Source organism: Oryzias melastigma, linkage group LG15 (assembly GCF_002922805.2).
Source record: "Oryzias melastigma strain HK-1 linkage group LG15, ASM292280v2, whole genome shotgun sequence".
Classification (NCBI taxonomy): Eukaryota; Metazoa; Chordata; class Actinopteri; order Beloniformes; family Adrianichthyidae; genus Oryzias; species Oryzias melastigma.
Window position 1 is genome coordinate 21,022,517 of NC_050526.1, and position 61,984 is coordinate 21,084,500.

The 61,984-nt window shown below is 37.1% G+C and overlaps 2 long non-coding RNA genes across 4 annotated transcripts in view; both read left to right on the forward strand.

The window, feature by feature from the left end:
• Positions 1 to 20,981, forward strand: part of LOC112161386 — a 120,930-nt gene extending 99,949 nt beyond the window's left edge. For 2 of the 3 annotated variants that reach the window (XR_002921865.2, XR_002921869.2), the window contains one exon: positions 1,377 to 2,007. This is a non-coding gene — a long non-coding RNA (uncharacterized LOC112161386). Of the gene's footprint in view, positions 1 to 1,376; positions 2,008 to 20,550 lie in introns of those variants that run through there. The other variant, XR_004949201.1, reaches the window with a different exon arrangement.
• Positions 20,982 to 44,832: 23,851 nt separating this feature from the next.
• LOC112161390 lies at positions 44,833 to 52,484 on the forward strand. Its single transcript, XR_002921873.2, has 2 exons — positions 44,833 to 44,881; positions 51,475 to 52,484. It is a non-coding gene; the product is annotated as an uncharacterized LOC112161390 (long non-coding RNA).
• Positions 52,485 to 61,984: the final 9,500 nt, after the last annotated feature.

A 61,984-nucleotide genomic window follows, 5' to 3' on the forward strand; every position in this document is an offset into this window, starting at 1 on the left:
GCAACAGGCTAACGTTTTTAGCTAATTTGTTATGTAGTGGGGATTTTAGGCTAATTTAGCTTCTATTTTAGCAACATGCTACAATATTTTTTACTAATTTGTTATTTACTAGGTTTTTAGGCTAATATAGAGTTTAGCTTCTATTCTAGCAACACATTAACGTTTTTGAATAATTTAGTTTACTGAGGAATTTTGGGCAATTTCGAGTTTAGCTAATATTTAAGCAATATGCTAGCTTTTTTGGCTAATTTGTCATCTACTGGGGTTTTTATACTAATTTGGAGTTTAGCAAATATTTTAACAACATGCTAACATTATTGACTGATTTGTTATCTACTGTTTTTTATGCTAATTTAGAGTTTAGCCTCTATTTTAGCAACAGGCTAATGTTTTTGATTTATTTAACTAAACTCAAAAACGTGATTTTCATTAGTGGAGAACTTTAAACACTTTAATAAAGTATTCTCCTTCTGATACATAAGACACACGCTCTGTGTGTCTGTAGACGACTGCAGTATATTCGCTGTCACAAGCACATACTTGTGACTATCTGTCACACCACACATTATTCATTGCAGCTGGTCAAAGCAGCCCAAGAGGCTTTGGTATCTTTTTGTTCTCTTGCAGCCAGAACCCAGAAGCTATTAAGAAGGGCAGAACTGGTGCAGGATACAATTTATTGGTCCATTCCTCACAAGTGCCAAGTAACACTTGCTCCTTACAGCTTCTATCCATAAGAAATGGGAATTCCGGATGCAAATGGGTGCCTGGAAATATATCATGTTGAATATGGAAAGAAAAAACATGACTAGGAAAGATGCTCGCAGATAAAGTTGTGAATCTCGTGCAGCGCATAATAAACTCTTTAACAAGATGGGGAAAGTAAGAGTGAAGGAAGATCTATGGGAGGGGCAGAGGAGCTTGGCAGATTTAATTAATCACCGCATATTAAAATGTTTGTTTACAGAAGTGAACAGCTACAAGAGGTCCGATGTTAATTAATTTAAGACGTACTTCCCCCCCAGCCTCAGTGATGTGTCACAAGCTGTAAAGCTGCTCCCTTTGGCAGGACTCTGCGTCTCATTGGATATCCATCAGTTGCTCTGAGGTGTGTAAGAAACAAAGAGGCACGGCGCACAAATTAGGCCCAGCGTTGACATGATTGCATATTAAGATTTCTAATTAGCAGGCAAAAGGGAAAGGTGAAGAAGTTCAGGGATAGATGGTGTACGGACGGTCATTGAAACATGAATATTTATCTTTTTGCGCTTGTAATTTTTGAAATCGATCAACAGGATGAGTTCTGTGTTAACAACCAAAGCTTTGACAGATGCGCTGGACAAAGTCTGAGTGTTTAACACATGCTGCTTCTGCAGGGTCTCCGGAGGTTCCAGTCCGGACAATGATATATCTAACTCCCCTTTGAGGTCAGCTGGACGGAGTCCAGAACATCACCTGCAATCAATAGTGTTGGTAAAGCAGGCCCAACTGAACACATGTGAGGGCAAAGCCTCTGCTCACAGTCCCACGGTGGGTATGAAAGGACTGCATGGCCCATTGCCCCGCTAAAACCAAACCAGAGCCAGGCCGGACACCTGACACAACAGCATGTTCACGAAGGGCAAAGAGAAAATAAAGACTAGGTTTGAGGAATTATAAGATTGTATATAAATAATCCTCTGCATTTATAATATAAACGAGGTAGGGCTTAATAATTGACACCATTTATGTAATTGATGCCACTGTCATAACTCAGAGTTAGCTTTTTGGGCTTCTCTGTTGGCAGCTTAGTCTAATCATTGGCAGACCCAAATGTAATGTTTGAGAAAAAGAAAATCTATTCCAAAGTGTTTCTAGTGGTTTTTTTAAAAATCATGATTATAATATTTTTAGGCAAAATCATCAACTCATTGTCATTTTCTGGGACATAGTTTCTGCAGAGCGGCAGTAGCTCATAAGAAATTCGCCTACTGTGTCTTTCTAACTGCATGTTTTTGTCTGCTCCTGATTTACAGCAATGAAATAAATAATAAAACATAAATTAAATGAAAATAAATGAAAAATGAAAATAAATGAATATTTTCTTTACATATGTCTTCCATCATGAGAAAAATACCAAACATTTTAAAAACACAATCTTCATTAGAGTGGGTCTTTAATGAAAAGTCCACTTAAAATCTGAAAAACTAGCAAACAAGCTATAAAAAGCTTAATCTTTTTTTGTATTTTAAACTAGATTAAGATGGGAAAAAAAGTATTTTATCCCATATTTTTAACTGATGTGATGGAACATTTCTTTTTTCCTTTTCCTGGTCTGTTAGAGACGTCGCTTAATGTGTCCAATTTTAGGTTCCAAAAAGCAGAGTTTACCGTTTTAAGGTATTGTTTTTGTTTGTGTTTTTATTTATGCAAAGGAACATTAAGTTCCTGAATAAAGTTTGGTAGGATTTGACAATCTTATTATTCTAATAATCTACTAAATGAACACATAGTTTAGTAATTTAGTAATTTAGTAATTTCTCAAATTCCCAATTTTTCAGTAATTTTCAAGCATGTTTTTAGGATTTATTTTCCATTTTGCTACATATACCAAAGTTGGACATAAATTCTCATGTCTTGTAATATTGATCTATTTTTACTTTTTATTGGGTATATTATATTGGGTAAATATCACCCGGCAAAAGTGATGGTGTAACTTTTTATAGTGAAAGTGTTCTAGGATTGATAAATAAATAAAAACATATATAATGTTCGGAGGGTGTCAGAAGTTACAGCTCAAAAACTGAGATGTCTGCAGCCTGTTTGAGTCCATCCTCACACCCACAGACTGAGTAGACTGCTCACTAGTTATTACCAATTTCTGGTTCTGAGAATTTGGTCGGTCATGCTAAACTCTGCTTGTCTTATCCGGTGCATGAAGCCTTACTGGCACTTTTTGCAAAAACGGGTTAGATGGAGGCAAAGATCTGTCACCTTCTGTAATCCATCAGTACTGAAGCACATGACAGCGACCATGTGAAGCCAGATTTCTGCAATAAATTCAGCAACAAACTGGATAAAAATGTGCTTAAGCTTCAGAGCAATTGGGGTTTTTCCTCTTTAGTGACACTACGTTTTGAGCAAAAAAGAATGAATGCCTTGAAAAATAAATAACACAAACTTAACAATTTCCTAATTACTTACGACAAAAATATAACGTGGAATAAACTGGGAGTCACAGGAAAATAGAGAAACAATTTTGTTCAGGAATAATAAATAAAAAAAGAGACATATTTTGGAAATATTGCACCAAAGAATAAATTAAGCTGATTTTATGTATTTCTCTGTCTGATATAAGAGAAAAAAGTCTCTAAAAATAGATAAAAACACGTGCCGCCTCCTCCGTGATTACTTCATTCATTCATCTGCCCACAGAGCCTCAACATTTTACCTCAATCAAGGCTTCAGATTGCCTCCGTTGCAGCAGACACTGATTCCAGGGACCCGGAGAGCTGGGGAAAGTGGCAGATGTTTGGGAGAACATGTTGTGCATGTTTGTGTGAACTCCTACTGTAAGTGGGATTTGAAGAATTGGCACAGTCATCTGTGCAGCGCTCCGAATCTCTCACAAACAAATGACGGCCCAGAGCCTCAAAGTGAGATTGATATCTCTTTCTGAACTTCACAGGGAATATTCTGAATATGGAGAGGGCCTCAGCGTTCCCAGGAGGGGTGGTGGTGGTGGTGGGGATCCATGGAGCTCCTCTCCCCACCTTCAACAGGGAAAAATAGCTGGGGTTCATCGTTTATGTTCATCAATATTCCCTCATTCATTGTGTGTCCTGGCAGCTGAAACGCAGACAAACTCGAGCCTGAAATCCACTTTGTCTCAAGGAAAGGAAACTGATATGGAATTGAATTTGGAATTAAAACAAAACTATTTTCTACACTGAAAACTTTTCAAGAAATAAATAAATGTACTGAAGCTTCAATGCAAGAGGTAGAAAAACAAACAACCTGGACAAGGCAAAAAAAACCAAGAAAAACCTGTGATGTTTTCTAGGACATAGTTTCTACAGAGCGGCAGTAGTTCAGAGCCCGAGTTGTGGGCGGGACTTTTGTGGTGGAGTAAACCCGCCCTCGTTTCCCATTATCCATTACACTCTCTTCCGCCAACTTAAAGCTCTTTAAACCCATTACCAGTACTACAAAAGTGGTGAGCAATATTGGATCTTTTCAGACGAGTTTTGAGGCAGCTCGAATGTGGAAAACAAAGACGTACATGGATCTAGTCGTCTGCAACATGCGTCGGAATAGAGCGGAGCAGTTAGCTTGTGGCCCACTGACTGTAGCACCTTTAGCACAGCTCCAAGTTTTTTCCAACTACATTTTTTACATCTACTCTTGTGAAAAAAATACTGAGAAATTGCATTTTAGGGTTAATTTTCCTTTCATTTATGTTCTCCATCATCCAAAAAAAATACAGATGATTATGTTAAAAACACCAATAATTTGGTTTGTCGCATATTTGAGACAACAGGTATTAAAGGGATAAATCTTTATGGCACCAGTAACTCAAGAGTTTGACAGTTTTCTTTACAATTTCAGCATTTGTTGTAGAAAACTTAAAGTTTTTGCTGGACACCAGTAATAAAAATGTTAGTCAGTAACAGCTAAGATACCTAACAGTGTCGTTTTTTAAACTTTTTGAAAAAACAAACTGATTTTCTATGGATAATCCTGCAAAAAAGTGGTAAAAAATATAGTCCTGACTCTGTTTTGACTCAAAAGAACATTTAATTTTTTTTTTTTTGTTGGGGTTCATTGAAGTCGCTCATAACTGATTTAACAGGCAGTGACACGCTGACCTTGTCCTGCACGGGTCACAAACTAAAGAAAAGTTTATGACAACCAGCTAGCCGTTCAGAGAACACATCTCTGTTAACAGTAAAATATCAATAAGCCATAGTTATATGTACCCAAATAAAGTTAAATGAACTACTATAGTATCATTATCATAGTGTTTATTTACCTAAAGCACATAAAAACAGAATTTATCTTCATGGAGATGTGTCGCTATTGTCCCCAGATTGACAGACAAAGCTATTTGCTCATTTAATGACACTGACAACACGTAGAAGTGAAGCTAAACCCGTATTCTCCTCTAAATCCCAGCCTCCCAAAGCCACTTCATAATGATCTCCCCATTGAAAGGTAAATCAATTATATAACCACGACAAAGGAACCGTTTTGTCATAAAATGGTAATTAGATTGGGTCCTGACCTCCCTCCTGGCACCTCAACTCCCCCAGCTGAGGACCGGGGTAGGTCTGCGGTCCACACTTAACGACAGGCAGGCGTGACGCACAGGCGGCGCATTGTGGGACCTTTGTCTTCATTCAGAGATGAAGCTCTTGGCGCCGCGTTTATCAATCACGGAGAGGCTCCAGCTGTTTCGCAGGCCTCGGCCTGACTGCTACCGTCGGCCTTACAAATTGTCTGTGAATAGCGGAGGAAAGACCACGCCCACAAAAACACACCACACAGGCTCAAATAATAAGACCTTTAACAGCTAATAGATATATTTGTAATGATGTATTGTTCATGTCTGGTGACATTAATATTCAACGTTCAATTTTAAGATGGATTAACTTCTTTAGGTATTGTCACATAATTGTGGATATATCTGAAAAACTGACTGTAGGAAAGGCATCTAAATAAACAAAAACAGGCAATAAAGAGGCAAACATCAACTTTTTATGCCTATCTTTATCCTGTTTTGTCTCGGTGAGATTCAGAATTGAATTCTAAAAAGCGTTTTTGCATTAATGTTATAAAATGAAGAGTTGCATACGTCAAAAATCTGGATAGATAAACACAAGAGCGAGCTGTTCCTCAAGGTCAAATAGTGATAGCTTTGTTGCTCTCATGTGGCAGAGTGTCAAAACCATCTGCACTTTCACTTTTTCTTCATACTCTCCACATCAACAAAACAGCAAGACAATGAATTGAAAGAGGTCAAGAAATAGATGGAAAGAAGGATATACGCAACACAGAGGAGAAAAAGAGAGTAAATACAAATTGATTGTTTGGTGGCGAGATCAGTCATAGTCATCCTGGGCGGATGGATGAATGTCTTCGATGGCCGCGGCAGGTTCAGGCAGGGACTGTCTGAAAACAAGAGAAATTGTTTTGGGCCCTGGGGACAGGAATCAATGTGTGAGGGCCATTGAAGTGCTGTACAGGGGTTCTGAGCAGGCATGGGAGGGTCACCCCAACTTTGGGGAGGAGGCAGCTGAATTTTCTGTTTTCTTTTGACATGTTAAATTGTACTATTATTTTCTATAAAATTGATTGCCAGACAATGTTATCAGTAAGACATCCATCTCCCATAATTAATTCTACTAAGCTGATTGTAGTTGTTTATCATTTTTGCACATTTATAGATTTGTTGAGACTCTCATTTGTTGAGGCCCATTTACATAGATTTTGATTCAAATTTTTTGTCACAAAATAACATTTCATATCACAAAAACATTGAATAATGAAGTTTTTGAACACCAGAACCTACATTTCAACAAGGAGAGATCTTTAAAATGGGATTAACAGATTTGATCATGAAAGATTTACTTTGAAAGATTTAACTGTGAACAGTTAGAAGTCTTTGGCGTTTGGGCTCTGGGCCGGAGACGTCTTGCATGTTAGTGTAGAGACAACCTTGGACCAAGTGAAGAGACCCTGAACTCAAGAAGGAAAACGGGACGTAGGTGGGCCGACACGATGTCTAGAATGCGAAAAACCCAAATTTATTGAATTTAAAGGCAAGAATGGTGTGCCACAAGGTTCTGTTTTGGGACCGCTACTGTTCATTTTATATCTGCTGTCTTTGCAATATATTTTAAGCTATTTTGATGATATCTCTTACCATTTTATGCTGATTATATTTAGCTTTATGTGTCGTTTAAACCTCAGGATGTTCTTAAAGTACAGATTTTACACAGGTGACCGGATTCAGTCAATTCAGTCTGTGGTCGTGACAAATGCCTCTTCCAGATAATACACTGGTTTGGTCCACTTTCTTCCCTTGTCAAGCCTTCTGTAAGAAACCTTGGGATAACTCTATACCAGGGTGTCCAAAGTCATTCCTAGAGGGCCGGCTTCCTTCTGGTTTTTCAGAAATCCTGACTTATCTGCTGCTGATTACCTGGATCAGGTGTGTTTGGCCAATAAGGAGCTTCAATGGCAGCGACCCTTGAAGACTGACTTTGGACACCCCTGATCTGACTTGAGATCAGTATTATCGATATTTTGGATCGATCCGCCCAGCACGAGCCTGCAGACAGCCGTATCCAGGGCAGTTGTGACTATAAGTCATAAGTCTTCAAACTCTGACAAATAAAAAATAAAAACCATTAAGAACAAATAAGACAATGTATTTTTATGCATTTACATATTTTGTGAGTTTTATTTCTTGTTTTAGGATTTAGTACTTATCAAAAAGCATTAAACTGTAAATGGAAAGTGTCATAGAGAGTAGAGAAGATCTGGACTCTGGTTGTCCTCCGACAGATGCTGTCCAGGAGGCCTGAGGAGGTCAGCAGCTGGCCCGCTCACTGCACTTCATTTATTCTTTTAAGAAACATCTCCCATCTTATCTCTTTCAATTTTTTTTTAAAGTTTGACCAGAGGTCGAAGTTGAAGCAGGTGGTCCAATTTTTTATTTAGAAAGACGGATGGTGAAAATGAAAGGACGTATCTGCAGGAAACATTGTTCACAAACGTGATTTATTTATTTTTCCCTGTCACGTCAGCAGCTGACTATCACTGTGGCATTAGCAGAGTGTTATTAACTGATTAGTCTCTATTTTAGGGGCAGAAATAAAAATCAAAATCTCATGCTACTTAATGGAGTCATTGTGACTTAAGTAGTTTTTCAGCTGGATTATGACAATCTCTTTGAACGATGATGCAACCAAGTCAACTGTGCTCTGGTAATGAGTCATATGACAACTCCTGGGGTTTCTCCTAACTATCCAGGCAAATGTCAGCAGTCTACCCCCCATTCCCTTTGATGACCTATTAAATATTATGAGGACCCCCTCCTGTGTACGCTGTAGTTTCACTCATATCAAGATGGTGTTTAATGCCCATGAGACAAACAACAGACAGATTGAAGCTATTATTCCCTGCTGCACTCCCACACTCACCCTCTTCAAAGTGGAGTTATGATGAGTTGTTTAATAGTTTTGCAGCTTCTATTTAGTTTATGCGGTGGTGGGCTATAAATGATGCTGGGAAAATGTATCTTTCAAAAATGAAGTGGACAGTGCTGACCTTTGCAGCTCTTTTTCCTGTGGCTATTCTTGACTTTATCACATTAAAAACTAACTCCCAGACAAGCATTATGTTAAGATTAACCATAATTTTGAAGATAAATGAAAGATTTTCAACAACGGTCATTTTCTGGCTTGTAAGTCAAGTGTAAGGTGCTAATTATCAGGTGTTATGGGCAAAACCAACTTCTCGTTTTTAGGAATAATGGGAGTGAAATGGTATAGAGTAATGGCGCTATTTATCTTCTTTAGGTTTCTGTCGTGCTCCTGCGATGACAGCGCTCTCCGAGGAATATATTCATAAAAGGAAATTGAAGTCATAACTTAATAGGTTATTAAAATTTCTGAATGCAGAATCAGCTCTCCGATTGCAGCGCTGTAAACTTGAATAGAAGTTTGTGGCATTGTGAGACACCGGTTAGAGTGTTTTTATGGCGGCAAAAGCGAGTGGGACATGAATCTCTGTCAACAGGGGTATTTGCTATTCTAATTTTATGGCAGGGCAGATTATCAGGCACGAATGTCACCGTGCGCGGGCTGACTGCTGACAACACTTTCGCCCTTAGCCATGTGTTTCCATTAGAGAGAACCAATGTCCAGGGCTTTGTTCTCTCTATTGCTTTCTATTTCTGTCTTTTATCTTGATTTAAGCCTCTCTGCATATTCCTCACCTGTCATTTCTCGCTATTTCCTGCCCCCACCTCTTGAGCACATCTTTTCTTACTCTTTCCCATTATTCCAGATGTCCTGTCCTCTAGGGATGGGTTGATATTATTTTCTACGACCAATACGATAACCAATATTTTCCCTGAAAGCTGTTAATTGAAAAAAACGATTTTTACCCTAAGAAATTCCCTTTTTTTTAACATATTAGAAATGCAATAAGCTTCACATTGCCAAAAACAGTACAAACATGCATCCCAAATTACTATCAAAACACAAGTATAAACTTAGCTTTGATATTCAATGACCGTTATTTGCAAACACAAGTAATAGGCCTTCAAGATCACTTGAAAATAATAGGATTTAAAGAAAAAAGTGCTTTGAAATTAAGTGTTTTTTTAAACACACACAAAAAATATGTAGAAACTGCTTAGTGTAAACAACATGTTTTAAATAGGGCCAGGAATCGATTAAAAAAATTAACTAATTTATCGCAAACCTGGGGAAAAATTAATTACAATTAATCACAATTTTTTTTAATTAACAGTATTCGCCAACCACTTAATATGAATAATCACAAAATGAAATTTACCCACAAAAATATACATTTAGAACATTTGTTTTTAATTAAGGCTGATTGATTAAAAATATATCAGATTAATCACACTTTTGAGTTATAATTCGTAAATAGCCATGTATAAGTGGAAAGTGAAGTGTGATTTATTTGCATTAATGCGTATTAACGCATTAATTATAATTTGTTAATCGTGTGTGTTAGCGCGTCAACGTTCATAGTCCTAATTTTAAACACAAAACTTTGTAGTCTTGCAAAAAATGTGTTCTATTAATATGTTTGTAGCTGGTGTAATCATACTGTAGACTTTGGGATGAAGATTTTTCCTTTAATGTCACCTTGGATGCTAACAACAGAATGCTAACTTTAGCCGCGATGTGATAAGTAAATAAAGTAAAATGAAATGATACAACCGTTGTGAAACTGGTATTTTCTAAAAATAATAATAAACGTGAATCCATCAAGTCTGTAATGTTATTATTGTTTTGTATGGGAAACATTTGAGTCAGTCACTGCATATTAGTGTGAAGAAGATGCAGAGGAGTTTGGATCTATGTGCAAACATGGATTTAATGGTGAGATAAACAGGCATAGAACAAGGCAGAGACATAATCAAAACCGGGCTAAGATCAAAAGGATGGAGCGAGACAGGATAACGAGAAAAACAGGCGAGGGTCAAAAACCAGGGAAGTAAACTCAGTGGCGGGCCGTGCATTTCACACCTAGGCCTTCAGTAGTGCTCCATCTGAATCAACCCAACCCTCAATAACTATTTTATGGCTATAAAACTTCTACTGCAGGTACAACTGCGACACACATAAAAAAGCATTAAAAAAATAACCTGATAAAATTGCAATAATATTTAGGTATATAGCAAAATTTTACTCACCAAAAATCCGGATTATTTGTACACAAAATCCATCCTTTCTATCCTCAAGAAGATTTCAATCACTCTGTCGTGCAGATTATCCGTGCGTTTTAGTTCCATCAAGAAGTCCTTTTCTATCGCCATGGAAGCTAATGCTGAAAGTCGAGCCTGCCCTGACGTATTTCTGGCATAAGTTTTAATTCGCTTCAGGGCTGAGAATGTCCGTTCAACAGAAGCAGTGGACACGGGGCTTGCTAGCTTCGGAGTTGCCCGACCCCTCTTAACAATGTCCAGCTTTTCTTGAAAAGTCCGTCTTGAAAACGACTTTGACAGTAAGTCTGCAACCAAATCCATTTCTTCTCCTCCTTCAGCCATTGTGGATTGACAAACCAGCTATTAAATTCGATATATTTGCCTGTGCAGGTCGCTACAGATTCAGTTTACCGGCTCTTCCTAGTACACTCTCCGATTATCCAATCACAGCGCGTGAAAATCCTGACGTTTCCGAAGGCCTTCTAGCTGGCCTATCACGTGGTCTCCTCCAGATCTGATTGGTTGAAGCAACAGTTTGGTGGACCATTGTTTTATGCTACAGGGCCCGCAAAACTGATTCTGAAGGCCTTCAGGCAGATTTCTTTGACCCTAGCAACAAATGGTGCTGCAATGTGATTGGTTAATGCTTAAATAGGAAAATACACGTCTGGAAGCAGCGCAGCCAGGGAGACAGCAATGAAAGGACGAAGACAGAGCATTTGGAATTATAGAATACGTATTCACGGAAATAAATAATAATTGATATCAGTCTGTGATTCAGATATTTTTAGGCCAGCAGAGAAGGCCTTGCAGGCCCTGACGGCCCGCCACTGAGTAAACTAGAGTAAACGCTCAGACTGTCTAGGCAAAACAAGACTTCGCACTGAAGAAGTGACTAAGACGGGTTGAAATGTTAGATGGAATTTATGATGATGGAAACCAGCTGTGCAGACAGGAAACCGTGGTAGTGGCTGATGGGAGTTGTAGTAAGGAGACAACTCTGCCGAGGGCTCCCTCTGGTGGTCGGAGGCAGTAACTGACGGTGGAACCATGACAATTAGACAAAGCAGTTTGACCCGTGGAAACAAGTGTCTCCACAAAAACATATTTTGAGGAAGAACCTTCGGGTTTTGTCTGTGAACAGCAGACAAAACCTGAAGGTTCTTCTTGGGGTTCCTCACTGAATCTTTCCAAATACATCTTTTTGTTTGGCTTCCTTAGCTTTTAGCTTTCAACATAGCTAACAGTCCAAGCAGCACTGCAAGACAGTCGGATGTGGTGAACAGAATCCGGTAGATTTCCAAAATGAAACTTCATTCAGAATCATAAAATCAAAAGGTGGAAAGAATCAAAGTTAACGAATGCATTTTTTCCTGTCTGCAGCTCGGTACCAAGCGGCCCTCAGACTGGTACCAGTTTGGGGCCAAGGTGATGGGGTCCTTGTGATGTAATGGTAATGACGACTTGGGGTTACCCCTAACATCAAAGAGTGACATGGCGGGGGCCTGAACTATGCGTTGGTATATAACTAGTTGGGAGTGAGACTGTGTTGCTTGGACCAACAACTAAAGCGTGCTCGCGTGTGCATGGGGACGGGGGTGGGGGGAGCAAGCCTGTGCTAAACAGAGCACTTCTCCTGCTGTAACCACCAGTCAAAATAAGAGAAGTATCGGTGGAATTTTTGATATTGGACAAATACTGATATATTAGCAGATACTTTCATCGATATATTGCTTCCTCCTGTGCTCTTCCCTTTATGCCGTTTAGTAGGTTCCTAGCCATAGATAGAGATAGATCCACCACACATTCCAGGGGATCTAGATACAGAGCCAGTAAACGCTAGCTGTGTGTTATATCAGGACACAGCGCCAAAGAAGGTACGACGCATTGAAGGAAATAAAGGGGGAGTGATGGAGGAAGAGGGGTCCATCATCTCAGCTGGATGAGTGGGAGGGGATTTTCTAACCTCAAGGTCAAGGGGCAAATTTATTTATTTCCCTGGAAGTTACAATGAGGTTTTACGGAACACTTTGCGCCGATGACGAGCAGAGATCAGCAGCCATAAATTTGTCTTGCAGTTTGGTTGCCAGTGATGAACCATTTATTATGCTGCCTTCAAGGACACAGCGTGGTATTTGTATGAAGGTGCCATTCTGTGTAATGATATCCATTTCATTGTGCCATATAACACAAATGAGAAAATTAAGAATAAAACTGCTCGGTGAGGAGCAAGTCGAGCTTTTGTCGGATGTGTACAGTAAATGTCACCTTATATTTGTGATGCCCTTGTCCTGCTTTTACGCTGGCACTTTAAATGCTGTCCTGTCAGGTGGAAAGTTTAAGTTCTGCCATTTGTATCTCACAGCTCTAAACCGCTTTTTGTGGTTTTATCCACAAAAAAAAAAAAAAAAGAAATTATCATCTTGACCAACAAATTTAGCTGCTATCTGGCTTCCCACATTAATCACGCTGAAAGAATAGGGCTCTGACACTGCGCCTCGGCACGGCAGACACATCCAGGGTCCCTCAGAGGGCACCATGAACTAATGCTTTGTATTGATTGGTGGTTTAAAAGCCTCTTGTAGCTTTGGGAGCATGTTAATGCCATGAGGTCTTTTCTCTATTGCTGCCCCATCGTCCCATGGGCCCACGGGTGTATTCCTCAGTGGGCTATCATAGGGAGTTCATTAATGGTCAATTACCAGCATCTGATGAGACTCATTGTGCTACTACTATGTTGTAACTGGGCATCTGTTTCGGGAAATATCATTTTGTCCCAAGAACTGTAGTGATGAGTCTCATTCTACCCTCAATATTGAAGCACTTTTTTGTTTGTTTTTACCTTTGTTTAGGAATTATACAAGGTGAGAACCAAAGAATATGCTAGTTTTTATATCTTGACCTCTTTAAAGTTGGGATTTGATGCTGTCAGGCCCCGAGAGCAAAGAGACCACTGCATTCCACGAGCCCTTCCATGACTGCTGGCTGAATATGGGAGGATAATAACAGGAATAAATCAGACAATCTGGCTGAAATTTTCATTTGTTCTCCATATTCCTTGCGGGAAAATGATACAGAAATGTAAAAACAGCAATTTCTCTCTGACCCCTGCAGGGATTATGCCCAAGAAGCTGTGCTGTTTTCACGTCTGCAGATAAAGTGCATCTTTGCCGTCCTTTTCTCTCTGGTATAAATCTTGCAGGCAGCTTGTTCAGTGTCTATTCCACTACAACATAATTCTTAATAGATAGAATAGATTTGTTATTTTGATAAGTTATTATTTCCATTTTTTCCTCCCCTGCAGTCACTTCCTGTCTGTCAACGCGGCTCTGTTTTCCTCTATAACTGTCCCTCATCTCTTCCTTTTCATGTGTTGTATCTGCTCTCCAGAGGACAGTGTTCAGTCTGGGACTGGATAACTCGTGATGACATTATAATGGCCTTCACTTTTCACTCCCTCTGGTGATAGATCCCCCGAGTTATCTCTCCCTCTGTTGAGAGGTGAAGTTTATCTGAATGAAAAGTGCCTGTGAAGTGATAATAGCATGCATCATGGCCACTTGGCTACTTTAGGAAGGGGAGGAAATGAAACATGTTTGGTGGAGCAGTGGTAACGTGCTCGGCTGACTTTGTTCTTAAAGTTTGGAATGTGGTTTTGAACTTGTTTTGGATAGTTAGTTGTAACAAAGTACCAACGATTTCATTTTGGGCCTCATTTCAGCCCAAAATGATGTATAGTTTCTGATAAATAATTGGATATATGGGCATTGGAATGATCATAACCTAGAAAAGATCCATTTTGGTGAGTATTTTATGCCAGATCAGCACTTTCCTCCCAGTGCCATGTCCGATCTGTCAGTGGATCCTTTAGTGTCAGGTAGCACGGGGGTGGCAGGGGCTGAAAGCAGGGCAATTGGGATCAGTCTGTGTCTCGCAGCCTTTATCACTTCTGCCCTGACAACACATCTACTTTTCACTTTCACCCCAGAATGTGGACCCGACGTGGCTTTCACAGAAGCAGCAGCAAGAGCAGGAGATGACAGACATGAAAATGAGCTCCCCCTTCACTGAGTGAATGAGGGGAAAATGTGTCAAATCATGGCTGAGCTTGGGCTGCTGGCCAGGATAATATTCATGCTGATACATCACGCTGCGGCGCTGCCTCTGAGGTCACTCCCCCAGAATCATGAGCAGCCGTGAAGGTGCAGATTTACTTTATGCCAAACAAAACCTCTGAAACTATGAAGAAAGTTTAAAAAAACTGCAAAAAAGTTTGAGATGTTGCAAAAGTCTCCATAATACAGCTATACTGTGATTATTTTATGGGCTTTAATTACCGATTTGAACATAAATGCAGCTTAACTGCACATGACAAAGTTTGTCAAGACAAACATTAATGCAGAGGATTCCATTATAAACAATTACTCCAAGCTACAAGACCACAGAAAGCAATGATGTAATAAATCGGACTCATGTTTGATTTTCCAGCTACTATACTAAAATAGTCAAAAATATTAAAACAAAAAAGCAAAATAAATATTGTGAAACCTGAAGTAACTGTATTTATATTATTTGATTGTTTTAAGGCTTAATGACTTACACATTTCTTAATACCTTTGTAATTCAGAAAATTTGTTCTAAAAGGACTGTTACTTTTATTTTTTTTTACTAAAACTTATATAATCGATTAACTGTCAAAGAATATCTTAATTAAAAAAAAAACTTTTTTGATAAACAGACAACTATCAGCAGCTCTATTTCAGACAGCAATGTAGTATTTTTTATATCTGAGTGTGAATTTTGTTTAAATTCACAGCATGTAAGCATGTTGTTTAAGAAAATATAGTGCCATAAAAAGTTTTTAAAATTCCCAAACAAAACTAAATGTTAATTCATTTATGAATCCAACTGGAAAAAAACATCAAACAATTGTTAATTAAAAGGCCACTCGACATAATAATCTTAGTAAATTTGGTGATGTACCAAATGTTTTGTTTACAACTTGAACCCCTATCCCAATGAATTTTTCTTAACAAAAAATGTGGAACATTATCATTCTAATGTGAGCAAAACATGTAAAAAAAAGAAAAAATAAACAAGGAAAAGAATAAAAAAATTTTGGTGAAATGTCTAGATATTTTGTTATTTTTTTAAAATCAGAATTAGGGATGCGAATCGATTAAAAAAATTAACTAATTAATCGCAAACTAAAAAAAAGTTAATCGCGATTAATCGCTTTTTTTGTCTCAGTATTTGCCAACCACTATCTGCAGATAATCCCAGTATGAAATCACACACGAAACTTTAGAAAATGTATTTTTAATTACTGCTCTGAAATGATTACAAAAAGAATCTGATTAATCGCACTTTCATGTTGGCATTAATCACAATTAATCACAATGTTACTGGTTAAAATATATTTGTACAATATGGCATCGGACCATGGATCAAATAATCCGCTTTTTGTGAAAAAGTGATCTAAATCACAAAAATAGCAAGAATAAAGTACTAAAAACTAAATATTCATTTCTTTTGTAAGTGACCATGGTGTAAGTGGGATAATACAAAATGTTTAAATGCACGCCGTGGAAGCCTGAACCGCCGAGTTAAAGTGGACTGTATCTTTGATCAATTTGGGTTGATACATATTAATGCATTAATTCTTTCTGATTAATCGCATGCATTATCTCCACAGCCCTAATCAGAATTTTCATATTTTACATTTATTTTTTAGAAAACTAAAGAATAAAAAGTACATTCTTTTCAAAGATTGACATCTGAATTGGAGAAAGTCAGTTTACTGAAGAGTGTTTTATTTTGATTTCAAGGGTGCTGGGATCCTCATGTGATCACTGATGACCATCAGTCACTAAAGGCTTCTGCTGATATGTTGGCTCTCCAGGCTTGGATAACCCCCCTTCATGCCACACCCTGGGGTGCAACAAATATCAGCATTGTAATTTCACGCCTGTGATTATTATCGTGAGTTCCTGTCTCTGACTGGGAATCCTTCACCCATCCCCTTTAGTCCTCCCAGCTGAGATACTGTTTAACAGTTTCTCTCCTGAACCTGGATGTTTAGACACATACTCACAGAGAGGCATCCACACACACACACGCATAAACACACGCTGTTTAAATGCCTTTCCTCCATGGGCCTATTTTAGGCCTTTCATTTCTTCTTCTCCCATCTTCTGTTAATTCACCACCATCTGCCTCAGCATCTGCTTGAAGAGCCAGAAAAAGTGTTTGCAACAGAGAAGAAACCGCCTTTTTTCTCTCCCTCTTTCTTTTTTTTTTTTTTTTTTATATCTTCCTCCATTTTTTTACCATCCTTTCCTGGTGTAAATGGCAGTATCTTCTCTGGCCTTTGTCTGGCCTCCTGCTCCACCCCCCTCCTCTAAACTGGATCTGATTTAACATAATCTCCCAAAATCCTGCCCCCTCCCCTTGAGCCACACATGCATGTTTTCCTGCTGAATTTGAGCGCTAAAAATCTGTACTGAAAAAAAAAGCCAAAATATTTCAAACCACCGAAAATGTGTTGCTTATAATATAACTTAAACATTTATAATGTTAGTAAAATATCAAAAAAGTGTCTGGATAACAAGGGGGCATTACTTGTAAAAACAGTCTTCTTGTTTTTAGTATAAACTTGCTCTAAATGTAACCATTTCCTGCTCTAAATTTTTTTGCCTCCTGCCTTCCGTCCCATCTTCCTTTTCTTCTTTGAGCTTGTAAGCAACAATAGGACTGTCCACTCCACAGCCGCCCTGAGCCGCGGGATCCGTTCCTGCCAGGAGAGATTACAAGCATTCTTCAAGCAGGCCAAAGTTGTCAAGGAGATTTGCAAAGCTGGGAGCTTTCCGACAACACTTAGTTGGAACCATTTCTCAGTGGTTTTCCTCTTTGGTCGTGATGACAGGAAACACATTAATAACTTTGTCAGTAAAGTTTACTTTGCATCATTACAATAAGATAAAAAAAAAAAAAAAAATATTTTTTTATTTATTTTAGGTTTGATGATACAAAAAAGAAACAATCTAAGAAAGCACACAACCTTTATCTCGCTTAGCGAACAAGAGGGTGTTGCAACATCCAATAAATGAACACGGCATGCAGTTATACATTATAACCACAGAAAAGGACAGACAGGAGAGCAGAAAAAAAACTATTAAAAAAAAAGGGAGACAAGATTTCATTATGTATTATTAAGCAGCCCATTTTTTGTTTTTCATATTCAGGTTAAAGTTCACAACAATATATATATATATATATATATATATATATATATATATATATATATATATATATATACACGTGTATGTAACTTATATTTATTTAATTGTCCATATATATATATGTGTGTATATATATATATATATATATATATATATATATATATGCGCTCTGAACCACGGACGTCTACATTTAAATGTAAGTAATGACCTTTATATATATATATCTATATATATATATATATAGATATATATATATATATATATATCTATATATATATATATCTATATATATATATATATAGATAGATAAATAGATATATAGTATATGTATGTATAGATATGGATACATACACATATACTATATATATATATATACATATATTAGGGCTGCCACAAACGATTTATAGTCGACCAATCACCGATTATGTTTTTCCGATTAGTCGACTAATCGGGCCATGACGAAGTTGATGTACCGCACACATCTTGGCCATCATTTACATCATTAGTTTCTTGCATTAAAACAAGATTAAGGCTGAATCAGAATTCTACCCTTCTCCCTTCCCCTCCATTTGAAGGGGCATTTTTAGTGTAAGTGCGTCCGTAGTAATTTTTTTAAATCCGACCCTCCAAGCGGAGAGATACAAAGTCGTTCGTTGCGAGGGTAAACCGCGCTGAGAAGAGCTTTTCTTTATGTTGGTGTGCTCTTAACCACAGACATTTACATTTAGTAATGACTCTTTGTTGTGGCATGACCTTTTTAAAGTTCTGAAACTGCTGTTAGGTTTATTTAAGCAATAGAAGCCCCGCGGTAAAGCGTGCGGACTGGAGATTATTGGTGACGCCATCGAATGAAAGTGATGTCCGAATTATGAGACACTATTTTTTTCATAACCCTACGTTTGGAGGGCCAAATGAAGGGGAAGGGAGAAGGAAAAAATTTGGATTGGGCCACTCTGACCCCATACAATATAAAGTAATGTCTAATTAGTAATCAACTATTATATACTACTATAAAAGTTGATTAGTTGTCGACTAATCTTGGCAGCCCTAATATATATACATATATATGTATATTAGTATTAAGTTATTTATTAAACAATCTATATGTCTATATATATATATATATATATATATATATATATATATATATATATATATATATTCTTACACCATCTCTGGATAAAGAAATCTACTCCCAATTGAAGGGAGATGGTCATATTTTCTGTTACTTGTTGTAGTTTATTTAAAAAAAATGAATGTGGGACTAGTTTATGTAAATGACCATAAATAATATAGTTTAGAACAAAAAACAAAAACTGTGATGTTAAATTACCCTTTTGTACATTACATGTTTGTTATCCCAGCTTTTACTCCGACTTTGCTCTTATTTCAACAAATCTGTTATTTCAGAGTTAAATCCCAAATATTTTTCAGGTTCATAGGAAGATTTCTGTCTTTACTATTTCAGACTTGGAGAGTTTTATTTTATATTTTTTATTTATGTCTAAAAGTAGCAGAGAGACCTAAGATAAACATTGTGATTTACAATAAGTCATTATAGCTTCAATTAAACTTTTAGTACAAAAAAAATACTCTGAACACAATATTGATATCATAGACAACAAATGTTTAGTTTTTGGTTATTTGATATCTTTGTGTTTTGACTGCAGGAGTTTAACAAGAGTCTGATTTATAGTATTCTTTTGTAATTACAACCTCAAAGAAAGGGATAAAAAAGACACTTTAATGTTTTCTCTGGAACAATCACAGCCATCGGTTGCAATTTATTGGTATCAAAATGTTTTGTTTGCCAACAGCAGTTTAACTCCGCTGACAGTCGGATAGCGCACCAACAACACGGCGTGTTTATTTGTCTTGACACGGCTAAGACACACGTCCTTGTTTTACGGCGTTTTTCTTTCTCTCAAGACGTCGCTCTGTGTTTACATCTTTGGGAGTGACAGACTTCCCCTCATGATCTCAGGCCCGCTGGGACCAGCAGTGTTTGTTTAGCAGCTCTTACAGACCGCATTATAAACCCTTCACTTACTCAGAGGGGTTGCCACAGGCCAAAGCTGTTGGACTCATCTAATTAAATACAGAGCTGGACGCTCCGCGCTCCCCTCAGGCCAACATGGACGGGACGGCTTTGTGCAATATGTCCAAACATATGGAGCCAAGGCTTTCCTTCACTCCCGTGATATTTGATACTGGCACTTCAAATAATTATGATTATTATTCCTCTTCATGCTATATTTTTTTGTCTGTAGGCAATGATATTCCCCTCCCTCCCTCCTCAATAGTTCTCTCCCTTTTTTCGCTCTCTCTGTGGGGGAGCTTTTGCCTGATAAGTTGTCACATTAAGAGCTAAGTTTTGGGTGATTGCTGGGCTTCTCGTTCTATCTCTTCATGGCCAGACCGTCTAATAGCTGGCCTGCAGCAACACCCGAGGCAATCATGTTACAAATAAACAGGCTGACACAGTCATTTACTCAAATAGTCCCTACACTATTCACAAGCCTCCCCTGGTGATGATCTTTCGAACAACAATTATTTCAAATGTCAAAGATCCAAGCCTTCAGGGCCCAGATAAATGCACATTAAAAATCTATTACCAAAACTCTTTAAAATATATATGTAGTTTTTCTTCATTTGCCTGATAATTTATTGTGTTTTTCTTTGCAATAATTACACCTCTTTTGGAGAATTGTTGCAGAAGTGGCTGCGGCGGGGGTTTGAGTTTTATCTGCTTGTTTCCTTTCATCTCACGTGACTGAAAGCAGAGGGTGGGCCCTTGATTTGTGGTCACGCTGAGCTGTTCTACATGACCTCTCATAACCTCATTTCATCTCTCCCAAGACTTCCAGGAACCTTCGGTCAACCCGGCGGATGAGATGAAGATATTCCCACCTCGGCGGACTGTAAACTCCGCAGGAGATGAAGGTTTTTGAGGAGTCAAACTCCAAACTTGAATCCCTGGAATTGTTGTGTTTGCCAGCATCCTGTTATATGTTTTATAAGTGAATTGTCCATATAAACCTAATATAAAAATACTGCTTGCGGTACCAATCTATTCCATGTGATTGCCCTTCATGATGGGCAAGAAATCAATCCAGTGATAATGGCATCAATCTTCACCTTTATGCTGCATGTATTTGTTACCTTTGGCCCAGTAGCAATAAATCCAATCTAGTCTCCTGGTTGTGGACCACTGACCACTGTGAACTGGTCAAGGAGAATAGCTACACTTCATTTCACTTCACCACCTGTCATGATTATGGAGAGATTAAAAGGCCTGACCAGCGCTTTGTAATTTTTAAATTATCTACTTTGGATTTGGAGAAAATTGAAAGAATTTTGGCATAAATTAGGAAAAAATACGAACCTTTAATCCTTAACATAACAGGAAGTTTTACTGATTTAGGCATGAGAGGTGTGAAAAACAAAGACGAAAATATATGTTTTTTTATCTTATCTGAAATAACAGACTGATAAACTTTAAAGCTATATATCTTTAGGGTTATAAACATGCTCCTTGTATGTCACTGGTGGTTTAATAATGTGATCAAATGTTTTTCAAATAATTCAACAGTATCTTTTTAGGACGTCTGTGGCGCAGGGGTAAAGTGGTATGCCTCTGATTGGAAAAATGCAGGTTTGATTTCCAACTTGCCTGCTCATGTATCGAAGTGTCCTTGGGTAAAACACTCAACTCCAAATTGCCTCTGGTGGTAGATTAGCGCAATTTAGGGATACGTTAAAAAATCGATGAATTGATTTAAGCTTAATTGATTAATAATCAATTTATAAAAATATAAATCGATTTAGCCCATAAAGCTAAAGTTCGCTAGCTTGATGCTAACGTTTAATGGAATTTCCCATAGGATATGGAAGCCCAAACTGTTCTTAATTAAATAAATAAATACATCATTATTTAATCAAGCAACACTCCAATAAAAGTCTTTTCAATAAATAATTGACCATTTTATTATGAAATATATTTCATTAAAATTTAAATGGACTATTTTATTATGAAATACGTGTCATTTTTACTTTAAAACATAATGTTTATGTTAAAAACATTTCATAATAAAAAATATATATCATAATAATTTTTTTTTCATGTTGGATATTATTATAATCATGTGGGGGTTTTTTTTGTAGAAACTTATTTCAAAATTACTGTTTTCCAAAGTGTCCTTTTTATTTCACAATGCTGTTTTTCAGAACGACGTATTTATTTCATGATGAGCTTTTTCCGAATAATAACTCTGTCTGTCAATCACTGAAAGTGGGTGGGATCTAAACGTTCATTGGCTGATCCTCTGAAATCGACTTGTATGCCTAGACTCCTGCTCTACTGTGTGTCGCCCCGTACCCAGACAGTAACGCAGACAATCACCAAGATGACATGTTTCGGTGACATCCGTGTAGCTTTGCTGAGCTTAGCGGATCAGATAGAAACAGGTGATCTGTCAGCAGACGTTATTTTGAGACGTTTGGACGACATTTTTGAAATGATCGGTTTGGTACACGCGGCAGAAGAGCACGCTAACATCCACGACTCTATTTACGACGCTGAAGTTGGCTTCACACCGCCATGTGTGCGGGAACGCACGCGGCGGGGTGGGAGGGCGCTGAGCTCAATCTGGCAATCGGCGGTGTGTGTGTGTGGGGGGGGGTCTGGACATAAGCGAGCACGCGGCCGGGTATGCCCTAAATGCGCTGCGGTTCGGAGCGGACAGAGGATGAGAGAAAGACTGAGAGACGACGCTGAAGTTGGCTTCCGAATTACAGCTTCTGATTCGCGAGAGCGTTCTTTAATCCTGGTTTGAACTATCTAGGTACAGTAGTTTTCGAACAGGACCTGTTTTTAGGTGGTCTGAGTTCGAAAAATACAGTGGAACGCTCTCGCGAATCGGAAGCTGTGAATCGGAAGCCAACTTCAGCGTCGTAAATAGAGTCGTGGATGTTAGCGTGCTCTTCTGCCGCGTGTACCAAACCGATCATTTCAAAAATGTCGGCCAAACATCTCAGAATAGCGTCTGCTGACAGATCACCTGTTTCTATTTGATCCCCTAAGCTCAGCAAAGCCACACGGATGTCACCAAAATTGTCTGCGTTACTGTCTGGGTACGGTGCCTCACACAGTAGAGCAGGAGTCTAGGCATACAAGTCGATTTCAGAGGATCAGCCAATGAACGTCTAGATCCCACCCACTTTCAGTGATTGACAGACAGAGTTATTATTCGGAAAAAGCTCATCATGAAATAAATACGTCGTTCTGAAAAACAGCATTGTGAAATAAAAAGGACACTTTGGAAAACAGTAATTTTAAAATAAAAGCTTCTACAAAATAACCCCCACATGATTATAATAATATCCAACATGAAAAAAAAATTATTATGATATATATTTTTTATTCTGAAATGTTTTTAACATAAAAATTATGTTTTAAAGTAAAAATGACACGTATTTCATAATAAAATAGTCTGTTTAAATTTTAATGAAATGTATTTCATAATAAAATGGTCAATTATTTATTGAAAAGACTTTTATTGGAGTGTTGCTTGATTAAATAATGATGTATTTATTTATTTAATTAAGAACAGTTTGGGCTTCCATAATAGGATGGCTAATGCTAACGTTCATTTGACATAAATGAACATCTTTATAAACTCACAGGCACGAATTTTCCAAACTCTTTTAAGGAGACATTTTGAAAGTAATCATTTATGACCTAAAACATAGTTTTTTGCTCATACTTTCTTCTTTTTCTGGAATAAGGTGTAGTGCTATAGGGCAATCGCCACCTAGTGGCCAAACTGTAACACCCCCACAGTTGGCTTTTCCGTGAATTAAAAGGGACGCCATTCATACCTCACTAACAAATTTGAGTCCATGATTGGTCAAAGTCCAACCTAGTTTAATTTTTACAATGAGTTTTGTATGTAGATCCTGAACGGATGTAGAAGTTTTAGCAGTGATGTGTAGACATGAGAGTTTTTAATGTGGAAGTCAGAAAAATCCACATGCGTTCATGAAAGTGGTTGGGAGAATGTGGGCATTTGCGGAAATTTACATTTAAATTTAGACATCATTTTAGCAACATCCACTTGACAGATTTACTCCTCTAAATCATATTCTATACTTTTGCTTCATGGGAATATTATTTATATGAGATCTTATATTTATTTAATTCAAATTACAAAAAATATAAAATAATTGTAGATGAAACCTCAATATAATCTTAAACGTTTTTTGTTCAACAATCTGACAAGTTTTTACAAGGTTATATCTTTTTAGTCTTTGGGATTCTATGCAAATTTCCACATTTTAAATTTGTTGTTGGACTTTAATTCCTTCCTCTAAGATGAAAAGAAGACACACAGATGGCAAAGAACAAACTGTCAACATGAGGTTTGCTACCCTGTCTCTGTAGGCAGACAAGTCTAAAAGTACACGAGTTTCTTAAAAAACATTTTCTTTTTTCCACAAAAAGGTAGTGTGTCACACTGACAGGAGCCATATGGAACTCTAATGCAATACAGAAGTTTCACCGTCACAGGTAACATTGAATGTGGGTTTTAAAAGTGCATTCATCATTATTTGCTTCAAAACCAGGTTAATCAGTTCAGAAAATATATTGTATGCAACGTAGCTTACTGCAGCAGCTTTAAAAAGAAAAAACATTTCACCTTTAATACTATAAGAAAAAAATATATTTTTCTGCCTTACTCTGCATATCTAGTTAATTTCCAAATAATTTTTCCTTAATAGTGTAGAAAAATTCTACAATTATGGCTTTCCAAGAATATTTGTGTTTCTTCTTATCATTTAAGACTGCACTCTTCCATTGTCTTGGTGGAATATTCTGTTATCAACAAAAAAAGGTAAAAATGAAAAGGGATCTACCTGGATTTATCACTTAAGCTACAGTCACAAATACAACTACCACTGTGTGACGGAGAGGCATAGGTGGAATCTCATTTCGCCACCCATTTTTGCTATTTCGCCACCCATTTTTTTTTTTAGGAAAATCGTTGGCATGGTCATGAATGTAGACGGCGGCCGTCATCCGTGCAGAATGGCGTGCCTTTTATAAACCACTGGCCTACCGGGCAGCTGGAAGCAGGTGGAACTTGATATGGACGACTGCCGTCCAGGAATATTTACACATCGTCCAGTAAGAGCTGCTGCCGGCCGGCGATTCTAGCTGCCCCCAACATGTGGCCGCCCAATTGTTGCCCGTTTTTGCAATGGCGTCACCCTCACCTGTCATTGGACTGCCACAGCAGGGTCTGGAAATGTGCCAAGGGAGCCAATGTCAACGTAATGTTAAATTTGTACTTTTCTAGAAACCTCCGCGGCCGCCGCATAGCGTGAAAAAATACGACTGCTGCTTCCTGATTGCAAATGCCACAATGCGACCACCTGTCAAATTCGCTGAAAAACTTACATTTAGGTCGCCTAGAATTTGCATTTTGGGAAATCTGAATGAAGTCTTAGGTCAAATCCAAATTCCTCCCCTAACCCTACGGCTTTACTAACCCATCTACGTTAGCGTGTAGCTGCCAGATCTCAGACTAAACATAAAAATATCAGTTTTATGACTTTTAAGAATTGTGCTAAAACAACAAGACCTTACTAACATTTAAATATCTGTGCCATGTGAAGAAATTCTCCATAGCGCAAAAAAGCAAGTTAGTACATTAGTACTGCTTCAAGCGCCCCTACAATTGGAGAGGGAAAAAGAAATTCAGATTTGGCCTTAGAGATACAGACTGTAGGTGCTAAAATTTCAAAGGTAAAAATACAAATTCTTAAAAGAACATGTCAGACAAATATTAAGAAAAAAAAGGTGTATTCCACTCTGTTCAGTTGTGTGTTTATAATCTAATGAAAATCAAATTAATCAAACTTGAACGAGTATACAGTGCTTGATTTCAGTCTATTATGGCCATCCCCTGGGAGCTCCTAAACTACAGCAGATGGTAGACAAATAGCATGTAAGAGAACAATGTAAGGGCTTTACAGAATTTTAATCAATTACCCAAGAGTGTATCAGTGTGAAGGACAACAACAGATTTGTAATGTTGTGACAGGATCATCAATATATTAATATTAACAATGCAGGTCATCAATCTTAATTTTGTGATTAAAAAAAAACATTTCTTTACCTCAAACCTACTGGAAGACGTCAACATGGGAAAACTGCCACTGTTTTTGGTACGTCCGTCACTTATTGGTGTTTTATTTTAAACTGGTGGCTTTAAAAACAAACTTTCAGTCTTACAGTCTCCAGCATGAATACAATTGAGGGTTACGTCAAGAAAGGCAATTGGCGTAAGACTGCCAAACCCAATGTGTGAATAATTCGCTGTGACGGGATATGCAGAAAGGTGAATAACAAGCTTAAAATATTGTTTTTAATTTCCTGGTCCCAGTAGTTTCCATTTGTAAACCCTTATTTACCCAATTACTAACTAAAAGTCTTAGAAAGCACAGAAATTCAGATCAGGTTAGACTTATAAGAAAGAGCATAAAAAGAAAGACATGACTTATTATTTTTTTTCTTTTTTTCTTACTTATCTCTATTCAATTTCCCTAAATTTATTGATATCTAACTGGGTCACGAACCTCCAATGCTGCCATTTATTTATTTATTTTCTTTGCCAAAGCTGGTGCATCTTAATGAAAGCCAAGATCCGGGTCTATTCTTGTGCAGTTCAGAAGCTCAGAAACAGTACATGTCTCTGGAAACATCCTTTCATTCATTTTCCAAAATTGCTTATTGCCTTTGGGGTCACAGGGATGCTGGAGCCTATCCCAGCCGAACCCCCTATGGTTCACTTGTTCATTCTAGGGCTCACTGTGGAGGTTTTGCACTTTCGTTTAGTATTTTTTGTGACTTTTCCTTAGTTCTTGTCATTTTTTCTTTAATTTTGTGATTTTTTGGGTTTTTTTCCAACGATTCAGCAAGGAAACACAATTGAAAACAGATTAAAAAATATATGTTTGGAATTGTTGTGGACAGTTTTCAGTTCTTCATTGTTATGTCGTCTGTTTTTTAATCTTTTTGTTTCTTCCTTGGTTTTTGTCATGTTTGAGTTTATTTGTTAAATGTCTGGTATCCTGCAGATGTTCCTAACAATAACTCAAAACATTTGTATGCATTTCAAGTTTATGTATAATTTCATGCACATATTCAGACCATTAATGCACTAGGGACCAAACATTATTCAAAGTAACAAAAGATGCTGCCAGTATTTTTCTAATTGAACAGTTTTGTTGTTACTGAAAAAGGTTTAGATGTAGTTTACATTTTTTGCCCTTTGTGATTTTGAATTAATCACATTAATGGCCATTTTATAAATATACTTATTTAGATATAGAATAAATATTGGTTAGAGAACAATAGAATGTTTTTAATGTTTTACTTTTTTTCAAATTTAAAAAAGATGATAAAAATGCAGTTTTTGCTATTGAGTATTATGTTCATGTATGCGGAGAAACTTAGAGCTTGTGTTTGTAATAATTTAGTGAACTTCTTTAAATCTTCTGACCCATTTCATTAGGAGAACAGTTCCACTTGATCCCGTCTAAATGCTGAACTGAATGCCGAGGCACTGGAGCATGTGGAAATAATGAATTAGAGGTTTAAAAGAAAAGATTTCTTGTGTTTTCTGGATTTCTTGGAGAGCTTTCAAACACATTTTAGCCTTAATTGTAGCTTATTTGTCATGGGGGGTTGGAAGACTACATCAATATTTACATTAAGGATTAAAAAGTGAATAAGCCGATTATAGACTTATCCATTTGCAAATCAGCCAAATTAGTTTTTTGATATTCATTTTTAATTGTTATAATTGCATTTTCAGATTATACATTTTACTGCTTCAACTTAGATAAGAGTTAGAAAAAAGAGATTCACAATGGCCTTTAAATCTAAAGTTATTCTTCTTAAACCTGCTGATCTTTAATTATCCCAGCACAACAAGGCTAATCTACAAATTTAACTTGGCTTTCCATGAAATAAGAATTATGCACACCCACTTGCCAAGGCTTCCAAGTTTTGCCCTCCATTTTGCATTTTTTGGGCAGTTTGTCTCAAGTCATTTGCATTTTTATGCAACGTTAACCGTGAGGGGTTTCTATAGATCCCATGAATACATTAAGGAAACCATTAATCTCATTCAGACTAATACAAAGTGAATCACCAACACACCTGTCCTGTTAGCCGAGCGCCGTGGTGCTTATCACTCATAAGGGGCAGAACAGGGACAGAAAGCTGATGCAGAAAACGCCCCGTAAGCAAGAAATGTTCAAAGTTTTCAAACTTTAAAATTTGCACTTTTTCCTATTTTTCCATTCCAACACTTAATTTTGTGTCTTTGTTTGGCAAAACATATATATTTTTTATTTAAAATAATTAAAACTGAAGCATTTTTAATCAAGATTAAGTTGAATTTTGTAATTTAAAAGTTTTTTTTTTTTTATCAATTTCTGCCTTTTTTTTTAATTTGACCCTCCTAAAGTTTTACTAACACTTAATTGTTTGTTTTTGTTTCACATAACATACATTTTTACAATTTAAAATAATAAAAAACTGAAGAATTGCAACCTAAGTCATTTGGTCCAGTTTCTCAGTTCCTTTTAGAAAAATACACTTTATATGGCAATTAAGCCATTCACTTATAACATGTAACTTCTAAATATTTACAATAATTAATCTATAAAGGGTTATGTTTTTCCATAAATAAAAACTCTAACTTCTATACTTTTATTAAAGTTCTTTTCAAAATAAAGTGGTCAAATGATCCCTTTGCTGCTGCAGGTTCACTTTAATTAACAATTCAAGTCAAACATTAATCTTTAAGACAACAACTAGATGTTATTGTGCAGCAAAGATTAGAATATGTGCTTAAATGTACTGTTTAGTTTAATATTTATTCAAATTTTTAGCATTTTTTTCAAAGCCAGCCTCAGGTTGCAGACCTCTGACCTAACCTAAAGACTGTCAGCACAACAACTTTATTTATAACAAATAGTTAAATTACATAAATATATTTAGATAATCTAAAAGTCGTGATGAAATTCTTTATTAGTCTGATGTATTTTTGAAATTCTCTATTGTAAAAAAATTGTTCTGATAAAATAATGCATGCTAAACAGGAAAACAGGAAGCTGGAGATTTATTATTTTATTTAAAAAGTATATTTTAAAGTGTTCAAGCACAAGGAATCTACATGTTCAAAAACATATTTGCTACAAGGCTTCAGCAAGTTAAAGAATCTTAACAAACATTTTAATTCTGTCATACTTTCTCATTTTTATACCCGCATTTTTTTTAATTATATTTTGCAAAGAAAATTAATAATTTGTAATGCAGGTGCCATAAAAACAGAGTTCAAGTCTATGGGTTCAGATGTTTTTTACTACAATTTAAGCCTGTAAACTTTTATTTCATTCTGATTTCAGTCATTTTATGTCCGTGCACAAAGAGAGAACAAAGAAAAAGTCGTCTAAAAGCCGCTACATACCTGAATGCAACTTAAAAGCATCAAAAGTGCACAGAGAAGTCTCGCACTCTTCATCTTCTAAAGTGTGACACTAAGAGGTGTGTCTGAGAGACTTTCAGGTCTTTGTGCATTTGGCATTGAGTGGAACTACATTTGTCTTAATGATCGTGCTCCTTGAGCTGATTTTTGTTTCACAATAATCAATATCGAAGTCGCCAGTGGCAGCAATGCCCGGGAAAAGGGGGAGTAAATGTAGAAAGACATTTTTTCTTTGCGCTGGCCTTGTCAGTGTAACAATGCTTTTAGAGTTTGGCCCTGAGCATCTAAACACACTCTCAATCACTCCTGAAATCCTAGTAGGCCACACTTGGCTGCTATTGTAACTTAGATACAGTCTCAATTTGTATGTTGTCTCAGCAGACATGGAGGCAAAATAGATGGACTGGGCACTCGTGGAACTTCAACATTTGGAGCATCTGTTTTGATAAAGTAACAAATAAACAGTAATCTGTATGTATTTTTTACCTTTACTAAATAGTCTGTTTTTTTTTCTTTTCAACCATGTTTTGTGACAAAATTTAACATGTTCTAAAACACATGTCAAAGTCAAGAAGCGGGGGCCGGATCCGGCCCTCTGGGTAATTCTATCCGGCCCTCCAGATCATTTTATTTTATTGTTATTAATGGCCCGATGTTAACTTACGCTTGTATAATTTTGACAAAATCTATTTTTATGGAGAATAAAATATTGAAAGTTATTTCAGGTTTAAGTTGATTAATCCTGGAATAATATTCCTGCCTTTTTTTTTATTCATAATTATTTTTAAAAAGTTATGGTTTTAAAGTTTTAAAAATTAGTATTCTGCTAGCATTTTGAACTATTTTTGCATTTGCTAAGATTTTTTAGGCTATTTTGGACTTTAGCTAATATTTCAGCTACATGCTAGCTGTTTTGGCTAATTTAGTTTTGGGCTATTTTGAAGTTTGTCAGCTACAAACTAGCTTTTTTGTTTAACCTAGGTTGTTTTATCTTAGTTTTTTAGGCTAACTTGGCATTTAGCTAATATTTTAGCTGGCTATTAACTTAAATTATTTCAGCTATCCGCTTCAGCACTTTTAGCTATCAATTTCAGCATCTTCAGCTATCAGCACTAGCATCTTAAGCAGCCAAATTCAGCTTACCACACTCACACTAGGATTATTTGCACGTAACGCTGTATATGTAGTTTATAATTATAGGTTTTTAAATTTCACAAATTGGCATTTTTGGACTTTTTTGCCATTTACTAAGATTTTTTTTACACTATTTTGGAGTTTAGCTAATATTTTTAGCTGCTAGCTGTTTTGGCTAATATAGGCTTTCATCAGTTTTTTTGTGGCTATTTTGAAGTTTAGCTATATTTCAGCTTCATGCTAGCTGTTTTGGCTAATTTAGTCTTTTTCAGTTTTTTTAGGCTGTTTTGAAGTTTAGCTATATTTCAGCTTCATGCTAGCTGTTTTGGCTAATTTAGTCTTTTTCAGTTTTTTAGGCTGTTTTGAAGTTTAGCTAATATTTCAGCTACATGCTAGCTGTTTTGGCTAATATAGGCTTTACAAATTTTTTGGGCTATTTTTAGCTGCTACATGCTAGCTGTTTTGGCTAACCTAGGCTCTTTTTTGTTTTAATTTTTCATGCTAGTTTGCTAAAATATTAGCTATCAGCTACAGCGTTTTTACGCTATCAGCTTCAGTAATTTCAACAATCAGCTTCACCATTTTTAGCTATCAGCACTAGTATCTTTAGCAGCTAAATTCAGCTTACAGCATTCACATTAGCATTATCTGCGACAATGCTAATGTGAATGCTGTAACATGTTTAAAACATTTAGTTTTAGTGTTCAATAAATGTTTCTCCTGTTCGGCCCGTGACCTAAGGTGTGTTTTGGATTTTGGCCCCATGTGTGATTGAGTTTTACACCCCTGTTCTAGAACATTTTCATCACAGAAAAGGAAGCTGTTTGGAAAATAGTCAAAGTTTTGCAGCATAAAGTGAGTACAAAGATTATCTTTTTTTTTCCTTTTTATGGGTGTGAGGGGTAAAGCCACTTAATCTGGTTTATGTCCTTGCAATTTTACAGCTTACTAACTCACAAAAACCGGAAGCTAATTACTCTGTTTTACTTGTCTGCAAACTTTTTCGCCACAACTTCCCGATCCGCGGGGTTAAAATTGTTGAAAACATTTCCCTGGTTGCTTAATATGCAAAGCCTGTGAGGCTCACTCGGTTAAATTCAGATACATTTCTCTGCTTTACTATTCTAATCAGACTCAGACTTAGATTGCGGTCTACTGAAGCGAAGGTGTGAGAGGCGCGCGGCCCCGTTTGGCCCCTCAGTGACCAGCGAGGAGGTGATAAATGACTGCAACTCCCGTCTCTGTCAGTGCTGGTGGTTTGGGGGGGATGAGGAGGGGAGCCCTCGTACCATGAGCTACATCATCCTAACAACATTATTCTTTTCATGCTGCTTGTCGATAGAAGCCCTCTGTGATTGGCATGGGGATCCGCTCAGGTTAATTGGAAGCCTGAACTGTGTAACGGCACGGGAAGCTGAGCAGACATTGTCCCTCTTGTAATAACACAGGAGGCCTGTGTGTCTGTGTATCGATTACATCTTAGGTTCACAGCACCCGTATGGGAATGAAATATCAGAGGACAGGTTATAGATGTTGCCATCAGTGGGACTGAAGGAGCAGAGATGAGCAACTTAGTAGCGGAGGGAAAACTCCATAATGAAATGACATTATTACAGCTTCTTTGATCAACGTCTCACTCACTGATGCTTCTCTTTATGAAGATCACATCTACAAGTTTCAAATTTATAAAACTAATTTAATGACAGAGATCTGTGCACCTGGTTGGCGTGGAACAGGTGTATTTGCCCTCATTTCTGAGCTCCGAGGGCACAGAAACACTTTGTCCAGCTCTCCACTTCTTAGTCTCCTTTTGATCAGAGGTCCATAGCTCCCATTAGATGAAGGACACATGATACTCCATATAGCTGGTAACCTAACACAGAGCTCCCAACTTGGAAGCACGGCCATGTGGAGGGGCCACCCTGGACAGAGGTGAGATTAACTTCGGTAGTAAGTCAACTTTTTTTGTGGATAATTTAGCTCCAAAATCACTAAAGTCACTTTCCTATTATCATCTCTGTCACATGGGCGGCACCTTGATGCATTATTTAGTGACCACAATTTTAGGGGACTTGATGCGATAACCCAGAAATGTTGCTTATTAATTTCAAAATTAATTACAAACACAAAGTGACATTTTGCAAGAAATGTTTAGCATAGCATGAATTATCACTGCTGCAAATTAGATGCAAGCGACGGAGTGCAAAGCCTTGACTGGAGCTCTTTGTGATTAATAAAAGACGCTTTCACTTCAGTTTTAAAAGCAGTCATGATGAACGATACGACGGCTTGAAACAGAACTCCTCCTCTGGCTGAAGGACAAGCTGAGGATGTACGTTTAAAAGACTAAGAGGAATGATCATTTGTTGTATTTGTTGTTCCGTCAGTCAACGAAGGACACAAGTTAAGTCGGAGGTCACACATTTGTTCAAAAGTTTCCAATTATAAATAAACGAGTCAGTAAGTTTTCTTTTGTTTTGCTGATGATCACATTACTGTGTGACATTTTTGTCATAGATGTAATGCCCGCATTAGCGACTGCGCAGGCAGGCAATGACTTGGACACCCTCACTCTGTTCTGCGGAACACAAACAGGAGGTCCAGCTTTGTTTCCCGGGGAGAGGAGGATCTGGATTCTACATGAATGACTGAGACACAGCGTCCTCCATCCTGCCTCTCACAGCCCCCTCGTAGAGCCCCACAAGGCCCACCACGTGTCTCTCAGCGCCGAGGTCCAGATTGTGCCACTGGGCTGGTACCGGACTGGGGGCGACGGAGCCCCAATCCATCTCCCGCTGGATCCCGATGACGGGAGCATCGGTTGCCCACTCCCCGGCTCTGAGCACAGTCACGAAGATGGATTGGTTGGCCAACTCACCAAAGGAGGCAAAGCATGCCGCTAAGAGCCTGTGCATCACTTGGCTGCTCATATGCAAAGTTTGATGAAAGAGGTTTTTCTGGGAGCAATGAATTAGGCCTCCACTGTGAAATTAGATTCCTGGTGAAAACCTTACAAGGTTTAGGAGCAGCATTGTTTCTTTACCACCACCTATCCCAGCAGTACTTGTAGATTTTGGTGAAATGATTAGTGGCAAAGATGAAGGTCAGAATAGAGATCACAAAAATGTTACAAAAATGAGGATAGATTCTACCAATTCCACTAGTAGATGTATTAAAGTATTAAAGTTGTTCTAGAGCAACTCTCCAACCTTTGCCAGTAAAAGAGCCATTTGGACCTGCTTGGTACTGATCAGAAATACGAGTCACAAAACTTTTTCTTTTTTACCCTTTTAGGGAAATTTGAATCTGGCTACAGAGAAAAAATATTGCGCCCCAAAATTAGTCGGGAGTCCCTCCCCTGGCGGAGCTTGCTGCAACAAAAAATATTGTTTTAAGTTTTCAACCTTTTCTTTTCTTTCTTTTAGCTGCCCTTTTTTTTACCATTTTTTTCTCTGTGACATACAGTGTAATAAAGAAAAAAAACGTCATTCTCTTGGACCAAACTGCTTCGTCTAATTGTCATGGTTCCACCGTCAGTTTCTACCTCCGACCACCAGAGGGAGCCCTTGCCAGAGTTCTAACCCTGCTGTCTCCTCACTACAACTCCCATCAGCCACTGCCACGGTATCCTGTCTGCACAGCTGGTTTCCATCATCATCCAAACTATCCAACATTTAAACCTCAGCCACTTCTTTAGTGTGAAGTCTTGTTTTGCCTTGCAGACAATCTGAGCGTTTACTCTAGTTTACTTTCCCGGGATTTCGCGGCTCTAATTAGCTGTTTCACAGAGAAAAAAACTGTTTTATTACTTTTTTTTATTCAAAATAAAAGACTTCCTGTCCCAAACAATAAAATTTAAGTGAAGCAAATGTAATCCTAAACAACACAAGACAAAAATGACATTTTCTCTTGTTATACTTTTAGTTTAATGATTTCAAGAGATCAACTTGTGATTTTAATGTTATATATTCATTAATTTATCATTACCTGATTCCTTGAAATAAACCATTTCATTCAAGAACCATCATCCTTTTTCCGATCTATATATTTTAGCCACTCCCCTCTAAATAGCTACTAACCATCGTTATGCAGCATAAGATAAAGTAATAAAATAAACTCAACAATCAGAAAAAAATCAGACTTTTTACCAAAGTTTTGCCTAGTATTATTAATCTGTGTACTCTGGAGGGAGCGTAGAGCAAACAAGGCCTAATGATGTCAGCAGGGATATAAAAACCATCACCGTTTCTAGGTTCACCTCAGTCACAAACATATAAACTTCACTAATATTATTTAAATAAAAAATTGCTATTATTTTATTTTTCCGTATCCAGAGAGCCACTGTGGAGGGGTAAAAGAGCCGCATGTGGCTCTGGAGTCTCAGGTTCCAGACCTCTGGTCTAGAGTTTGTTCCAACAAGCATAGATTCACAAGGAAACAAACCGATACATGCAAGTTTTTTTCTTCTCTGATGAAATAAATCTCCTGGAAAAATGGCCTCATCTTCAAAAAAAGACTCCAAATTGGGCACCACTTTAGCCTGATATACTAAAGATCCCGCCTCCTCCTCCTCCTCGCTCTGACCCAACGCTACAGCGGCAGCGTGAGCTCTGACAAATTTGACAAAGGGAATTTGCTCAAAAAACACAGCCTCTATTTGGTCAGCCAAGCGGCAAATATGTTGGATGATATGGTTTATTAGGCAATCCATTTCTCTACAATAGTGGGGCCATCTGCAAAGGTTAGCGTGCATAAGGTTCGAATGGCAAATTCTATCTAATCTGCCTTCAAGAGGCTGCTGCTGCAAAAACTCCGTGGCAGATTTTTCATGTTGGTACGATTTGGAATGCAAATAGAATAGCTGATGAAAGAGGTGACCTTCTATGTGCAGAGCAGCAGGGCTTTGTGGAATATGCAGAGGCAGAGTAGAACAGAAAAGAATGAGTTACTGCCACTGCCAGCTCAGCTGCACGGTAATATACGACTGGGGTTGAGATACAAGCGCACCTGGCCTCAGGAGCTCGTAGGTTAATCTCTGAGGATGGCACATCATGTACTCGATAAAAAAAAATAGAAAATAGGTCTAAAAGAATAGATGGCTTTCAAATGTTACACTTATTTTTCTGCCAGAGTCAGAAGAAACATGATTTTTAAAGTTAATACAGTGTAAGCAAAACTCTCTGGAATACAATTGACTAACATCAAGTTCAATTTATTCCCCTATTCCACATTTTGCGTAATAAATAGCGGTACATAAAGAACATTAAGTGCTCAATCCAGTTGATGGATGCTGCAACATGCCTCAAATCTAGCTCAAAATGAAAGCTGTAACAAGATATTCCACAATATGAAGGTGGGACTATATGTCAATAGTGGGGTGTACTGACTCCTTTGTCATAGGTAGTGCAAATCTTGAACACGTAGACAAATGGGTGAGGTGTACCATGGTCATTCAGCCGTGCACGTCTCATCTGTAGCTAGCTTTGGCAGAGTAGTCATCTTCATTCCCTTTGTCCTTACAAGAGTAGGTAATCTATCAGCCCCCAGACGTGCCGAGGAGTCCGGCTGGCCTACTCGCTCTCCCATTTGAATTGAGAACCCAGTTTCTGTTATACCCATGGTCCCAGTTAGACTGAGCTGCAATTGAGAGTGAGTGAGCTGTCCTTGATTCATATTACTGTCCCGCTATGATTGAGCTTCTTTGCTATTGCTGGAGAATAGAAGGAAAATTGAGCACTTGACTTAGCTGGGCTGAAGTCCCACTACTGCATGTATGCATTTTCTACAGTTGGTTTACGTTTTGTTGTTTATGTTGTGGGCAATGAAGCTCAGCAGTGTTTTTTATTTTAAAATATGACAAATGTTCTCAAAAGTATTTCAAATAGACATCAGAGCTGTTTAATGAATCAATTGTAACTTAGAAAGTCAATATTGGATCAAACCTAGTAATTGATTTCTGTTTTCATGGCTGCAAACAACAGTTTTTACTTAGTTTTTGATGGAGAAGTTTTTATTCTAGTAGTTAAAGTTTCACTTTTGTTTAATATCACTAGAATAGCGGTGTAGAGATGCATTTAACAACATTTTAATTCATATCATCCTTTTTAGCCACAACTTCAACCATTATGCTCAAAGATAAATACCTGGATACTGAACAGTACAAGTGCAGTTTTCCAGATTACTTACATTTCTTGCAAAGTAATCATGAGTAAATTGCTTGTACACATATTCTAGGACTGGGTAATTATTTCCAGAATTGATTTGTTTTGATTTATCTGAGTCTGGATTGATTCGATTTTTATTTTTATTTTATTTATTTATTCTTTTGATCCACTCAATTCTATTCAATTGAATTTTGAATTTGTGTTATATTATTCATATTTGTTTAGAAATACAATAATAATCAACGTATGTTTTAATTGTTTTGCCTCTCCTGGAGGGCATTTCAGTTTGGCCACTAGGTGGCGATCATGCTATAGAATTACAACCATATTCCAGAAGAAGAAGAAGAAAATATGACCCAAAAAACGATATTTTAGACCACAAATGGATACTTTAAGGAATATTTCCTTAAAAGATTTTGGAGATGTCCTACCTGTGAGTATATAAAGATGTTCATTTAGTCAGCAATGTATGTTTAGGTCGACCTAGCGTTAGCATTAGCCGTCCTATTGGATGTTAGCATCAAGCTAGCGGACTTTAGCTTTATGCATTAGATCGATCTCTCCTTTATGGATCGATTATTGATCTATTAAACTTAGATCAATTCAGATCGACTAATCGATTTTAACAAACCAGTCCTAGCTTTTCCACATCAAAATAATGCAAACTGAATATTATTGGAACATTCTAACACACTGTATGGTCACGTCTTTGCAAAGTTACGTGTTTCCACACATTGGACTGGAATGATGGATTGATCATTTTGTGTTTTTCCTGCTGTGATGCACTTGGTCATTTTTAAGTTACAGTTAAATTTATATATTATACTTTCCAAGACAAATATAATAGATTCATTCCATTTTAAATAAGTTTATAATGGTATAAATTAATTTAATTTAATTCAACTTCCCTCAGATTGATCGATCTTGCTGGATCGTAGGGATATAAATCAATTTATCGATTAAATCAATTAATTTTTACTATAATAGTTATTTTAAGTCTTACAACAAATTTGTTTTAGAGTGAACATTTAAAAAAGTAAATTGATATTAAATGAAATAAGTATTTTGGTTATAATACCAAGCTGTAGTGTAGTTTTTGTAGTTTATAAATTTTAAATAAAAGTTCAACTATTTTAAAATGGTTTCAATAGGAGCCAATGTCTGACTTCATGCGATATTTGCATTTGAAAGATTTTTTTCTTTGTCCTTGCCTGTAATTTCTGCATAAAATAACATAAAAGGCTAAAACTTGTAAATTTTACTAGTGTGAGCTTTTTTTGTTGTTGAGACATTTGGAATTTCCAGTAAAAGCTTTTGGAATAAAAGTTTTAACCAAATGCTCACACAGTTCTGCCTAAAAACAAACAAAATAAATGTCCTTAAGATGAGTTTTAAAACAAGCTCAAAGGCGATATATACTGTTTTTTGTGTGTGTGTTTGTTGAGGTTGAAATATCTGCTGCAGGACATCGTGCGACCTTATGCAGTGTATACTGACGACTGAATCAATAGGGATTTGACACAGACTTGTGGGAACACGCCTGCTTTATTTCTGCTGGACTGCAGTGAGATTCATCACCTGGCTGCTCTCTGTCACCTGATGGAGATGGGCCTTTAGCCAGGCTTCAATAGCAGAAGCTGATTGTGATTCATGTCGATCGTTGCAGCAAATATTGACACAGTGAGAGAAAGCTCCTAGAACTTCTTCTTATCGTGGATGCTCGAGTGGACATAAGACAACTAAAGCTTACAGACATTTTTACTAATGTTTTTTTTTTAATCAGATTGTAATTATGTGTGGTGTTTATTTGTGTTTATTTACTCAAAGGGAGGAAGAAGAGGTCATTTCCTCAGCACCGTCTTATCTCCTCGGAGCTGGACTCCCTCTGCACCTGTTCCTGGGAACCACAAGGGTTAATGATGAAACACAAACATTGTTTTCTGTGAGAAAAAAAGCCAAGGAGGTCGGAAAGGCTGGGGGAGTTAAGAGAGAATGGAAGCTGTGTGTGTGAATGTTGGAGGATAGGGGGGTGATAGGTGTGTCTGGAAATTCTTCATCCTGCATAGACTGCTAGGGAAACGTCTTGGCAGAGCGCTCAGCCGTGACTTTACAACTAATCCTGTTTGTATGTTATTATTTATCTTCTGCAAAGTTTGTCAAACTCGGGCTTTGATTTTTTCCCCCTCAGTTCCCTCTCGTGGCCCACTCCCGCACATGCTCCCCACATAATTTATGACTGCCTCTGGTCCTGATGACAGATTATTAAAAGTAGAATTAGTTTTTTGCTGGGATTTTTCCTGTGGGAATTGGGAAGGCAGGACTCTCAAAGGAAGGCCTCCATTACTAATAGAGGTGGATTTTTTTTCTCCTTCCCTGTGTGATGGCAGAGAGAAAAGACTAATGATTGGTATTTACTGTGGCAGTCATCACGTGGTCGGGAAGCCGGCGCTGGAGGAGAGGAGAGGTTAAGTTCTTCCCTGTGGAGAGGTTTATTGGATTGTTTAGCAACGGAAGGATAATGTTATTGTCATAGGCTGCTGTCAGACAAGAGGGAGGCCGCGAGCAAACTGCTCACGTAGCTTTTTAAGAAAAAGTATGACTAAATTGGAGACTGAACTCTCAATCGTTGAAGGGAATGTTCCAGAAATGTGGTGTTTGTGGCCAACAAAGTTCTCCTTTTCTCCGAACTCTCACTATCTGCTGTGCCAACTCCACATTTTCTGTGCTGACACAAAAAGAGGAAGCAGGCTTTCCCTTTTCCCCTGTTCACCTGATGGCCGTTTGGAGCCTGTTCCCCCAGCGTGTGTCTGCAGCCCGGGAAGCAGAGGGGAGTCTCAGCACAGCTGAGAGGCTCGGCTTAATCTTATGCATCATTAAGCACTCAGCGGCACGCCGCAGCTCCTCATATACATCATCCACGCTTAATAAACATAATGATGACATAAGATGTAATTCCAGATGAATTTTCATTTTATAGGGAAATGGAGAATTCCTGTGGAAAAAAGGAGGGTAAAAAGAAAAGAGGAATGAAAGAGGGAGAGAAAAAGTAAATTATCTGGGAAGTACAGAATAAATGATGTTTTTTCTTTTTTTTTCCCATAAGATGGATTGTGGGGTTCTGGGGCAGTTGAAGTGGGAGGACGGGAGGGAAAAGGTGAGGGGGCAGAGGGCTGCAGTGGCGGTGGCCTGAGAGTAAAGGGAGACGATAGGGTGGAGGAGAAAAATGCTGGTCATTCCAAGTGTTTTAATCGCAGCGCTTGATGGACAGGCTGAGAAGACCTGAGGTGCGGCCATCCATCATATGCTGGCTAGAACGCTGGAGTGAGGGGTAGAGTTTCAGAGGGGGCTTTCGGGCGGTGGGGGGAAATGGGATTCTGATGAAAGTGTGAAGAGAAAGGCGGCGGTACAGAGTACAGGGCCAATGAGGGCAGGAGGACCGCAGATTAGCAACGTGCTCCTGCAACATGGAGGACCAGCACGGGAGTCGTGCAAACTCAATCACATTTACAAGTCTCCCTGATCTTATTAGCTTCCTAAATAGCCCTAAATATTTTTTTATGTCCTGTAACATGTGACTACAACGGAAACTGCAGGACTGCCATGCTAAAACTAGAAAAGTTACATAACCTTCAATAATGCTAGTGTGAATGCTTTTTGCTGAAAGTTGTCACTGAAGATGCTGAAGCTTTTTGCCAAAAATAGTGACACAATTTACTTTAATTGATGGATGGAGTTGCTGAAAATACAAGAGCTAAAAATGTTACATTTGCTAAAAGACTGGAAATTTTGTTAAAGAACTATGAAAAAGTGCTGAAGTTGACCTAAGTTTATGAAAAATTTGTAATAAAATTGCTTAACATAATACATGCCAATTTTGCAAGAATATTTAGTGTGTTACTTATAGGAACTAAACTCTAAATTAACCTCCCCCCAAAAACATCAGTAGATGCCAAATTAGCTGAAAAGCTAGTTTGTTTCTTAAATACAAGCTAAAAAAAAATGCTTAAAATACCTAAGTAAACTCAATTAGTCTAAAATGCCTGTGGCTAAAATACTATCTGAACTCTAAATTAGCCTAAAAGACCTCAGTAGATGCCAAATTAGCCAAGAAGATAGCTCAAAAAGCCTAAAACTCCTTAGTACACTAAATTAGCCAAAAACGTTAGCCTGTTGCTAAAAGAGAAGCTAAACTCTAAATTAGCCTAAAAAACCTCAGCAGATGCTAAATTGACCAAAAAGCTAACACATTGTTAAAATACTAGCTAAACTCCAAAACAAACTAAAATTCCTCAGTAAACTAAATTAGCCAAAAACATTAGCTTGTTGCTGAAATACTAGCTAAACTCTAAATTAGCCTAAAAAACCTCAGTAGATGCCAAATATCCTGACCTGGAAAATATCCCCTGGCTTCCTTCTATTTCTTGTGAATTTTTTCTTGTTTCCTTCTCTCTGTTGGAATGTTCACTTTATTGCCTAACTGACCGTGATTTCTGTAATCTGCAAAAATGTGCAATAAAGTTTTGTTTAAAAAAAAGACGCCAAATTGACCAAAAAGCTAACACATTGTTAAAATACTAGCTTATATAGCCTAAAATTCTGTAGTAAACTAAAAAATAATATGGTCCTTGCAGCAGTGACTGCCAGGCCATAATTAGCCAGAAACGTTAGCCTGTGGCTAAAATACTAGCTAAACCCTAAATTAGCCTAAAACACTTCAGGAGATATGCCAACTTTGCCAAAAAGCTAGCTCATTGCTTAAATACTAGCAAAACTCCAAATTAGCATAAAAGTCCTCATTAAACTAAATTAGCCAAAAACGTTAGCCTGTTGCTAAAATAGAAGCTAAACTCTAAATTAGCCTAAAAAAACCTCAGTAGATAACAAATTAGCCCAAAACTTTAGCATGTTGCTAAACAATTAGGTAAAGTCTAATTTTTTTGAAAGTTAATATAAAATATTCAAACATAGTTCATGAATATATTCAAAGGCTTGTTGCTAATCTACTTAAAAGTTTGAAATTTGAAGACTTTCTCATTCATTTTCTATGGTGCATAGTTTGCTCAATATATCAAAAACTATAAAGTTTATGAATACTAAAAATACAAGGAGTAAAAAAGAAAAAAACTGAACATTTTGATTCCAAGATTGCTGAAATCACTGAGTTTTTACGTGCCAAAAAAAGTAACGTAAAGGAGCAGGAGAATCACTATAGTGTGAATGCTTACTAAGCAATCACACAATAAGAAACCTCCACTGGGATCCACAGAACCCAAACATACACACGACTGATGCACTTTTTCTGAACTCGGAGCGCTGCAGACGACACAGTCCAGAACCACATCCAACAATCTACCCAACCAGCTCGACTGACAGCAGAGAAAGATGAAAACTGCTCGGATTGGGGAGGAGAAGATGAATAGCGAAGTAAAATTCAGAATTTATAAAGTCTCTAACATTCCAATGAGAATATAGCATGTGACCCCCACGGTGTCTTATCGCTGACTCCTGGAACACGTGAGATAAAGTGTTTTAAAGCCAGACTACAAATCACAGCATAATTATGACCACTGAGGGGGCAGGAACCATAAGTTTAAAAGCAATCCCAAGATTTACAATGAAGTACTTCATTACACGTTTTCCTTTTAACTTCTTAGAAATGAGATATTGTTTTAGCTATAGGCAGGAGAGCTGGTATTGTTGGTGAGGAAGCGGCGCCCACGCTTGCTTCCAGCTGGATGCCGTCCCAGACTGCCATGCCTGGTTAATGTGGCCATCCTGTGCTGCCAGAAAATGAATTCTGAGTTTGTGTTAAACAAATAAAACACACAAACTAGACTACAATGACATTTTGAGTTAAAGGAAGTTTTTGTAGCTGATTCTCCAAATTAACACTTACTTTCAGAAATGTTTTATTTTTATTTTTTGATCCTCAATTAAAATGTATTTTAGATGTGTCGGTTTGGCTGTGGAGTCTTGACATATACGGTACAGTTGTGGATGTTAATGGGGCTTCCCACGTCTCGTCTGTTGGCCTGTGCTGCACAAAGGCATTTCTGGATTCAAACCTCAGCATGTTTGGAGCCAGTGGAGCATGCCCAGCTGTGTGCCAAGGTTAGATGGGTGCCAAGGGTGCCGCTAAACGGAACCCCATCTTCTGCTCCATCCTCTCAACAGAATGGAGGGGATGCAGCCTGCAAACAAAAGGAGTCCTTTCTGTTTACCTCTGCAGGTTTAGGAAACATTCATAACGCACACATCAGGGCCTGGCCTTGGCCGCAGCTCCTGACCATTTTGTATGTCAGTTCCCCCAACTTAGGTTTTATATGCACCTCTCCCTCCCATTGTGTGTGTGCATATAACTCACAGATAATGTCTTCATCAGAGATGTACTCACAGTGCTGTGTTTGCATTGACTTACAGGCAGGACTCCCACTCCCCCCCCATGCACACACAGCCCCATTCTGCTCCTGGCACCAATCGCAGATTACATCTTGTTTCCCAAACTACTAAAAGTGTCAGATGCATTCTGGCTTTGCTTTTATATAGCGTTATTGATGGCAGCGAGAACCCCCCACCCCCCAGTCTCTGTGTATGTGTGCTTGTGTCTAATTAAAGGGTTAGTCCCTGCTTACAGGAGCAGAGAATGAGATTGCAAGATAGGAAATAATAATTGCAAATACAGTCATTATTATTTTCACGGCTTATAGAAAGATGGGAAGAATGTTCTGGAAGTGAGAGCTGTGAACTCCCCCAGTGTAATGGTAGGTGATAAAATCTTAAGGGACGGTAATGGCATTATAACATCTCTGATCTAAGTCTCACTTCTCAGCTCAATAAAAAGGATGCTAGGTTTTATTTATGTTGTTTAATACTGTTTTCAAGAGCATCTCTTAAATCACATGTGTCAAAGTCAAGGCCCAGGGGCCGGATCCGGCCCTCCAGATCTTTTTATGTTATTGTTATTAATGGCATGATGTTATCTCATTTCTAACTTGAATTATTTTTATAAAATATATTTTTTAAGGAGAGTAAAATGTTGAAAGTTATTTAAGGTTTAAGTTTATTTATTCTGGAATATTCCTGCTTGTTTTTATTATTCATGATTATGAATTTGCATTCTGCTAGCTTTTTTACTATTTTGGCATTTACTAAGATTTTTTAGGCTATTTTGGAGCTTGGCTAATATTTTAGCGACATGCTAGCTGTTTTTGCTAACTTTTTTTTTTTTAACGTTTTTTAAGCCTTTTTGGAGTTTTGGCGTTAGGCTAATACTACGCGCTAGCTGTTTTAGCTTTTTTTAGGCTTTTTCGGAGTTAGGCTAATATTTACACGATAGATGTTTAGGCTAATTTTTGCTTTTTTTTGTCTTTTAGATGGTTTGGGGGTTTAGCTAATATTTTAGCTACATGCTAGCTGTTTTAGCTAATTTAGGGTTCTCTTTTTAAGTTTTTTAGGCTATTTTGGAGTTTAGCTAATTTTTTCAGCTACATGCTAGCTGTTTTGGCTAATTTTGGCTTTTATTTAAGCCTTTTAAAGCTTTTTAGGCTCTTTCTGAGTTAGGCTAATATTTACACGATAGATGTTTAGGCTAATTTAGGTTTTTTTTTTTGTTTTTTAGATGGTTTGGGGGTTTAGCTAGTATTTTAGCTACATGCTAGCTGTTTTAGCTAATTTAGGGTTCTCTTTTTAAGTTTTTTAGGGTATTTTGGAGTTTACCTATTTTTTTCCGCTACATGCTAGCTTTTTGGCTATCCTAAGTTTAAGTTCATAATTGTGTTATAAAAAGATATGGTTTTAAAGTTTAAAAAACATTTGTTTTAGAGTGCTCAAATCCTGTTCGGCCCCCAACGTAAGGTGTGTCTTGGATTTTGGTCCCTTGTGCGATTGAGTTTAAACACATTTAACAGAATTTAGTTTAAACACACAGTATGAACAAACAGTAAATAGTTGAACTAAACGTTTTCCTTTAAAGCGCTATTTAAAGAAATACTTTTGCTTCAAGAATTTATGATAATTTGGATTCTGTTATATAATAAAGTTACATAAAAGAGCACAGACGTAGCAAAGATAAACAAACAATGGAATTTATGCATCCTCCTACAAGAAAAACATTGTAAAAATGTCAAGTTTATGAGCAATTTACAATCTAGCTTCAAAGTGGATGACGAAAAAACTTTTTATAACCCAGGATTCAAACAGCATTTAAACACTTATTATACTATTGTTTGGGTTTGAGGACCGGCCTTGTGCTTGTTTTCCAGAAACCCTGGCTAATCTGCTGCTGATTACCTGGATCAGGTGTGTTTGGCCAATGAGGAGCTTCAATGTCAGGTTGGTTGGAAAGCATGTAGGACGCCGGCCCTCGAGGACTGATCCAACCTATCGTAATAATCAGCATTTATATCACTTTCCTTTTTACCGCTGCAACCGAGGTTGATGTCGGCTCAGCAGCTTGTTACCATGACAACACGCCGGATCACGTATCAAATAGTTCGCTTTTTGTGAAAAATTGATCTGAACTGAAAAAAATAACAAGAAGAAAATACTAAATATCGATTGAATATTTATTTCTTTTGTAAATGACCATGGTATAAGCGGGATAATGCCCTTCAAAGTGTGCATTATCCTGCATTATCCGACATTGTCACTTTCATCAGAATCCCATTTCCCCACCATGTTGGACGGTTCAGACTTGTACGGCATGTGTACATTTTTGATAATGCTCACTTCGTCGGGCATTAATAAATAGAATTTTGTATATGTGCATCAGGCGAGCACTCTTTAAAGATTTGTATGCATAGGAGCCATTTTTAATTTGTAGTTAGTTGTAAGCTGCTGTAAGTTGTGCGTGCACGGATTGAATTGAATGAGAACACACAACTGCATGTACACAAAGTTACCCACAAAATGTACTGCATGAGTTACAAATGAAGGATCGTGCACACACAAATGCTTTGGGACTATTTTCTCTCTACAGTAACTAGTGTGTGTTTGACACACAATTCACTTTAATATAAAACAACTCTACAACAGAACTATAAATATTCAGAATAGTTTAATTTAATTGGTAGATTTGTTATCCATGACGCTGTTACTGACAGTCATTTGTGATGAGCTTCATTGTTTAATTTTGAATTTGAAATTAAAATTGTCTCTAAATCGGAGCATGATAGAAAAATAGAAATTTATGACAAAATATTGATAATAAATATGTTTAAAATGACATAACACTGAAAATATGGCTTTGAATGGACCTCATACAAACTACATGCAGTTTATCCATCAATATACAACATTTTTGAGTGCAAAATTTCTTAGATAAAACAAAATACTAATAGCTATTATTATAGTGTGTGTCTAGTACACAAAACTCAAGGGATTTTCTGGTTATACACAAAGAAACAAAACATAAATTTAATCGTTATCCTGTTATATATATATATATATATATATATATATATATATATATATATATATTGTATTTTACAAATAACACAAAAATAGACAAACAACAACCACCCACCTTAAATGACTAGCAAAGATATAAAATACCAGAGGGGGAAAAAAAGAAAAAAACAACAATATTGAACGAAGGTCATTCAATCACTTTTGTAGTTAAGAAGTATTTCTGTACTAAGTTACATTTTTATTCAGAACATCTTATTGTATACCTAATTTTCTCAAGTTTTCCATGAAATAACACATCTTTAATCCAATGTGAAATCTTTTTAACCATTTTTAGATTGGTTGAATTATTCTTAATTGTCATGCCTAAATTAACCAGGAAACTATTTTTATTTATTTTCAGAAAAGTTTCACAGGAATGTTTTTTTTCCACATTTTGTGGACTAAAACCTAAAGATCAGCAAATAAATACAGCTTTAAAATCTCCAAATGAAAAACATAAAAATGCTTTTTGATCAATCAAGATTCACGCTCTGAAGTAGAACCGTTTCTGGACAGGTATTTACACTTTTATTTTGAGTTATTTGGAGGTCTGCCCTCTGCCCCGATGCACCGCCGAGCCTTTCCCCCGACAGCTGTGGCTTGGCTGACTTTCAGCTCTCCCTGTCTTAACCTGAAGAATTATGTGCTCAGATAATTAGCTCTTATAGGTACACTCTCCATTTCTCCACTCCACTGGGCACATCATCTTCCTCGCCTCTTTATTGTTTGGTTTGCTTTGTCAGATCGATGTCTTGCTACTGCGTAACCAGCACTCATATCTCAGGCTGCATAAATCACAACAAGGTTTCTGTCGCTCGGGAGCGTGCTGCAGCTTTGCAGCCCTCGTGTACACCCACAACAAACAAACACACACACACAAACAAGTGGGTGGACTGCTTTATGCTTCACATACAACAAACACCTCTCCTTGTTACTCCTGTCCCTCTCCCCCTTTTTTTTTTCTCTGCATCTTCACCGCCACTGAGTGGCCAATGAAGAATCAGATTCAACGATGATGGGTAGAGTCGGCGTGGAGGGAAGGCTGGGTGGCTTATGATTACAGCTCCACCCTTCTAATGAATTCCAACAATCCTACAGTGAGGCTGTTATGATCTTCTGTTATAAATGTTCTGCCGAAGGAAGACACAATTTGGAGCAGCCCTCTTCAGCCCCATTTACATCCCTAATTGGCTACTTTCATTAGAGGGCGAAAAGAAGACAAAAAGGTAATGGCGTCGACTGATAAAACCCCAAATCAAGTGTCAACGTCTCTCCGCACAAAGGCGCATAAACCTTGATTATGGTGCAATAAATGAGCCAGAAATGCCATCCCATGTGTAAAGACCTGAGCACCCCTGGGTCTGTGGCTCTGTTAATGTCACCCTAAACACTGCTGGTTTGTAGACATTAGCCATGCTAGCCAGAATACTCATTTACAGAACCTCTTCATCTCCCAATACCTCCTCTGCTTTGCTTTAAACATGTATTAAGAAGCTTATCCAATAGAGCAATGCTCAGTCACTCGTATCCCCTCCAAGTGTGTGAGACTCCACAGAAGTGCGGTCATATATTACACTTTACAATAAGGACGCGGCCTGTATGACAGCGGAGAGGACTCGGAGCACGAGGCCGGTCTGGGAGTCTAACCCAAGAGTTTCCATGTTTGGTCCGAAGGTTGATAATGTCCTGATTTCATGGTTCAGAGTGGGACTTGCTGTGTGATTCTGTTCTATCTTTAATGTATACGTGTGAACAGTAGGGACTAATAGAGCATGTGGCAGCTTTACAATGCAGTGGATCTGTGGGCGGCCAATTCCTTCTGCCAGAAAACTGTTCTTAAGAGTGGTCTGCCAAACTCTGCAGGTCGTGTGCGTAAGCTGACAGCATCAAGTATTTTTACTCAAGTTATATGTTTTGCTATAATTGCCTATTTAGTAGTTTAGCTGCAAAAAAGTCAATTTTTTTTAATGTAGTGCACACAAATAAGAAGGTAGTTCAGCGTTTTGGAGCTTTATAAGGTTTTGGTGAGGGAAAGACGTTATTTATTTTGCTCGTAAATCGGAGATATAATTTATTTTCACAGCTTTTCCAAAATAATGATGATTTTTTTTATTTTTTATATGAAACTGATTTATTTTAATTTTTTGCTACATATTTATTAGCAGATTCACCTTTGCAGAAAAATATGGATGTAAACAAAAATGTTTTTTCTGAAAAAATATTGAATTTTAATGGGAGCATATAGATCTGATTCTCTTTGACTATTGTAATTTATTCAACCACTTACGCAATTAACGTAAATCTAGTAAATTCTAAAGTGGAGAAAAGCAACCCTGTTTTTATACAGAACAGATTAAGAACAGCATTCTTATTTGTAACTGTGGCCCTGCAAAAACCATGAGGTAACAGGAACAAAAAAAAAAACACATAAAAAATATAAAAAGCTAAAATCATGCAGCAACACTTTACTAACATAAAATGTTGCATTTTGGTGCAAAGCCATAATGATGCAAATAAACTTTTCTCTGCATCAGAACCAGCAGATTCACAGTAACTGTGTAAATATTCAAATAATTACATTAAATCAAAGAGCATGTGTTATTTCAGTTGTTACTGGTGGAAGCGCCTGTGTTAAAGAGTTAAAGATCTTTCCTAAAACTACAACACGTTTAATACTTCAATTGAAAAATCTTGAAAATGAACATATTTGAGGAATTTTAAAATAATTTTCTTGCACCTTTTTCATTTTGTCTTCAGCAGTACACACCAACCCTGTAGTTTGGACTAATTATAATTTCAAAAGTGTCTTCCTTCTATTATGTGGTACATCTGTCATTCTAAACATGATTCAAATCAATCTTAATCAGAATCTGGGGTTCAGGTGCTGAAAAATCACTGAATACTCTAAAAACAATGTAAAAACTTATGTATATCTCCAAAACATTTATTTGTGTACAATCAATGCATTTATAGAAAGATTGAAATTAATAAAACTAGATGAAAACATCTGTTTAATGTTAAAAATTAATATTTTTGTTTTTATTATGTTTTTTTTTTACTAAAATTGTTTTAAAAAATATTATTATTTGCTAAAATCGTTGGTTAATATTTACATCACACAACATATTTTTAAAAGAAGTTACAAAAGTCTGTACATGACGACACATTAGGGGCCAAATATGGAGAAACATCACGATGCTTTGAACTGTGGGAAATTATTAATAAAAACAAAGCAGAAAAATAGCATACAGAGACAAACACTTCATTTTAGAAAAAAGCTCTAATTTACCAAATGAAGTCCATGTTTTTGGTGGATTCCAAACCGACACAAACATCTTGATTGTTTTTTACTGTACAGTGACACAATTGACCATCCACTTGACATGGCCTCATTGCCCTCCCAGACAGGACGTGTTTTGTTTGTTTGTTTGTTTGTTTCCTCAGAGTCACGTTTGTGTGGCGTCTGGATGATCTTTTCCATCTAATAAGGCTGGGAATGCTTGTTGGGGAAACACTTTGTTTGTACTAATGACTCACTGTCTGCTATTCCTAATTGATTCGGATGACCAGCGTGTCAAAAAAAATTAATTTGATCCCAGAATAACCACCAACCTCCTCACAAGACGTAATGAGTTCTAATGGAAGTGAACAATAAGGCGGTTTGAGGCTGACATCATTGTTGTTCTATTTTATGGGGAGTAAAACCAAACACTGAGGGAAACCACGGTCATTACCGGCATCAATCATGGAGAATATTTCCGACAAGTTGCCATAATGTACCACTCTAAATGTGGCTCCTGCATGTGTAGGTGTTTGTTTTCCAGCCACTGTAAAACTGTACGAACAACATGGCAGTCGTGAGAGAAAGGATGCATCGGCTGTCTTTCGCTGTCATTAGGCGGCGTCTGGAGGATAATGTAGAAGCAGTATGGGGTCCGGGGGAAGTATTTATGACCCTGTAGGAAACTCGTCGGGCTGTGGTGATCGCGGGGAGATAATGGGAGGGAATGGGATGCAACGAGGTGTTCTGAAAGCACCAACCAGAAAAGAGAACAGCCAGGATAAATCAATGTTGGTCATTTTCTCTTCTCCTCCGTCTGCCGTAGCCTGAAGCATTCACACATTCCATCATTAGGATCTGCCCCACAACTTTAAATGAAACAGCAGAGTTGCGAGGAAAAAAAAATCAAAACCAAATTTTGTTTGCTTGAGCAGTCTGATGCAGGATCAAAGTGTAGTGATATTAATTTGGTTAAACACAGACACAGGCACTTAAACAACTTTTCAGTGACATTGTGAGGCACACAAACAAGACTTCACCTCATTAAACAGGAACAAACCAGGGGAATTACACTTAGTTATGGAAATGGATTTGAAACATGCAAAGCATTGCTTCTGCTAAGTTTAAGCTGGAATATGATAAACAGAAGTGTTGTTGTAGCTCCACTGGAATGCCAGCGTCATTATAATCTAACCTCTGATGATCAAAAGAGACAACTCATTACAGAAGTAGATTGACCCTAAAAAGAACTTAATTTAATAAAGTACCACCTCCAAATGTTGGGGTGTATTTATGGTCGCTTAAGTGGAATGAATACTTGTCGTTAAAATTTAATGTGCTGCAGCTTAATTGCTATAGCCAAAATTATTTAATCTGAGTTATCAGAATGGAAGGAAATTAAAATAGTTCCACCTATTGAAATAAAATAAAAAAACAGCTTGGAAAAAATAAAAAATAAATGTAAATGTGTAAAGGACTTTTGGAAAACAAAATAAAAGTCATAAGAACACATTTAACAGTTATTTGTCATTAAAGGTGTGGTTATACATTTGTCTTTGTTTCACTTTTGTTTCCTCATGTTAATTCACATAACACTCATAAGGGAGGAGTATTCCTGTCTCTGGGCACACCATTGTCCACCATTTTGGGAGTCAAGAACTCATAGTTTTGATACATCCTTTGGGTAAATTTGGTGACTTTGGTGTAAGAGAAATAGCCTCTGTTGAATGTATATATTTTATAAATCTAAAAGCCTTTTTAGTTATTTTTCTTCCTGTTAACCTGCATGTGAAGAAGGCTGCTGCGCTGTACCACCTGGTGAAACACAGAAGTGTTGGAAATGGATAAGTTCTCATGTCTGCAAAAAGATGCTATGGTTGACTGTTGAAACTCATCTTTAGATTGAGTCTTCTCTGTAACCAAGGCAACCAAATTCTAGTGGCAGATTTTGGTGTAGGCGACAAATCTCACTCTAACTGGTATTTGCTTCCCTCTAAAAGTATTTTTCTTTGCAGAAATTACTTAATAGCCACCAAATCTCATAATCACAACAGAAAAATACCAAATTCCAGTTTCTCATTTTATTGATTTCATTGATGAAGACAAAAAAGCGACGATGAGGCGCCGCAGTCAAACGGGAACGGTGGCAGTTTACAGATGCATGCAGACTCTGAGGGGAATATTTTGTGTCTCTTAGGCCATCGTCATGAAACAACCCCGTCTCCCCGTCTGGCCATCACCATCACCTGAGTACTAGCCCTCCTGGGTCTCCACACAACTCTTCCCATCAGCCCCCACTGTCACTCCCAGGAGCCTCTCTAATGTTTTCCATCTGCAGTCCGTCCCAGCAGTATTTAGTCAGAGCTCTGCTCAGTGCGAAGTCTTGTTTGTGCCACTTCTCATCCTGACATGATCTTCCGCTTTGTCTTTGACTCTAATTGTTTGCCGCCAACCCCCGACCCTCGCCTGGACTCTGACCACTCTGGTTGTTCTCTGATTCCCTCATTCTCGTGTTTGACCCCTGCCTGACCCTGATTTAGCTTTCTGGACTTTAAGGTGTCCTTCACTGCTGATCTTGAATAAACCTGCTGCTCTTTGATCCAGCCGTCTGCCAGTTTGTGGTATTAGGGTTAGAGGAGGAATTTGGATTCAGCCTTAGTGTCTCGTAAGCCCTTTAGTTACACATTATTTGTCTTAAAAATAGTCTATATTAAGGGATTATCAGGGCCAATCCATTACTTTTGAAAGCGTGCAGGTACTTAAACAGTTCTGAAACCGATATTTATTTTTTATGTTTGTAATGCTTGATTTTGTGCCACAGTGTCACAGTTCAGGCAGGAAGACAGGAGCCAAGTGAGGGTCAGGGCAGGCGGCAGGCAATCCGAAAGGAAGCAGGCTCAGGTCCACAGAAGATCAGGTCCAGGCCTGGGAACGCCCCCAGAGGAGCTGGAGGAAGTGGCTGGGGACAGGGAAATCTGGGCATCTCTTTGATGGATGGATAATTTTAAAAGGATTATGTGACCTTTGCTATGACAGCTGCTTTAAGCAATATTTTATTTTATCTTTTATTAAAGACTGTTCCCACATTCCATAAGAATTCTTGCACAGACAAACATGAAAACATCCTTCATTATTGCAGCAATACATCCTTGTTCCAGCTGTCTGTAATCTTTACCTTATTCAAATACACACACATTCTACCTGTTACAATTCTGTGACGATCTCTTGAGTAAGATGAGTAAGAACCTGCAGAGCTTTCTTCCTACAATAGAAACACAGACGTTTTCAGGTTAGAAACACTAAAGCTTCAAAAATAGAGCAAAGTAAACACTAAACCACCAGTCTGAAAGTAGGACCGAATGACTTTGAAGAAATTGATTTGAAATCAGTAAAATAAATAAAATAGAATGAGCTGCACGTGTGGTAAATGTTAGTATTTTTTTTGGTTAATTTGAAAAAGTCGCCATACCTACTTGTGTTTTTTTTTTCTTATTTTCAAAGAGATTTTTAGAGTCATTCCAGGATTTTAGGAGTTAAAAACAGTAACTCATTCTTGCATCAACCTCTTTGTGCTTTTCATGACAGAAGATCAAAATTGGAACTTTGTGGGGTGTGACTATAAACAGCCCCAATTAGAACTGATGAACAATATTAATATTAATAAAATCTTTATTAAAATACAGCAAATTTCTTCAGTGTAAGATAGAAATGTTAGGGGGTCGCATTAATGCCACAAATATGACACACACTGCTGCTTACCTGTTGACTTATTGGTTTTCTGCTAAGAATTTTAGTAATTATTTGTAACCAACGACACCCTTCCAATAGTTCTTGCGCTCTCTTCATATTCTTCATGAAGTTCTCCCTGCTGATGGGCCTTTGCAGGTAACACGAGGCTCTGCAGGGAGATCTGCTTAATCAGCAAACTACCAGGCAGATTGGCTGCAGTATGCTGCACTGATTTAAGAAGCCCTAGAGTCAGCATTAAAACAAGAGCACATCACACGGCAATTAAAGTAGCATTAGTACACTAAGGTTATGTAACTGAAAAAGAAAGGGTTCTTTCACATTGTTTACACATCTGTATTAAGACTCATCATTTCTGTGCATCTCGGATTGGTCCTTAAAGACAAATTTTGCAATTAAAGTCTTAAAAATTAAAGTGGTTAACAAAAATAACAGATATTTGCATCTTCCATTGATTGATTGAAGCTTTTATTGTTTTTTTGCTTATTGTTAAAGGTTTGTTTATGCTGCTGTGTTCAGTCGTGCTGGATGGATCGATCCAAAATATCGATAGTATCGATCTCAAGTTGGTATCGGGTCGATACCAGCCCACAGATATCGATATCTTCACTATTTATCTCTATTTAAAGTTGCAAATTATTTATATTTTTAAAGGTTTTTTTTTATTGTTAAAGATTTTTGATTTATTTTAGTTTCAAAGTTACTTGTTTCTTTTGGTTTGTTGACTGTTTTGGATTCACTTCTTCACTTTTTATTTAGTATTTATTTTGATAAACTTCCATTTAATTGAAAATATTGTCCTAATTCTGTTTTTATGTTTATCAAGTAATTAAAAAAGGAAAACTTTCTAAAAAATAAAAAATAAAAAATAAACAGCGATTAAAAACAATTGAGATTTTAAGGTTCATTATGTCACATCCATTACGTTTATTAAAAATATCGGTATCGATATCGCGATATTGACCGATATCTTATCGGTATTAGATCGATACCCAAATCCTCAGTAACTCCAATGCTCAGATGACGACAAAAGCAGAGTTCAAATCGATAAGGTGAATCTGTTCTAAAAGTATCCACATTTCTCCCCAAAAAAATGACTTTTTTTCCCTTTCCTTCCTCCTTTGTTTATCGAGACACCTAAAGGTGACATTGAGCTGCGCGTGTTTATCTCTCGTCTACAAAGTAATCTGTTTGCATTACTGCATGTATTCTACTGCCCCTGATATGTATTAGAAAAGCAATTAACAGTTCATTAAACTTCGAAGGTGTTAATGCAAGTCATAAGACTAAGCCATCTGTTGTATTCTTTCCTGAGCCTGATTTTGATGCCATCCACTAAACAGCATTTCTAACCAATTAAGGTTAGACTTGGTAATTGAAATTTTAAAATAGGACATCTTCTGCAGGTTGTCTAATAATAGGGATACATATGGTGAGGAGTTGGAGAGTGATAATGAGAGAAATTGTCCTTAATATGCCTGATAAATGTTGGGGAGGGAGGCAGATTGAGGCCTCGGGACTTAACATATGTCTGCCTTCGACCTGTAAACTCCATTTTTCACAGAAAAAAAAGCAGGGTAAATTTAAACTCGATTTCTCAATCGTTTGACTAAATACATGTAGCATTTCGCAAAATTCTGTGAACACTACAAATGAGCAGGTTGAACACAATTCAGTTTATCATGTTTCTTGAGGATTCTGTCAGATTTGCTCTCATTAGGGGCTCATCTGTCAGGGAGACAGTCTGATCCAGGCGAGAAACAAAAACTGCCTCTCCTCACTTAATTGGGAGCCACACACACAGTGAAAGAGACACAGCAGCTATGTCAACCTTTTACATCCCAAATTTATCTTCCAAACTCAATCCGTCAACATCCTAATTGGCCCTCGCTTTATGATTGGTGCACTGGCTCCCTCTCGGAGGATCCAAACTAAATGGAGTCATAAGCTGAACAGATAAAAAGTTGAAATATGTGATGCTCGGCGATCATCTGTTTATATAAATCTTAAACTGAAAGATAGGGATTAGATGAATGTGTCTGGAGATACTCAAGGAGGAGGAGGAGGAGGCTTTAAAGCTTTGCAGAGTTTATCATAAGTTGGCACGGAGCTTCCACGGCACAGAAAATTTAAATTATTATTACACTATTAGTTACCCGGACAGCCTGGATATTCTCAAGGAGGAAGGGGAAATTTGTATCGCATCAAATAAAAGTAGAACAGGTAGCGTTCAACTAAGCCTAAAAGAGTATTGACATTTTTCAAGGTGCTGGCAGAATGGTCCTCATTAGTCTTGTGTGAGTCAGTAATGGCAGATCACTTCTTGGGGTCACAGGCTTGACAGGCTGTGCTCCCCCTCAGCAGATATCTGAGAGCTTTTTATTGGCTTGCCATGCAAACACCCTCCTACTAATGCAGCCCGATGGCCTGCTTAACCTTGGTGATAGCTCTGAAGCTGGAAAGGTTTCACACAAAGTTCAATCATTACTGGTGCAGAAGAGTTTCATTCTGCATGCTCTAAAGCACATGGCAAAGTCAAGGCCCGGGGCCCGGATCCGGCCCTCCAGATCATTTTATTTTTATTTTCATTAATGGCTCGATGTTATCTTTTTTAACTTGTAAAATTTTGTCAAAATACGTTTTTATGAGGAGTAAAATATGGAAAGTTATTAAATGTTTGAGTTGATTTGTTCTGGAAAAATATTCCTGCCTTGTTATTATTCATAATTGTTAAAAAGTTACAATTTTAAAGTTTTAAAATTTTGCATTACGCTAGCTTTTTAAACTATTTTGGCATTACCTAAGAATTTTTTTGTTTAGCTAATATTTTAGCTATATGCTAGCTGTTTTGCTAAATTACAGGTAGGCTTTTTTCACTTTTTTAGCCCATTTTGGTGTTTAGCTAGTATTTCAGCTACATGCAAGCTGTTTCAGCTAATTGACGCTTTTTAAAGTATATAAAAAGTATTTTAGGCTGTTTTGGAGTTAGGGTAATATTAACATGCTAGCTGTTTTGGCTTATATAGGCTTTTCCCCAGTTTTTTAAAGTTTTTTTTTAAGCTTAGCTATTTTTTTTCAGCTACATGCTAGCTGTTTTGGCTAGTTGAGGCTTTTTTAAAAAAGGTTTTCAGGCTGTTTTGGAGTTAAGGTAATATTTACACGCTAGCTGTTTTGGCTTATTTTGGTTATTTTACCAGTTTTTAAAGTTTTTTTATGCTTAACTATTTTTTTCAGCTACATGCTAGCTGTTTAGGCTAATAATGCCTTTTGTTTTTTTTGTTTTTTAGGCTCTTTTGGAGTTAGGCTAATATTAACACGCTAGCTATTTTGGCTTATTTAGGTTTTTTTCCAGCTTTTTAAGTTTTTTGAAGCTTAGCTATTTTTTCAGCTACATGCTAGCTGTTTTGGCTAATTTAGGCTTTTTTTACGCTGTTTTGGTATTAGGCTAATATTTACACACGAGCTGTTTTAGCTTCTTTGGGCTTTTTTCCCACTTTTTTAAGCTATGTTGAAGTTTTGCTATTTTCAGCTACATGCTAGCTTTTTTGGGTAACCTAAGCATTTTTTGTTTGTTTGTTTGTTTTTTAGGCTAATTTAGCATTTGACTAATATTTTAGCTCGCTATTAGCTCCAGCATTTTTAGCTAGTAGCTTCAGTGAGTTCAGCTACCAGTTTTCAGCATCTTCAATAGCTAAATTGCATTCACACCAGCATTATTGCAGGTAATGCTATATTTCTAGTTCATAATTATGTTAAAAAGTTACGGTTTTAAAGTTTTAAACATTTAGTTTTAGAGTATATAGTAAATATTTATCCTGTTTGGCCCGCGACCTCATGTGAGTTTTAGGTTTTGGCCCCTTGTGCGATTGAGTTTGACACCTCTGCTCTAAAGTTTTATTGATCCTTGTATCTGGATCAATGAGGAGGTTTTTTCTTAAACTTTTATCTTTAAACTTTTGAGTTTTCAGAGGGGAAAAAAAATTCTTTCTGGGACTTAATGAACAGGTGTCTACATAACACAGCCTACCCCACAGATGGCTGCATAATTAGCAGTCATTATGGTGGTCTCCAAGAAAGCTGGGATCTTTGCGGCCGCACAGAGCGCCTAACCTCTTCACCCCCTGACAGGGCCCAGGGGGGGCCGCGGACACGTGTTGTTCTCCAGCAGGAGCCAAAATTGGACTTCTCTTTTTGTAAAGTGTCATCTCAATGTGGTGTTAAAGGATCAGAATGTCAAGGGCCGAACCATGAACAGCACCAGAGAGTATGTGGAAAAAAACGTCATTTTAATCTTTGATTTTTTTTTTATATTTTGGTTTGAAACTCTTTTTATTAATAAAAAAAAAATATCAGCTGATACAAGTTATTGGGTTATGTTCATGTCACTGTTCGCCCTGACAACCCCACCCCAGACGCTGTGATCAAGCACGGGGCAGGGGCTGATTTTCAATAGGCTTGTAATTTCCCCTCACTTAGAAACGAATTCCATCTAATCTCATTCCCCCCCATGTCAAATAGTGGCGCGACACGCTGTTTTATACTGTAACATTTGATTATAGCGAAGCAGCTGACTGCCTCTCGCTCCAGCTCCACACGCTCCTGATATTAAAAGTCTGTATAATATTTCACAGGGATCGGATGTGGCTTAAGCACGGCGCTTTAGCGGGCCCCTGACAAATTTGTCGAGGAAATTTTTCAGCCTTTCATTTCTTATCCAATAGACTTGGCTGACTCTGGAGTCATGATTTACTGTGATCTCACCACATTAAGATTCAAGGTTGAACTCACACAGAGAGAGGACCTCTTCTGTGTTTTTAACCACAACACTCCACTTTCCTGCAGTAATTATGAAAACTTGACAGTCAGTTTGTTAAAATAAAATTGAAAATAGCTACTTTATTCAAAAATAGAGAAAAGAGCTTTAGAAAATCTCTTTGGGATCAGCAAAAACTGAAGTGAAATAGAAATAATACAATCTTTCCTCATTTTTCTGACACTTAATAAAAGGTTTTGTCTTCCTCTGAATGAAACCGCTTTAGATTCTCATGCTGTTTGTGGTCATAATTTATTCCGTTAAAGTCATAATCAGGCGGCACCAGAGGAATGTAAGTTCAGCTCCATTGCTGCCCTCCCATCAGCAAGTCATTATTACAATATTGCTGCTCTTAAGTAGCTCACTGACGGGCTGACCGGCTTTGAAATGCACACTAAAACACTTGCAAGCCTGCACAAAATGGTCAACTGGCTCATTGCTTTCAGTGATAAAAAGAAAAAGAAAAAAAATGCATTGAAGGCTCATACCTGCAGCTTGTTTGTCCTCGCAGATTTTAAACAGTCTGAAATATTACAGATTTGAGATTCTCCTCATCTGAATTTAAGGTTTTTTTATTGTCCAGAAGATACTTTTTGTGTGAAACAACAAAATCAGCAAATAAGGTTTGAATCTTAAGAGCAGTTTTAAAATAAATAAATAAAAAATCCACCACATTGCTACAGATTTGCACTCCCTGGTGGCTAGGAGTGCCTTGTGGGTAAAAACAGTATGTATTTCAATAAATGAACCATTTTAAAGTGGGCCAAACAGAGTTGTTTTTGGGTAGATATTTGTTACAAAAAACATTTATTTAAACTTTTTTTTCTAATTCCCATTTCCTGTTCCTTTTATTGCTCATCTGGTCTTTTTACAGTTAATCTTGTTTGAACATTGTTTATATTTTCTTTCTTATTCTCGTAAAATGTTTACTAGATCAATGCAGTACCGCCGCGCTACCAGCTCTATGTATTTAACGTGTTGTGCTGTTTGTATGCAACAAAACTGCTTTTTACAGCCGTCTTGGTACAACTTCAGACTATGATGATAGAGACTAGATACAACAGTGATTTTCTGATCGTAATCATTACAGTTGTAGGGGTCAGTGAACGCATCGGGACTGAAGTTACCCTCATCGATTTTGATTGGTCCTTCCTGTTGAACGTTTTGAAACTGAAATTTTCAGATTCGAAAATGGAAAAAAAAAAAAGAGTTGAAACTGAAAAAAGAGTTTTAAGTTTTGAAACCTAAAAAACAGTTTTGGACATTTAGCATTTATTTGAACAAACACCAATATTTTTTTCAAAATGTTTTATTTGGGTTTCAAATATTTATGGACGCAAAATAGCTAAATAGTGATGTAGTGGTTTGAGAAAACGGAAGAGTACAAAACCAAACTTTAACTTTGCAACATTTAGTGAATCATTTATTTATTTATTATCATGGTTTGATTTGATTTGAGTTTATTGATTTGATTTGATTTGATTCGATTTGATTCAGTTTCATTCGGTTTGATTTTAGATTATTTGCTTTGATTCGCTTTGATTTGATTCAATTTCATTTAATTTCATTCGGTTTGATCTGATTTACTTTTATGTGATTTGATTCGTTTTGATTTGATTTGGTTTAATTTGATTTAGATTAATTTAATTTTATTTGGTTTGATATGATTTGCTTTGATTAGATCCGTTTTTTTTTTAATTCAATTTAATTTGATTTCATTCGGTTTGATCTGATTCAATTTTATTTGATTTGATTCAGTTTGATCTGTTTCGCTTTGATTTGATCTCATTTCATTCAGTTTGATCTGCTTACCTTTGGTTTGACTTGATTTGCCTTGATTTGATTTGATTTGGTTTGATTTGAGTTTATTTGATTTGATTCACTTTGATTTGATTCAATTTGATTTGATTCAATTTGATCTGATTCACTTTTGTTTGATTTGATTCGGTTTGATTTTATTTTAAGGTATTCCGTTTTATCTGATTCGCTTTGATTTGATTTGATTTGAATTTATCTGATTTCATTCAGTTTTATCTGATTCCCTTGATCTATTTGACTTGGTTTGATTTGATTCATATTCATTCGATTATATTCGGTTTGATCTGATTTGTTTTGATTTGATCCGGTTTGATTTAATTCAATTTCATTTGATTTAATTCAGTTTGATCTGCTTACCTTTGATTTGATTTGATTTCATTTGATTCAGTTATATTTGATTCGGTTTGATTTGATTCGTGGTTTGTAACAATTGGGCTTCTGTAAAGCATTTTGAATTTCTCTCTAAATTAAAAACGTATTCATTGAATCATGAACTTACAGGTCGATTGTCAACAAGAATGTGTCAAACTCTGCTTTATATTTATGAGGAAAGTGTCAAATTGATAACATTAATAGCTTTTTTTTTTAGCAGTGAGTCCTTGTAAACTTTACATCCTGTAGAAATACATAAATGTTTGCAAACAAAAGAAAACAAAGGAATATTATTGTTTAATTAAAATTAAGTTGCAAAAGTTAACCCGATTATGTTAATTCCTCCAGGTTAAATCTAATAAAAAACAATACTTTTTTAGAACTATTGGTTTTCTAATTGAAGTAACAAAGGACACCAAAACCCACAGACGGGTATGGGTAACCACTAAATGTATTTGTCCTGCTTTAAGCTCATTTTAAGAAAGTGAGGAAACTTCCTTTTATCTTCCGATAGGATTTAGGAAGCATGTAAGTGAGGCTGTCTTTGTCATTTACACCACAGCCTGGGCCCCTAAGTTTATCCTGCCTCATAGGGAGACAGCTGAAGGAGGAGGTGAGCCCCGCGAACAAAAACCCTCCGAGGAGACAAAATGACTCCTGTGTTTCATCTGTTGTTATGGTAAACCGCGCTGGCTCTAAATAACCACTTCTATGCATATGTGGATTGGCGTTTGCCTTTGCTCTGGCGGGGAGTCAGTGGCGGATCCTTCTGTTTCCCATATGTCGGTATTGTGGACAATCACCCCCTCCCTGTGAGGAGCCCGTGGGTCTCGCTGCTGGTGAAACTGTTGATTTCACTTTTTATCAAAAGCCCACAGGTGATGAGACAGCCTGCAGGCGCACAAGTGCACGCATTCACACACGATTGTACAATGAGTCTAACTTGTATATTTGTAAAGTAAAATGATCTTATGTGTGACTACATTCCAATCACCCCATAAAATATTAAGTCTAACCTACGTTTTTTTTCCTTTTGGACTTGATTAATACACAGTGAATTCCTAAAACTCCATTAGTCTTTGTAAATGCACGATAGAATCTGCCAGATCTGCAAATATGCCAATAATGCAGTGTTGTCTTCTGTTAATGAACAATGCTTTCCCTGCAGACGGATCATGTAATCGCTCGCTGCTCCTCCTCTGCAGTTGAAGTTCCTCCGTCCTCCCCGTCGCCGCTCTCTGTTTGCACGGCTGTCACATCGACCATCCTTAATGGAGAAATTAATTACCGCCGGTGTCATCACTTATGACACACGAGTCAATTTGATCATGCTAACCAAATCAAAGGACCACTTGATGTACTCGTCCCCTGTAATCACGCTTTGATAGAATGGATTAAAACACATTTAGGCTATTTAACAGCATCCATTAAATAAAATTGTCATTATGAAACGTGAACTATTAACTACTTGATTAAAAGGGTCGCATTCTTCGTCTTTAACCTTGATAAAAGCACTAAAAATGAGATATTACACTTATGCAGTACGAAAAAACGAGAAAAATTCATTTAGAATCAATCAATTAAAGATTACAAAACAGAAGATTTTCTAAAAAGAGCTTAATTACTAAATATTTTTACTATTTATTACTATTTTACTAAGTCGCATTGCTATTTTTGTTATTTCATAAGCAAAGTTAATTAAGATATGTATCTTTAAGTCTCAATTTAAAACTTCTTATAATCAAAATAACCTAAAATTCTAGCCAAAACCTGCAAACTATATTTTTCAGACACACATTATTGGTGCTTTACTCTATTGTCACAGATTGAAAAATGAGTTTGCTCAAAATTATTTAATTTATTATTTAATTATGTATTATTGTTGTTCATGTTCTGTCATGTATGTATGGCGCTCCCAAAGAGACATCAAAGTAAGAAATTAAAGTAAAAAAAAATG